Consider the following 72,089-nt stretch of genomic DNA (forward strand, 5'->3'; position numbering starts at 1 on the left):
GCCACTGTTGCCAAACTGTACACAGTAAATAACAACTCCATACACACGGCGGAGTCCTTAACCTCACCAGAAGAAGTGGAGGATAATGACCCTGCAACACAGGTGGAGGATTGGTGTCAACAGCTACATGTTGGAACAGACACCACTCCTGCCCATCAGAAGCAGGGTGTACACCGGGTGGTTCAGGAATAAGAGCAAGTATTCAGTAAGCACCCACTTGACTTCGGGAGGATTAAGGGGGTTCAACACCATATCCCCACAGGTGACTATCCACCCATCAAAGAATGTTACAGGCCTATACCACCAGCACACTACCAGAAGGTGAAGGAGATGTTGCACGACATGAAAAAGGCATGGGTAGTAAGGGATAGTTGTAGTCCCTGGGCAGCTCCCCTAGTTCTAGTCAGGAAAAAGGATGGAAGCATGAGAATGTGTGTAGATTACAGACAAGTAAATCGCATTACACATAAAGATGCATACCCTTTACCACGTATAGAGGAATCCCTGGCTGCCTTGAAGTCTGCAAATTACTTCTCCATCCTTGACCTCACTAGTGGGTACTGGCAAGTAGCTGTTGCTGAGGAGGATCGGGAGAAGACGGCCTTCACCACCCCGATGGGACTCTGCGAGTTCAATAGTATGCCGTTTGGACTCTGCAATGCCCCCGGAACGTTCCAAAGATTGATGGAGTGCTGCCTGGGATATCGCAACTTCGACACTGTACTACTATACCTGGACGACGTGATAGTGTACTCCAAAACGTATGAGGACCACTTGAAGCACCTGGCGGAGGTATTTGAGGGCTTCAGCTTCATCCCATACTGGGACAGAGACTCAAAGTGACACCTGCTCAAGAGAAAGGTACAGTACCTGGGGCACATCGTTAGTCCAGAGGGAGGAGCACCAGACCCGGAGAAGGTCACTGCCATCCAGAAGTGGCTGGAGCCGAAGAACCTCAAGGAGGTACGTCAGTTCCTGGGACTAGTCGGGTATTACCAGAGGTTTGTGAAGGACTATACTAAGAAAGCAGCGCCTCTGCAAGACCTCCTGGTAGGACAGTCCCCCAGAGGCAGAAATCCCCCGTTCCAGTGGGGTAAGGAGCAGGCTGAATCCTTTAATGTGATGAAAGAGATCCTGATCGGCAAAGAGATCCTAGCCTACACTGACTACAGCCAACCATTCCTCCTGTACACTGATGCCAGCAACGAAGGATTAGGAGCTGTACTGAGTCAGAAGCAGAATGGCAAGGAGAAGGTGATCGCCTATGTAAGCAGGAAGCTCCGCCCGACCGAGAGGAACCCGGAGAGCTATAGCAGCTTCAAGTTAGAGTTCCTGGCCCTGGTCTGGGCCATCACCGAGCGGTTCAAGCACTACCTAGCCTCCAGTAAGTTCACTGCCTTCACTGATAATAACCCCTTGACTCATCTGGAGACAGCCAAGTTAGGAGCCATGGAACAACGATGGATGGCTCGGCTGTCAAACTACCAGTTCACTATTAAGTACCGGGTTGGCCGCAAGAACGCCAACGCCGATGCCCTGTCCAGGATGCCTCACCAGTCGGACACTGAAGAAGAAGTGGATGACCTGGAGGAGATTGAACTACCTGCCTTTCATCGGAAAGGAATGGTCCACGAGCAATGAGCCTCCAGGAGACCTTGCAGAAAGACGTTAAACCCCCTGCCTCACCACAGCTGGAAGGAGACCCAGGACAGTGACCCGGTTGTCAGCCGTATCAAAGAACTGATAACCCAGGAAGGTTCCTCCCTGGAGAAGGAAGCGTCTCTCCAAGCTAAGCAGCTGTGGAATGAGAAGAGCCGGCTGTTCATCTATAGAGAGAAGCTATGCCAGAGGTACGTCAACCCCAAAACCCATGAGATGGTATGGCAGATAGTAGTGCCCAAGACGGACATCCAGATGGTGTTGGAGGCCTACCACGATCAGGCGGGACACTTTGGCTGGAAAAAGCCAGAGACCCTGCTGAAGTATCGATTCTACTGGGTGGGAATGCACAGCTCCATTGAGAGGTGGTGCCGAAACTGTGGACCCTGTAGCCTCAGTAGAAAAGACTACAGCAGCCAGAAGGCACCCCTACAACCCATCAAGACGACTCGACCCTTGGAAATCATGGCCCTGGACCATGTCAAGCTGTCACCTAGCAGGTCAGGATACTCCTATGCCCTGACCATGGTGGATCACTACTCCCGTTTCCTGGTGGTCGCCCCCGTCAAAGATCTGACAGCAGAGACAGCAGCAAAGACATTCCAAGGGTACTTCTGCAGACCCCATGGATACCCTGAGCAGGTGCTGACGGACCAAGGCCCTGCCTTTGAGGCCGAATTGTTCAAGGAGTTCTGCCATCTGTACCGGTGTAAAAAGATCAGGACTACACCGTACCACCCCCAAACCAAGGGTCTCTGTGAAAAGATGAGCAACATCGTCATCGACCTGCTGAGGACCTTACCACTAGAGAAGAGAAATCAGTGGCCAGACCTACTACCTGACCTGGTAGATCTGTACAACCACATACCTGTGAGTTCCACCAATTGTACTCTGGCATATCTTATGCGTGCAAGACCTGGGAAGTTGCCCATGGACCTGGAGCTTGGTGTAGTAGAACCAGAAGCAGATATGTCCACTGAGGACTGGGACACGACCAGACAGGAGCAGTACAGAAGAGTACAGGCCTGTGTCAAAGACAGTCTCACTCGGGTGAGGGACAAGCAGGAAGCCCACTACAATAAAAGTGCGCCAGCAGAACCCTTCACACCAGGAGAAGTGGTGTTAAAGAGGAAAAGGAGAAACCACAAACTTGATGACCAGTGGGAGAGAGAACCCTACACTGTGTTAAACTCATGGCTTGATAATAGGAAGACCTGCCTAATTAGTAGAGACGGAGGAAGTACGACTGCAACAGTATCCAGGGACCATCTGAAGTTGTGTCCAGGTCTGCTAAAGCCCCAGGAGGAAGTGCCTCTCACCGTACCGGAGGAGCCTAAAAAGCAGTAATACACACTGACTTAGGAGATTTCCCGGCAGATTGGCCCCAACTAGGAGGAGCAGTAATCATACCTGTAATCACCTTCTACCCACAGCAAGAAGAACCTGTAGGTGCCCCAGAAGAGGCTGCTCAAGAAGAGTCCCCGGAAGAAGGATCCCCGGCTGGAGCAGAGCAGGAAGGCCCAGGTAATGGTATACTTGCCAGTCCCGCAGAGAGGCCAGGGCAGTCTTGTAGCCCCTCCACACCTAGTACTGACAGAATGGGAGGTAGAGAAAATACAAGTGCCTAACGTATCCCAGTACCAAGCAGGTCCAAATGTAGTACTAAAGGTCAGACCCCTGTCAGATACAGAGAGTAAGAAGGAAACTCTGACAGTGTAGATAGTTGCCCCTGGGGTATTGTATTGTATTGTATTGTGTATTTTTATGTATGTAGACCTTAACTTGTGTTTTGCCTTGCAATGGACAATTTAAGTGGTATGGACACTTCCCTTTTTGCCTTTAGTAACCCGTAAGGGTACATAAAGAACTCTGTGGCTGAGGACTATGTGCAGCCCATAAACTGCTACTTGTCAATAGTTGCACTCCCTGGAGTGCCCCTTTAGGTGACCTCAGAAGAAAAACCTGTCTGGTGTGGCACTAACGGAGGTCCAACTCTGGATCTCCATGCCCTGCAGCCACCCCAGGGCCTACGTGAAGGGTTTGGGACACGTCCCTCAAGCTACCAAGTACTCCACCCTGTGAGATGGACATCCTGTCTGGGAACCTCACCGGAAGAGACTTGGATTCTGGGGTTGCTTATTATATGTACATATCTATTTATTATTTATACTCTTTTATATGTAACGTTTAAGCAAAGTGCCTCCCATAAAGGGAAGAGTTATTGTTGTTATAAAATGTACTTCAGCCCGGGAGTGCTGAGCTATGCTAGGGGGGAATGTGGCACCCTGCTGCGCATTGGTGCCACAGATCCTAGAGGGGTGCATGGACGGATTCCTCCACAAGAGGCCCTCACAGCAAACACACACCTCCACCTTCCACCTCAGACCTCCAGAGGGAGCCCGTTAGAGATATAAAAAGGTAAGGTGGAGCTAGGCAGTCAGTTCCTCTGGAGAGTTCAGCAAGTACAGGTCGGAATACAGAGTCGAGCTCAGTCTAGAGAACAGAGTTCCTGCTCAAAGTCAAAGAGGGACAGAGTTCTCAGTGTAAGTTCCTCTAGTGAGAAAGCCTAGAGAAGAGCTCAGGTTAGTGAGCCCAAGGCGTGCCGACGCCATAAGAGCGGTGAAGAGTAGCAAGGCCTACTGTCAATGGGAAGCCTAGTGAGAGCCCGAGCGTGGCCGAAGGCAAGTGGAGTAAGCGAGATACATAGGGGGCAGAGGAGCTTAACCAGCTCATCCCATAAACATATACAGGACACCGGGTCCGTGTCTGCAAGGATCTCTAGGACCAGAAGAAACAACCGGAACCCCTGGCGAACTATATGTCCCAAGTTCACCAGAAGCTGATACGTACCAGAGCCAGGACTCATGGAGGACCCGCAAGCAGGGAGAGTGACCTCCAACAGAAGGCCCTACCACAAGGTCAGCAGGTGCAAGACAGAGACTAGTTAGGCCTAGCTTCAGGTGGGTCATAAAGTTATCAGGAAAAGGCAAGAAACAAGAGGCCCTACACCCGCTCACTGGGGAGAGTGCTGAAATGCACCCCTCACCCTACAGTGCTCCGGATTGTGCCTTGAATACCACCAGTAAAAGGTACTGAAGTGACTATCATGTCTGTCCCTGTTCTTACTCTGATCCGGCTGGGTCTCCTATGTCCTGCATCCCTGCATTCCCTCTACCTACACTGCCCTGAGGCCCAGCTCCACCTGTGGGGAGCTACGTCATCTTAGCTGCCGGAACACCGGCCTCAGAGGACTGCTGCAGCGCTGGTGGTCCTCATCAGAAACCGCAGGTGGCGTCACGAACATTCCCTTTTCCCAAATAACCTTTCCCCCCTTTTTAAGAGTGACCCCAGGGTACGGGCCCGGGAGCCGACCACCGTGACATCCCCCAGAGTCAGGCAACAAAACCCGGGCGCCGAGTCGTCCCCATCCCCTGGGCGCGTCAATAGCGCCAAACATATTCCGTAGCGCTTCACAATTCAGAGGTTCATATACAACGGTCATAAGTAGAGATGAGCGGTGTTCAACTCGAACTGTTCGCCAATCTCAAATTCGACCTGTTTTGGGCGGTGTTCGAGCCGTTCGGCGAACACGAACAATTTGAAAAAAATTCGGCTGTTCGAGGTTATGTTCGATAACTGTTCGTGCACCAAAATCAGAACTGGATTTTTTCTCAGTAATGCTGAAAATTAATGTTAATACGCAGTTTGAGTGTACAGCGGGGTGGGGGAGGGGCAGGGGATGGATCTCTGCATAAATAATGAAGATCTCCATTTTTTTTTTTCTCTTTCCCGCATTTACAGTGGGGAGGTGCAATCTGTCAGCCTATCAGCAGTGCACACACGGAGCGAAGTGCTTTTTTTCACACAAGCAAGGGCATGTGTCATTGGCAGTGTATGTCACATGTCCTTGCCATATAAGACCTAACCATTTTACACGTAGCCACCATTTTCTCACTGCTGCAGCTGCGTGTTAGACAGCACCGCTGTTGCTGTGTGCGCTATACTTTGAGTGTTAATTTCAAGCCAATTTTCGCACAAATCTACAGATAGCTTCGGAGTAGGGAATAGTTGTGATTGCAGTCATTTTGAGGACTAGGTTACATCATTTCCTATGACTTTTATCAGGCAGGTCTGTGCTCTTAAATCGATAGGTTGGGAGTAAAGACTAATTGTAATTGCAGTCCTTTTGAGGGCTAGGTTACATCAGTTCCTAACACTTTTTGCCAGGCAGGTCTGTGCCAGTGCTGTGCAAGTTTTCTTCACAGCATTTGGCTAAATCTAGCTAAGTAAATCCTTTTTGGCCTCTTGCAGTGTGTGTTAATCAGTGGAGTAGCCTATCTGTGTTGCAAGCTACACCACCTGTGTATAGAATACAATTTTTTTTACTGCACCTAGCCAAGTAAAACCTTTTGGGCATAACATCATTCTATTAGTCCATCTATACTAACCTCCACCAGGTTTCAATTTCAAAATAATTTTTATCTGCATCTAGATCTGAAAAAATATTTGGGCTTGTAGCAGTGTGTGGGACGTGTTCTATTAGTCCATCGATACTAACCTCCACCAGGTTGCAAATTCAAAATAATTTTTATCTGCATCTAGATCTGAAAAAATATTTGGGCTTGTAGCAGTGTGTGGGACTTGTTCTATTAGTCCATCTATACTAACCTCTACCAGGTTGCAAATTCAAAATAATTTTTATCTGCATCTAGCTCTGAAAAAATATTTGGGCTTGGGCATGTAGCAGTGTGTGGGACTTGTTCTATTAGTCCATCTATACTAACCTCCACCAGGTTGCAAATTCAAAATAATTTTTATCTGCATCTAGCTCTGAAAAAATATTTGGGCTTGAGCTTGTAGCAGTGTGTGTGACTTTTTCTATTAGTCCATCTATACTAACCTCCACCAGGTTGCAAATTCAAAATAATTTTTATCTGCATCTAGCTCTGAAAAAATATTTGGGCTTGGGCTTGTAGCAGTGTGTGGGAATAGTTCTACTAGTCCATCTATACTAACCTCCACCAGGTGGCAAATTCAAAATAATTTTTATCTGCATCTAGCTCTGAAAAAATATTTGGGCTTGAGCTTGTAGCAGTGTGTGTGACTTTTTCTATTAGTCCATCTATACTAACCTCCACCAGGTTGCAAATTCAAAATAATTTTTATCTGCATATAGCTCTGAAAAAATATTTGGGCTTGGGCTTGTAGCAGTGTGAGGGACTTGTTCTATTAGTCCATCTATACTAACCTCCACCAGGTTGCAAATTCAAAATAATTTTTATCTGCATCTAGCTCTGAAAAAATATTTGGGCTTGGGCTTGTAGCAGTGTGTGGGACTTGTTCTATTAGTCCATCTATACTAACCTCCACCAGGTTGCAAATTCAAAATAATTTTTATCTGCATCTAGCTCTGAAAAAATATTTGGGCTTGGGCTTGTAGTAGTGTGTGGGACTTGTTCTATTAGTCCATCTATACTAGCCTCCACCAGGTTGCAAATTCAAAATAATGTTTATCTGCATCTAGCTCTGAAAAAATATTTGGGCTTGGGCTTGTAGCAGTGTGTTGGACTTGATCTATTAGTCCATCTATATTAACCTCCACCAGATTGCAAATTCAAAATAATTTTTATCTGCATCTAGCTCTGAAAAAATATTTGGGCTTGGTCTTGTAGCAGTGTGTGGGACTTATTCTATTAGTCCATCGATACTAACCTCCACCAGGTTGCAAATTCAAAATAATTTTTATCTGCATCTAGCTCTGAAAAAATATTTGGGCTTGGGCTTGTAGCAATGTGTGGGACTTGTTCTATTAGTCCATCTATACTAACCTCCACCAGGTTGCAAATTCAAAATAATTTTTATCTGCATCTAGCTCTGAAAAAATATTTGGGCTTGAGCTTGTAGCAGTGTGTGTGACTTTTTCTATTAGTCCATCTATACTAACCTCCACCAGGTTGCAAATTCAAAATAATTTTTATCTGCATCTAGCTCTGAAAAAATATTTGGGCTTGGGCTTGTAGCAGTGTGTGGGAATAGTTCTACTAGTCCATCTATACTAACCTCCACCAGGTGGCAAATTCAAAATAATTTTTATCTGCATCTAGCTCTGAAAAAATATTTGGGCTTGAGCTTGTAGCAGTGTGTGTGACTTTTTCTATTAGTCCATCTATACTAACCTCCACCAGGTTGCAAATTCAAAATAATTTTTATCTGCATATAGCTCTGAAAAAATATTTGGGCTTGGGCTTGTAGCAGTGTGAGGGACTTGTTCTATTAGTCCATCTATACTTATCTCCACCAGGTTGCAAATTCAAAATAATTTTTATCTGCATCTAGCTCTGAAAAAATATTTGGGCTTGGGCTTGTAGCAGTGTGTGGGACTTGTTCTATTAGTCCATCTATACTAACCTCCACCAGGTTGCAAATTCAAAATAATTTTTATCTGCATCTAGCTCTGAAAAAATATTTGGGCTTGGGCTTGTAGTAGTGTGTGGGACTTGTTCTATTAGTCCATCTATACTAGCCTCCACCAGGTTGCAAATTCAAAATAATGTTTATCTGCATCTAGCTCTGAAAAAATATTTGGGCTTGGGCTTGTAGCAGTGTGTTGGACTTGATCTATTAGTCCATCTATATTAACCTCCACCAGATTGCAAATTCAAAATAATTTTTATCTGCATCTAGCTCTGAAAAAATATTTGGGCTTGGTCTTGTAGCAGTGTGTGGGACTTATTCTATTAGTCCATCGATACTAACCTCCACCAGGTTGCAAATTCAAAATAATTTTTATCTGCATCTAGCTCTGAAAAAATATTTGGGCTTGGGCTTGTAGCAATGTGTGGGACTTGTTCTATTAGTCCATCTATACTAACCTCCACCAGGTTGCAAATTCAAAATAATTTTTATCTGCATCTAGCTCTGAAAAAATATTTGGGCTTGAGCTTGTAGCAGTGTGTGTGACTTTTTCTATTAGTCCATCTATACTAACCTCCACCAGGTTGCAAATTCAAAATAATTTTTATCTGCATCTAGCTCTGAAAAAATATTTGGGCTTGGGCTTGTAGCAGTGTGTGGGAATAGTTCTACTAGTCCATCTATACTAACCTCCACCAGGTGGCAAATTCAAAATAATTTTTATCTGCATCTAGCTCTGAAAAAATATTTGGGGTTGAGCTTGTAGCAGTGTGTGTGACTTTTTCTATTAGTCCATCTATACTAACCTCCACCAGGTTGCAAATTCAAAATAATTTTTATCTGCATATAGCTCTGAAAAAATATTTGGGCTTGGGCTTGTAGCAGTGTGAGGGACTTGTTCTATTAGTCCATCTATACTAACCTCCACCAGGTTGCAAATTCAAAATAATTTTTATCTGCATCTAGCTCTGAAAAAATATTTGGGCTTGGGCTTGTAGCAGTGTGTGGGACTTGTTCTATTAGTCCATCTATACTAACCTCCACCAGGTTGCAAATTCAAAATAGTTTTTATCTGCATCTAGCTCTGAAAAAATATTTGGGCTTGGGCTTGTAGCAGTGTGTGGGACTTGTTCTATTAGTCCATCTATACTAGCCTCCACCAGGTTGCAAATTCAAAATAATGTTTATCTGCATTTAGCTCTGAAAAAATATTTGGGCTTGGGCTTGTAGCAGTGTGTTGGACTTGATCTATTAGTCCATCTATATTAACCTCCACCAGATTGCAAATTCAAAATAATTTTTATCTGCATCTAGCTCTGAAAAAATATTTGGGCTTGGTCTTGTAGCAGTGTGTGGGACTTGTTCTATTAGTCCATCGATACTAACCTCCACCAGGTTGCAAATTCAAAATAATTTTTATCTGCATCTAGCTCTGAAAAAATATTTGGGCTTGGGCTTGTAGCAGTGTGTGGGACTTGTTCTATTAGTCCATCGATACTAACCTCCACCAGGTTGCAAATTCAAAATAATTTTTATCTGCATCTAGCTCTGAAAAAATATTTGGGCTTGGTCTTGTAGCAGTGTGTGGGACTTGTTCTATTAGTCCATCGATACTAACCTCCACCAGGTTGCAAATTCAAAATAATTTTTATCTGCATCTAGCTCTGAAAAAATATTTGGGCTTGGGCTTGTAGCAGTGTGTGGGACTTGTTCTATTAGTCCATCTATACTAACCTCCACCAGGTTGCAAATTCAAAATAATTTTTATCTGCATCTAGCTCCGAAATAATATTTGGGCTTGGGCTTGTAGCAATGTGTGGGACTTGTTCTATTAGTCCATCTATACTAACCTCCACCAGGTTGCAAATTCAAAATAATTTTTATCTGCATCTAGCTCTGAAAAAATATTTGGGCTTGAGCTTGTAGCAGTGTGTGGGACTTGTTCTATTAGTCCATCTATACTAGCCTCCACCAGGTTGCAAATTCAAAATAATGTTAATCTGCATCTAGCTCTGAAAAAATATTTGGGCTTGGGCTTGTAGCAGTGTGTTGGACTTGATCTATTAGTCCATCTATATTAACCTCCACCAGTTTGCAAATTCAAAATAATTTTTATCTGCATCTAGCTCTGAAAAAATATTTGGGCTTGGTCTTGTAGCAGTGTGTGGGACTTGTTCTATTAGTCCATCTATACTAACCTCCACCAGGTTGCAAATTCAAAATAATTTTTATCTGCATCTAGCTCTGAAAAAATATTTGGGCTTGGGCTTGTAGCAGTGTGTGGGACTTGTTCTATAAGTCCATCTATACTAGCCTCCACCAGGTTACAAATTCAAAATAATTTTTATTTGCATCTAGCTCTGAAAAAATTTTTGGGCTTGGGCTTGTAGCAGTGTGTTGGACTTGATCTATTAGTCCATCTATACTAACCTCCACCAGGTTGCAAATTCAAAATAATTTTTATCCGCATCTAGCTCTGAAAAAATATTTGGGCTTGGGCTTGTAGCAGTGTGTGGCACTTGTTCTATTAGTCCATCTAGACTAACCTCCACCAGGTTGCAAATTCAAAATATTTTTTATCTGCATCTAGCTCTATAAAAATATTTGGGCTTGGGCTTGTAGCAGTGTGTGGGACTTGTTCTATTAGTCCATCTATACTAACCTCCACCAGGTTGCAAATTCAAAATAATTTTTATCTGCATCTAGCTCCGAAAAAATATTTGGGCTTGGGCTTGTAGCAGTGTGTGGGACTTGTTCTATTAGTCCATCTATTCCTGCCTCCACCAGGTTGCAAATTCAAAATAATGTTTATCTGCATCTAGGTCTGAAAAAATATTTGGGCTTGGGCTTGTAGCAGTGTGTTGGACTTGATCTATTAGTCCATCTATATTAACCTCCACCAGATTGCAAATTCAAAATAATTTTTATCTGCATCTAGCTCTGAAAAAATATTTGGGCTTGGGCTTGTAGCAGTGTGTGGGACTTGTTCTATTAGTCCATCTATACTAACCTCCACCAGGTTGCAAATTCAAAATAATTTTTATCTGCATCTAGCTCTGAAAAAATATTTGGGCTTGGGCTTGTAGCAGTGTGTGGGACTTGTTCTATTAGTCCATCTATACTAGCCTCCACCAGGTTGCAAATTCAAAATAATGTTTATCTGCATCTAGCTCTGAAAAAATATTTGGGCTTGGGCTTGTAGCAGTGTGTTGGACTTGATCTATTAGTCCATCTATATTAACCTCCACCAGATTGCAAATTCAAAATAATTTTTATCTGCATCTAGCTCTGAAAAAATATTTGGGTTGGTCTTGTAGCAGTGTGTGGGACTTGTTCTATTAGTCCATCTATACTAACCTCCACCAGGTTGCAAATTCAAAATAATTTTTATCTGCATCTAGCTCTGAAAAAATATTTGGGCTTGGGCTTGTAGCAGTGTGTGGGACTTGTTCTATTAGTCCATCTATACTAGCCTCCACCAGGTGGCAAATTCAAAATAATTTTTATTTGCCTCTAGCTCTGAAAAAATATTTGGGCTTGGGCTTGTAGCAGTGTGTTGGACTTGATCTATTAGTCCATCTATACTAACCTCCACCAGGTTGCAAATTCAAAATAATTTTTATCCGCATCCAGCTCTGAAAAAATATTTGGGCTTGGGCTTGTAGCAGTGTGTGGGACTTGTTGTATTAGTCCATCTAGACTAACCTCCACCAGGTTGCAAATTCAAAATATTTTTTATCTGCATCTAGCTCTATAAAAATATTTGGGCTTGGGCTTGTAGCAGTGTGTGGGACTTGTTCTATTAGTCCATCTATACTAACCTCCACCAGGTTGCAAATTCAAAATAATTTTTATCTGCATCTAGCTCTGAAAAAATATTTGGGCTTGGGCTTGTAGCAGTGTGTGGGACTTGTTCTATTAGTCCATCTATACTAGCCTCCACCAGGTTGCAAATTCAAAATAATGTTTATCTGCATCTAGCTCTGAAAAAATATTTGGGCTTGGACTTGTAGCAGTGTGTTGGACTTGATCTATTAGTCCATCTATATTAACCTCCACCAGATTGCAAATTCAAAATAATTTTTATCTGCATCTAGCTCTGAAAAAATATTTGGGTTGGTCTTGTAGCAGTGTGTGGGACTTGTTCTATTAGTCCATCTATACTAACCTCCACCAGGTTGCAAATTCAAAATAATTTTTATCTGCATCTAGCTCTGAAAAAATATTTGGGCTTGGGCTTGTAGCAGTGTGTGGGACTTGTTCTATTAGTCCATCTATACTAGCCTCCACCAGGTGGCAAATTCAAAATAATTTTTATTTGCCTCTAGCTCTGAAAAAATATTTGGGCTTGGGCTTGTAGCAGTGTGTTGGACTTGATCTATTAGTCCATCTATACTAACCTCCACCAGGTTGCAAATTCAAAATAATTTTTATCTGCATCTAGCTCCGAAAAAATATTTGGGCTTGGGCTTGTAGCAATGTGTGGGACTTGTTCTATTAGTCCATCTATACTAACCTCCACCAGGTTGCAAATTCAAAATAATTTTTATCTGCATATAGCTCTGAAAAAATATTTGGGCTTGGGCTTGTAGCAGTGTGTGGGACTTGATCTATTAGTCCATCTATACTAACCTCCACCAGGTTGCAAATTCAAAATAATTTTTATCTGCATCTAGCTCTGAAAAAATATTTGGGCTTGAGCTTGTAGCAGTGTGTGGGACTTGTTCTATTAGTCCATCTATACTAACCTCCACCAGGTTGCAAATTCAAAATAATTTTTATCTGCATCTAGCTCCGAAAAAATATTTGGGCTTGGGCTTGTAGCAATGTGTGGGACTTGTTCTATTAGTCCATCTATACTAACCTCCACCAGGTTGCAAATTCAAAATAATTTTTATCTGCATATAGCTCTGAAAAAATATTTGGGCTTGGGCTTGTAGCAGTGTGAGGGACTTGTTCTATTAGTCCATCTATACTAACCTCCACCAGGTTGCAAATTCAAAATAATTTTTATCTGCATCTAGCTCTGAAAAAATATTTTGGCTTGGGATTGTAGCAGTGTGTGGGACTTGTTCTATTAGTCCATCTATACTAACCTCCACCAGGTTGCAAATTCAAAATAATTTTTATCTGCATCTAGCTCTGAAAAAATATTTGGGCTTGAGCTTGTAGCAGTGTGTGGGACTTGTTCTATTAGTCCATCTATACTAGCCTCCACCAGGTTGCAAATTCAAAATAATGTTTATCTGCATCTAGCTCTGAAAAAATATTTGGGCTTGGGCTTGTAGCAGTGTGTTGGACTTGATCTATTAGTCCATCTATATTAACCTCCACCAGTTTGCAAATTCAAAATAATTTTTATCTGCATCTAGCTCTGAAAAAATATTTGGGCTTGGTCTTGTAGCAGTGTGTGGGACTTGTTCTATTAGTCCATCTATACTAACCTCCACCAGGTTGCAAATTCAAAATAATTTTTATCTGCATCTAGCTCTGAAAAAATATTTGGGCTTGGGCTTGTAGCAGTGTGTGGGACTTGTTCTATTAGTCCATCTATACTAGCCTCCACCAGGTTACAAATTCAAAATAATTTTTATTTGCATCTAGCTCTGAAAAAATTTTTGGGCTTGGGCTTGTAGCAGTGTGTTGGACTTGATCTATTAGTCCATCTATACTAACCTCCACCAGGTTGCAAATTCAAAATAATTTTTATCCGCATCTAGCTCTGAAAAAATATTTGGGCTTGGGCTTGTAGCAGTGTGTGGGACTTGTTCTATTAGTCCATCTAGACTAACCTCCACCAGGTTGCAAATTCAAAATATTTTTTATCTGCATCTAGCTCTATAAAAATATTTGGGCTTGGGCTTGTAGCAGTGTGTGGGACTTGTTCTATTAGTCCATCTATACTAACCTCCACCAGGTTGCAAATTCAAAATAATTTTTATCTGCATCTAGCTCCGAAAAAATATTTGGGCTTGGGCTTGTAGCAGTGTGTGGGACTTGTTCTATTAGTCCATCTATTCCTGCCTCCACCAGGTTGCAAATTCAAAATAATGTTTATCTGCATCTAGGTCTGAAAAAATATTTGGGCTTGGGCTTGTAGCAGTGTGTTGGACTTGATCTATTAGTCCATCTATATTAACCTCCACCAGATTGCAAATTCAAAATAATTTTTATCTGCATCTAGCTCTGAAAAAATATTTGGGCTTGGGCTTGTAGCAGTGTGTGGGACTTGTTCTATTAGTCCATCTATACTAACCTCCACCAGGTTGCAAATTCAAAATAATTTTTATCTGCATCTAGCTCTGAAAAAATATTTGGGCTTGGGCTTGTAGCAGTGTGTGGGACTTGTTCTATTAGTCCATCTATACTAGCCTCCACCAGGTTGCAAATTCAAAATAATGTTTATCTGCATCTAGCTGTGAAAAAATATTTGGGCTTGGGCTTGTAGCAGTGTGTTGGACTTGATCTATTAGTCCATCTATATTAACCTCCACCAGATTGCAAATTCAAAATAATTTTTATCTGCATCTAGCTCTGAAAAAATATTTGGGTTGGTCTTGTAGCAGTGTGTGGGACTTGTTCTATTAGTCCATCTATACTAACCTCCACCAGGTTGCAAATTCAAAATAATTTTTATCTGCATCTAGCTCTGAAAAAATATTTGGGCTTGGGCTTGTAGCAGTGTGTGGGACTTGTTCTATTAGTCCATCTATACTAGCCTCCACCAGGTGGCAAATTCAAAATAATTTTTATTTGCCTCTAGCTCTGAAAAAATATTTGGGCTTGGGCTTGTAGCAGTGTGTTGGACTTGATCTATTAGTCCATCTATACTAACCTCCACCAGGTTGCAAATTCAAAATAATTTTTATCCGCATCCAGCTCTGAAAAAATATTTGGGCTTGGGCTTGTAGCAGTGTGTGGGACTTGTTGTATTAGTCCATCTAGACTAACCTCCACCAGGTTGCAAATTCAAAATATTTTTTATCTGCATCTAGCTCTATAAAAATATTTGGGCTTGGGCTTGTAGCAGTGTGTGGGACTTGTTCTATTAGTCCATCTATACTAACCTCCACCAGGTTGCAAATTCAAAATAATTTTTATCTGCATCTAGCTCCGAAAAAATATTTGGGCTTGGGCTTGTAGCAATGTGTGGGACTTGTTCTATTAGTCCATCTATACTAACCTCCACCAGGTTGCAAATTCAAAATAATTTTTATCTGCATATAGCTCTGAAAAAATATTTGGGCTTGGGCTTGTAGCAGTGTGTGGGACTTGATCTATTAGTCCATCTATACTAACCTCCACCAGGTTGCAAATTCAAAATAATTTTTATCTGCATCTAGCTCTGAAAAAATATTTGGGCTTGAGCTTGTAGCAGTGTGTGGGACTTGTTCTATTAGTCCATCTATACTAGCCTCCACCAGGTTGCAAATTCAAAATAATGTTTATCTGCATCTAGCTCTGAAAAAATATTTGGGCTTGGGCTTGTAGCAGTGTGTTGGACTTGATCTATTAGTCCATCTATATTAACCTCCACCAGATTGCAAATTCAAAATAATTTTTATCTGCATCTAGCTCTGAAAAAATATTTGGGCTTGGTCTTGTAGCAGTGTGTGGGACTTGTTCTATTAGTCCATCTATACTAACCTCCACCAGGTTGCAAATTCAAAGTAATTTTTATCTGCATCTAGCTCTGAAAAAATATTTGGGCTTGGGCTTGTAGCAGTGTGTGGGACTTGTTCTATTAGTCCATCTATACTAGCCTCCACCAGGTTACAAATTCAAAATAATTTTTATTTGCCTCTAGCTCTGAAAAAATTTTTGGGCTTGGGCTTGTAGCAGTGTGTTGGACTTGATCTATTAGTCCATCTATACTAACCTCCACCAGGTTGCAAATTCAAAATAATTTTTATCCGCATCTAGCTCTGAAAAAATATTTGGGCTTGGGCTTGTAGCAGTGTGTGGGACTTGTTCTATTAGTCCATCTAGACTAACCTCCACCAGGTTGCAAATTCAAAATATTTTTTATCTGCATCTAGCTCTATAAAAATATTTGGGCTTGGGCTTGTAGCAGTGTGTGGGACTTGTTCTATTAGTCCATCTATACTAACCTCCACCAGGTTGCAAATTCAAAATAATTTTTATCTGCATCTAGCTCCGAAAAAATATTTGGGCTTGGGCTTGTAGCAGTGTGTGGGACTTGTTCTATTAGTCCATCTATACTAACCTCCACCAGGTTGCAAATTCAAAATAATTTTTATCTGCATCTAGCTCTGAAAAAATATTTGGGCTTGGGCTTGTAGCAGTGTGTGGGACTTGTTCTATTAGTCCATCTAGACTAACCTCCACCAGGTTGCAAATTCAAAATAATTTTTATCTGCATCTAGCTCTGAAAAAATATTTGGGCTTGGGCTTGTAGCAGTGTGTGGGACTTGTTCTATTAGTCCATCTAGACTAACCTCCACCAGGTTGCAAATTCAAAATAATTTTTATCTGCATCTAGCTCTGAAAAAATATTTGGGCTTGGGCTTGTAGCAGTGTGTGGGACTTGTTCTATTAGTCCATCTATTCCTGCCTCCACCAGGTTGCAAATTCAAAATAATGTTTATCTGCATCTAGCTCTGAAAAAATATTTGGGCTATGGCTTGTAGCAGTGTGTTGGACTTGATCTATTAGTCCATCTATATTAACCTCCACCAGATTGCAAATTCAAAATAATTTTTATCTGCATCTAGCTCTGAAAAAATATTTGGGCTTGGTCTTGTAGCAGTGTGTGGGACTTGTTCTATTAGTCCATCTATACTAACCTCCACCAGGTTGCAAATTCAAAATAATTTTTATCTGCATCAAGCTCTGAAAAAATATTTGCCTTGGGCTTGTAGCAGTGTGTGGGACTTGTTCTATTAGTCCATCTATAATAGCCTCCACCAGGTTACAAATTCAAAATAATTTTTATTTGCCTCTAGCTCTGAAAATATTTTTGGGCTTGGGCTTGTAGCAGTGTGTTGGACTTGATCTATTATTCCATCTATACTAACCTCCACCAGGTTGCAAATTCAAAATAATTTTTATGCGCATCTAGCTCTGAAAAAATATATGGGCTTGGGCTTGTAGCAGTGTGTGGGACTTGTTCTATTAGTCCATCTATATTAACCTCCACCAGGTTGCAAATTCAAAATATTTTTTATCTGCATCTAGCTCTATAAAAATATTTGGGCTTGGGCTTGTAGCAGTGTGTGGGACTTGTTCTATTAGTCCATCTATACTAACCTCCACCAGGTTGCAAATTCAAAATAATTTTTATCTGCTTCTAGCTCTGAAAAAATATTTGGGCTTGGGCTTGTAGCAGTGTGTGGGACTTGTTCTATTAGTCCATCTATACTAGCCTCCACCAGGTTACAAATTCAAAATAATTTTTATTTGCCTCTAGCTCTGAAAAAATTTTTGGGCTTGGGCTTGTAGCAGTGTGTTGGACTTGATCTATTAGTCCATCTATACTAACCTCCACCAGGTTGCAAATTCAAAATAATTTTTATCCGCATCTAGCTCTGAAAAAATATTTGGGCTTAGGCTTGTAGCAGTGTGTGGGACTTGTTCTATTAGTCCATCTAGACTAACCTCCACCAGGTTGCAAATTCAAAATATTTTTTATCTGCATCTAGCTCTATAAAAATATTTGGGCTTGGGCTTGTAGCAGTGTGTGGGACTTGTTCTATTAGTCCATCTATACTAACCTCCACCAGGTTGCAAATTCAAAATAATTTTTATCTGCATCTAGCTCCGAAAAAATATTTGGGCTTGGGCTTGTAGCAGTGTGTGGGACTTGTTCTATTAGTCCATCTATACTAACCTCCACCAGGTTGCAAATTCAAAATAATTTTTATCTGCATCTAGCTCTGAAAAAATATTTAGGCTTGGCTTGTAGCAGTGTGTGGGACTTGTTCTATTAGTCCATCTAGACTAACCTCCACCAGGTTGCAAATTCAAAATAATTTTTATCTGCATCTAGCTCTGAAAAAATATTTGGGCTTGGGCTTGTAGCAGTGTGTGGGACTTGTTCTATTAGTCCATCTATTCCTGCCTCCACCAGGTTGCAAATTCAAAATAATTTTTATCTGCATCTAGCTCTGAAAAAATATTTGGGCTTGGTCTTGTAGCAGTGTGTGGGACTTGTTCTATTAGTCCATCTATACTAGCCTCCACCAGGTTACAAATTCAAAATAATTTTTATTTGCCTCTAGCTCTGAAAAAATTTTTAGGCTTGGGCTTATAGCAGTGTGTTGGACTTGATCTATTAGTCCATCTATACTAACCTTCACCAGGTTGCAAATTCAAAATAATTTTTATGTGCATCTAGCTCTGAAAAAATATATGGGCTTGGGCTTGTAGCAGTGTGTGTGACTTTTTCTATTAGTCCATCTATACTAACCTCCACCAGGTTGCAAATTCAAAATAATTTTTATCTGCATATAGCTCTGAAAAAATATTTGGGCTTGGGCTTGTAGCAGTGTGAGGGACTTGTTCTATTAGTCCATCTATACTAACCTCCACCAGGTTGCAAATTCAAAATAATTTTTATCTGCATCTAGCTCTGAAAAAATATTTGGGCTTGGGCTTGTAGCAGTGTGTGGGACTTGTTCTATTAGTCCATCTATACTAACCTCCACCAGGTTGCAAATTCAAAATAATTTTTATCTGCATCTAGCTCTGAAAAAATATTTGGGCTTGGGCTTGTAGCAGTGTGTGGGACTTGTTCTATTAGTCCATCTATACTAGCCTCCACCAGGTTGCAAATTCAAAATAATGTTTATCTGCATCTAGCTCTGAAAAAATATTTGGGCTTGGGCTTGTAGCAGTGTGTTGGACTTGATCTATTAGTCCATCTATATTAACCTCCACCAGATTGCAAATTCAAAATAATTTTTATCTGCATCTAGCTCTGAAAAAATATTTGGGTTGGTCTTGTAGCAGTGCGTGGGACTTGTTCTATTAGTCCATCTATACTAACCTCCACCAGGTTGCAAATTCAAAATAATTTTTATCTGCATCTAGCTCTGAAAAAATATTTGGGCTTGGGCTTGTAGCAGTGTGTGGGACTTGTTCTATTAGTCGATCTATACTAGCCTCCACCAGGTTACAAATTCAAAATAATTTTTATTTGCCTCTAGCTCTGAAAAAATTTTTGGGCTTGGGCTTGTAGCAGTGTGTTGGACTTGATCTATTAGTCCATCTATACTAACCTCCACCAGGTTGCAAATTCAAAATAATTTTTATCCGCATCTAGCTCTGAAAAAATATTTGGGCTTAGGCTTGTAGCAGTGTGTGGGACTTGTTCTATTAGTCCATCTAGACTAACCTCCACCAGGTTGCAAATTCAAAATATTTTTTATCTGCATCTAGCTCTATAAAAATATTTGGGCTTAGGCTTGTAGCAGTGTGTGGGACTTGTTCTATTAGTCCATCTATACTAACCTCCACCAGGTTGCAAATTCAAAATAATTTTTATCTGCATCTAGCTCCGAAAAAATATTTGGGCTTGGGCTTGTAGCAGTGTGTGGGACTTGTTCTATTAGTCCATCTATACTAACCTCCACCAGGTTGCAAATTCAAAATAATTTTTATCTGCATCTAGCTCTGAAAAAATATTTAGGCTTGGGCTTGTAGCAGTGTGTGGGACTTGTTCTATTAGTCCATCTAGACTAACCTCCACCAGGTTGCAAATTCAAAATAATTTTTATCTGCATCTAGCTCTGAAAAAATATTTGGGCTTGGGCTTGTAGCAGTGTGTGGGACTTGTTCTATTAGTCCATCTATTCCTGCCTCCACCAGGTTGCAAATTCAAAATAATTTTTATCTGCATCTAGCTCTGAAAAAATATTTGGGCTTGGTCTTGTAGCAGTGTGTGGGACTTGTTCTATTAGTCCATCTATACTAGCCTCCACCAGGTTACAAATTCAAAATAATTTTTATTTGCCTCTAGCTCTGAAAAAATTTTTGGGCTTGGGCTTATAGCAGTGTGTTGGACTTGATCTATTAGTCCATCTATACTAACCTCCACCAGGTTGCAAATTCAAAATAATTTTTATGTGCATCTAGCTCTGAAAAAATATATGGGCTTGGGCTTGTAGCAGTGTGTGTGACTTTTTCTATTAGTCCATCTATACTAACCTCCACCAGGTTGCAAATTCAAAATAATTTTTATCTGCATATAGCTCTGAAAAAATATTTGGGCTTGGGCTTGTAGCAGTGTGAGGGACTTGTTCTATTAGTCCATCTATACTAACCTCCACCAGGTTGCAAATTCAAAATAATTTTTATCTGCATCTAGCTCTGAAAAAATATTTGGGCTTGGGCTTGTAGCAGTGTGTGGGACTTGTTCTATTAGTCCATCTATACTAACCTCCACCAGGTTGCAAATTCAAAATAATTTTTATCTGCATCTAGCTCTGAAAAAATATTTGGGCTTGGGCTTGTAGCAGTGTGTGGGACTTGTTCTATTAGTCCATCTATACTAGCCTCCACCAGGTTGCAAATTCAAAATAATGTTTATCTGCATCTAGCTCTGAAAAAATATTTGGGCTTGGGCTTGTAGCAGTGTGTTGGACTTGATCTATTAGTCCATCTATATTAACCTCCACCAGATTGCAAATTCAAAATAATTTTTATCTGCATCTAGCTCTGAAAAAATATTTGGGTTGGTCTTGTAGCAGTGTGTGGGACTTGTTCTATTAGTCCATCTATACTAACCTCCACCAGGTTGCAAATTCAAAATAATTTTTATCTGCATCTAGCTCTGAAAAAATATTTGGGCTTGGGCTTGTAGCAGTGTGTGGGACTTGTTCTATTAGTCCATCTATACTAGCCTCCACCAGGTGGCAAATTCAAAATAATTTTTATTTGCCTCTAGCTCTGAAAAAATATTTGGGCTTGGGCTTGTAGCAGTGTGTTGGACTTGATCTATTAGTCCATCTATACTAACCTCCACCAGGTTGCAAATTCAAAATAATTTTTATCCGCATCCAGCTCTGAAAAAATATTTGGGCTTGGGCTTGTAGCAGTGTGTTGGACTTGATCTATTAGTCCATCTATACTAACCTCCACCAGGTTGCAAATTCAAAATAATTTTTATCCGCATCCAGCTCTGAAAAAATATTTGGGCTTGGGCTTGTAGCAGTGTGTGGGACTTGTTGTATTAGTCCATCTATACTAACCTCCACCAGGTTGCAAATTCAAAATAATTTTTATCTGCATATAGCTCTGAAAAAATATTTGGGCTTGGGCTTGTAGCAGTGTGAGGGACTTGTTCTATTAGTCCATCTATACTAACCTCCACCAGGTTGCAAATTCAAAATAATTTTTATCTGCATCTAGCTCTGAAAAAATATTTGGGCTTGGGATTGTAGCAGTGTGTGGGACTTGTTCTATTAGTCCATCTATACTAACCTCCACCAGGTTGCAAATTCAAAATAATTTTTATCTGCATCTAGCTCTGAAAAAATATTTGGGCTTGAGCTTGTAGCAGTGTGTGGGACTTGTTCTATTAGTCCATCTATACTAGCCTCCACCAGGTTGCAAATTCAAAATGATGTTTATCTGCATCTAGCTCTGAAAACATATTTGGGCTTGGGCTTGTAGCAGTGTGTTGGACTTGATCTATAGTCCATCTATATTAACCTCCACCAGATTGCAAATTCAAAATAATTTTTATCTGCATCTAGCTCTGAAAAAATATTTGGGCTTGGTCTTGTAGCAGTGTGTGGGACTTGTTCTATTAGTCCATCTATACTAACCTCCACCAGGTTGCAAATTCAAAGTAATTTTTATCTGCATCTAGCTCTGAAAAAATATTTGGGCTTGGGCTTGTAGCAGTGTGTGGGACTTGTTCTATTAGTCCATCTATACTAGCCTCCACCAGGTTACAAATTCAAAATAATTTTTATTTGCCTCTAGCTCTGAAAAAATTTTTGGGCTTGGGCTTGTAGCAGTGTGTTGGACTTGATCTATTAGTCCATCTATACTAACCTCCACCAGGTTGCAAATTCAAAATAATTTTTATCCGCATCTAGCTCTGAAAAAATATTTGGGCTTGGGCTTGTAGCAGTGTGTGGTACTTGTTCTATTAGTCCATCTAGACTAACCTCCACCAGGTTGCAAATTCAAAATATTTTTTATCTGCATCTAGCTCTATAAAAATATTTGGGCTTGGGCTTGTAGCAGTGTGTGGGACTTGTTCTATTAGTCCATCTATACTAACCTCCACCAGGTTGAAAATTCAAAATAATTTTTATCTGCATCTAGCTCCGAAAAAATATTTGGGCTTGGGCTTGTAGCAGTGTGTGGGACTTGTTCTATTAGTCCATCTATACTAACCTCCACCAGGTTGCAAATTCAAAATAATTTTTATCTGCATCTAGCTCTGAAAAAATATTTAGGCTTGGGCTTGTAGCAGTGTGTGGGACTTGTTCTATTAGTCCATCTAGACTAACCTCCACCAGGTTGCAAATTCAAAATAATTTTTATCTGCATCTAGCTCTGAAAAAATATTTGGGCTTGGGCTTGTAGCAGTGTGTGGGACTTGTTCTATTAGTCCATCTATTCCTGCCTCCACCAGGTTGCAAATTCAAAATAATGTTTATCTGCATCTAGCTCTGAAAAAATATTTGGGCTATGGCTTGTAGCAGTGTGTTGGACTTGATCTATTAGTCCATCTATATTAACCTCCACCAGATTGCAAATTCAAAATAATTTTTATCTGCATCTAGCTCTGAAAAAATATTTGGGCTTGGTCTTGTAGCAGTGTGTGGGACTTGTTCTATTAGTCCATCTATACTAACCTCCACCAGGTTGCAAATTCAAAATAATTTTTATCTGCATCAAGCTCTGAAAAAATATTTGGGCTTGGGCTTGTAGCAGTGTGTGGGACTTGTTCTATTAGTCCATCTATAATAGCCTCCACCAGGTTACAAATTCAAAATAATTTTAATTTGCCTCTAGCTCTGAAAATATTTTTGGGCTTGGGCTTGTAGCAGTGTGTTGGACTTGATCTATTATTCCATCTATACTAACCTCCACCAGGTTGCAAATTCAAAATAATTTTTATGCGCATCTAGCTCTGAAAAAATATATGGGCTTGGGCTTGTAGCAGTGTGTGGGACTTGTTCTATTAGTCCATCTAGACTAACCTCCACCAGGTTGCAAATTCAAAATATTTTTTATCTGCATCTAGCTCTATAAAAATATTTGGGCTTGGGCTTGTAGCAGTGTGTGGGACTTGTTCTATTAGTCCATCTATACTAACCTCCACCAGGTTGCAAATTCAAAATAATTTTTATCTGCATCTAGCTCCGAAAAAATATTTGGGCTTGGGCTTGTAGCAGTGTGTGGGACTTGTTCTATTAGTCCATCTATACTAACCTCCACCAGGTTGCAAATTCAAAATAATTTTTATCTGCATCTAGCTCTGAAAAAATATTTAGGCTTGGGCTTGTAGCAGTGTGTGGGACTTGTTCTATTAGTCCATCTAGACTAACCTCCACCAGGTTGCAAATTCAAAATAATTTTTATCTGCATCTAGCTCTTAAAAAATATTTGGGCTTGGGCTTGTAGCAGTGTGTGGGACTTGTTCTATTAGTCCATCTATTCCTGCCTCCACCAGGTTGCAAATTCAAAATAATGTTTATCTGCATCTAGCTCTGAAAAAATATTTGGGCTTGGGCTTGTAGCAGTGTGTTGGACTTGATCTATTAGTCCATCTATATTAACCTCCACCAGATTGCAAATTCAAAATAACTTTTATCTGCATCTAGCTCTGAAAAAATATTTGGGCTTGGTCTTGTAGCAGTGTGTGGGACTTGTTCTATTAGTCCATCTATACTAACCTCCACCAGGTTGCAAATTCAAAATAATTTTTATCTGCATCTAGCTCTGAAAAAATATTTGGGCTTGGTCTTGTAGCAGTGTGTGGGACTTGTTCTATTAGTCCATCTATACTAGCCTCCACCAGGTGGCAAATTCAAAATAATTTTTATTTGCCTCTAGCTCAGAAAAAATATTTGGGCTTGGGCTTGTAGCAGTGTGTTGGACTTGATCTATTAGTCCATCTATACTAACCTCCACCAGGTTGCAAATTCAAAATAATTTTTATCCGCATCCAGCTCTGAAAAAATATTTGGGCTTGGGCTTGTAGCAGTGTGTGGGACTTGTTGTATTAGTCCATCTAGACTAACCTCCACCAGGTTGCAAATTCAAAATATTTTTTATCTGCATCTAGCTCTATAAAAATATTTGGGCTTGGGCTTGTAGCAGTGTGTGGGACTTGTTCTATTAGTCCATCTATACTAACCTCCACCAGGTTGCAAATTCAAAATAATTTTTATCTGCATCTAGCTCCGAAAAAATATTTGGGCTTGGGCTTGTAGCAATGTGTGGGACTTGTTCTATTAGTCCATCTATACTAACCTCCACCAGGTTGCAAATTCAAAATAATTTTTATCTGCATATAGCTCTGAAAAAATATTTGGGCTTGGGCTTGTAGCAGTGTGAGGGACTTGTTCTATTAGTCCATCTATACTAACCTCCACCAGGTTGCAAATTCAAAATAATTTTTATCTGCATCTAGCTCTGAAAAAATATTTGGGCTTGGGATTGTAGCAGTGTGTGGGACTTGTTCTATTAGTCCATCTATACTAACCTCCACCAGGTTGCAAATTCAAAATAATTTTTATCTGCATCTAGCTCTGAAAAAATATTTGGGCTTGAGCTTGTAGCAGTGTGTGGGACTTGTTCTATTAGTCCATCTATACTAGCCTCCACCAGGTTGCAAATTCAAAATGATGTTTATCTGCATCTAGCTCTGAAAACATATTTGGGCTTGGGCTTTTAGCAGTGTGTTCGACTTGATCTATTAGTCCATCTATATTAACCTCCACCAGATTGCAAATTCAAAATAATTTTTATCTGCATCAAGCTCTGAAAAAATATTTGGGCTTGGGCTTGTTGCAGTGTGTGGGACTTGTTCTATTAGTCCATCTATACTAGCCTCCACCAGGTTACAAATTCAAAATAATTTTTATTTGCCTCTAGCTCTGAAAATATTTTTGGGCTTGGGCTTGTAGCAGTGTGTTGGACTTGATCTATTAGTCCATCTATACTAACCTCCACCAGGTTGCAAATTCAAAATAATTTTTATGCGCATCTAGCTCTGAAAAAATATAAGGGCTTGGGCTTGTAGCAGTGTGTTGGACTTGATCTATTAGTCCATCTATACTAACCTCCACCAGGTTGCAAATTCAAAATAATTTTTATCTGCATCTAGCTCTATAAAAATATTTGGGCTTGGGCTTGTAGCAGTGTGTGGGACTTGTTCGATTAGTCCATCTATACTAACCTCCACCAGGTTGCAAATTCAAAATAATTTTTATCTGCATCTAGCTCCGAAAAAATATTTGGGCTTGGGCTTGTAGCAGTGTGTGGGACTTGTTCTATTAGTCCATCTATACTAACCTCCACCAGGTTGCAAATTCAAAATAATTTTTATCTGCATCTAGCTCTGAAAAAATATTTGGGCTTGGGCTTGTAGCAGTGTGTGGGACTTGTTCTATTAGTCCATCTATACTAGCCTCCACCAGGTTGCAAATTCAAAATAATGTTTATCTGCATCTAGCTCTGAAAAAATATTTGGGCTTGGGCTTGTAGCAGTGTGTTGGACTTGATCTATTAGTCCATCTATATTAACCTCCACCAGATTGCAAATTCAAAATAATTTTTATCTGCATCTAGCTCTGAAAAAATATTTGGGTTGGTCTTGTAGCAGTGTGTGGGACTTGTTCTATTAGTCCATCTATACTAACCTCCACCAGGTTGCAAATTCAAAATAATTTTTATCTGCATCTAGCTCTGAAAAAATATTTGGGCTTGGGCTTGTAGCAGTGTGTGGGACTTGTTCTATTAGTCCATCTATACTAGCCTCCACCAGGTGGCAAATTCAAAATAATTTTTATTTGCCTCTAGCTCTGAAAAAATATTTGGGCTTGGGCTTGTAGCAGTGTGTTGGACTTGATCTATTAGTCCATCTATACTAACCTCCACCAGGTTGCAAATTCAAAATAATTTTTATCCGCATCCAGCTCTGAAAAAATATTTGGGCTTGGGCTTGTAGCAGTTTGTGGGACTTGTTGTATTAGTCCATCTAGACTAACCTCCACCAGGTTGCAAATTCAAAATATTTTTTATCTGCATCTAGCTCTATAAAAATATTTGGGCTTGGGCTTGTAGCAGTGTGTGGGACTTGTTCTATTAGTCCATCTATACTAACCTCCACCAGGTTGCAAATTCAAAATAATTTTTATCTGCATCTAGCTCCGAAAAAATATTTGGGCATGGGCTTGTAGCAATGTGTGGGACTTGTTCTATTAGTCCATCTATACTAACCTCCACCAGGTTGCAAATTCAAAATAATTTTTATCTGCATATAGCTCTGAAAAAATATTTGGGCTTGGGCTTGTAGCAGTGTGAGGGACTTGGTCTATTAGTCCATCTATACTAACCTCCACCAGGTTGCAAATTCAAAATAATTTTTATCTGCATCTAGCTCTGAAAAAATATTTGGGCTTGGGATTGTAGCAGTGTGTGGGACTTGTTCTATTAGTCCATCTATACTAACCTCCACCAGGTTGCAAATTCAAAATAATTTTTATCTGCATCTAGCTCTGAAAAAATATTTGGGCTTGGGCTTGTAGCAGTGTGTGGGACTTGTTCTATTAGTCCATCTATACTAGCCTCCACCAGGTTACAAATTCAAAATAATTTTTATTTGCCTCTAGCTCTGAAAAAATTTTTGGGCTTGGGCTTGTAGCAGTGTGTTGGACTTGATCTATTAGTCCATCTATACTAACCTCCACCAGGTTGCAAATTCAAAATAATTTTTATCCGCATCTAGCTCTGAAAAAATATTTGGGCTTGGGCTTGTAGCAGTGTGTGGGACTTGTTCTATTAGTCCATCTAGACTAACCTCCACCTGGTTGCAAATTCAAAATATTTTTTATCTGCATCTAGCTCTATAAAAATATTTGGGCTTGGGCTTGTAGCAGTGTGTGGGACTTGTTCTATTAGTCCATCTATACTAACCTCCACCAGGTTGCAAATTCAAAATAATTTTTATCTGCATCTAGCTCCGAAAAAATATTTGGGCTTGGGCTTGTAGCAGTGTGTGGGACTTGTTCTATTAGTCCATCTATACTAACCTCCACCAGGTTGCAAATTCAAAATAATTTTTATCTGCATCTAGCTCTGAAAAAATATTTAGGCTTGGGCTTGTAGCAGTGTGTGGGACTTGTTCTATTAGTCCATCTAGACTAACCTCCACCAGGTTGCAAATTCAAAATAATTTTTATCTGCATCTAGCTCTGAAAAAATATTTGGGCTTGGGCTTGTAGCAGTGTGTGGGACTTGTTCTATTAGTCCATCTATTCCTGCCTCCACCAGGTTGCAAATTCAAAATAATGTTTATCTGCATCTAGCTCTGAAAAAATATTTGGGCTTGGGCTTGTAGCAGTGTGTTGGACTTGATCTATTAGTCCATCTATATTAACCTCCACCAGATTGCAAATTCAAAATAATTTTTATGCGCATCTAGCTCTGAAAAAATATAAGGGCTTGGGCTTGTAGCAGTGTGTTGGACTTGATCTATTAGTCCATCTATACTAACCTCCACCAGGTTGCAAATTCAAAATAATTTTTATCTGCATCTAGCTCTATAAAAATATTTGGGCTTGGGCTTGTAGCAGTGTGTGGGACTTGTTCTATTAGTCCATCTATACTAACCTCCACCAGGTTGCAAATTCAAAATAATTTTTATCTGCATCTAGCTCCGAAAAAATATTTGGGCTTGGGCTTGTAGCAGTGTGTGGGACTTGTTCTATTAGTCGATCTATACTAACCTCCACCAGGTTGCAAATTCAAAATAATTTTTATCTGCATCTAGCTCTGAAAAAATATTTGGGCTTGGGCTTGTAGCAGTGTGTGGGACTTGTTCTATTAGTCCATCTAGACTAACCTCCACCAGGTTGCAAATTAAAAATAATTTTTATCTGCATCTAGCTCTGAAAAAATATTTGGACTTGGGCTTGTAGCAGTGTGTGTGGGACTTGTTCTATTAGTCCATCTATACTAACCTCCACCAGGTTGCAAATTCAAAATAATTTTTATCTGCATCAAGCTCTGAAAAAATATTTGGGCTTGGGCTTTTAGCAGTGTGTTGGACTTGATCTATTAGTCCATCTATACTAACCTCCACCAGGTTGCAAATTTAAAATAATTTTTATCCGCATCTTGCTCTGAAAAAATATTTGGGCTTGGGCTTGTAGCAGTGTGTGGGACTTGTTCTATTAGTCCATCTAGACTAACCTCCACCAGGTTGCAAATTCAAAATATTTTTTATCTGCATCTAGCTCTATAAAAATATTTGGGCTTGGGCTTGTAGCAGTGTGTGGGACTTGTTCTATTAGTCCATCTATACTAACCTCCACTAGGTTGCAAATTCAAAATAATTTTTATCTGCATCTATCTCCGAAAAAATATTTGGGCTTGGGCTTGTAGCAGTGTGTGGGACTTGTTCTATTAGTCCATCTATACTAACCTCCACCAGGTTGCAAATTCAAAATAATTTTTATCTGCATCTAGATCTGAAAAAATATTTGGGCTTGGGCTTGTAGCAGTGTGTGGGACTTGTTCTATTAGTCCATCGATACTAACCTCCACCAGGTTGCAAATTCAAAATAATTTTTATCTGCATCTAGATCTGAAAAAATATTTGGGCTTGGGCTTGTAGCAGTGTGTGGAACTTGTTCTATTAGTCCATCTATACTAACCTCTACCAGGTTGCAAATTCAAAATTATTTTTGTCTGCATCTAGCTCTGAAAAAATATTTGGGCTTGGGCTTGTAGAAGTGTGTGGGACTTGTTCTATTAGTCCATCTATACTAACCTCCACCAGGTTGCAAATTCAAAATAATTTTTATCTGCATCTAGCTCTGAAAAAATATTTGGGCTTGGGCTTGTAGCAGTGTGTGGGACTTGTTCTATTAGCCCATCTATACTAGCCTCCACCAGGTTACAAATTCAAAATAATTTTTATTTGCCTCTAGCTCTGAAAAAATTTTTGGGCTTGGGCTTGTAGCAGTGTGTTGGACTTGATCTATTAGTCCATCTATACTAACCTCCACCAGGTTGCAAATTCAAAATAATTTTTATGCGCATCTAGCTCTGAAAAAATATAAGGGCTTGGGCTTGTAGCAGTGTGTTGGACTTGATCTATTAGTCCATCTATACTAACCTAAACCAGGTTGCAAATTCAAAATTATTTTTATCTGCATCTAGCTCTATAAAAATATTTGGGCTTGGGCTTGTAGCAGTGTGTGGGACTTGTTCTATTAGTCCATCTATACTAACCTCCACCAGGTTGCAAATTCAAAATAATTTTTATCTGCATCTAGCTCCGAAAAAATATTTGGGCTTGGGCTTGTAGCAGTGTGTGGGACTTGTTCTATTTGTCCATCTATTCTAACCTCCACCAGGTTGCAAATTCAAAATAATTTTTATCTGCATCTAGCTCTGAAAAAATATTTGGGCTTGGGCTTGTAGCAGTGTGTGGGACTTGTTCTATTAGTCCATCTAGACTAACCTCCACCAGGTTGCAAATTCAAAATAATTTTTATCTGCATCTAGCTCTGAAAAAATATTTGGACTTGGGCTTGTTGCAGTGTGTGTGGGACTTGTTCTATTAGTCCATCTATACTAACCTCCACCAGGTTGCAAATTCAAAATAATTTTTATCTGCATCAAGCTCTGAAAAAATATTTGGGCTTGGGCTTGTAGCAGTGTGTTGGACTTGATCTATTAGTCCATCTATACTAACCTCCACCAGGTTGCAAATTTAAAATAATTTTTATCCGCATCTAGCTCTGAAAAAATATTTGGGCTTGGGCTTGTAGCAGTGTGTGGGACTTGTTCTATTAGTCCATCCAGACTAACCTCCACCAGGTTGCAAATTCAAAATATTTTTTATCTGCATCTAGCTCTATAAAAATATTTGGGCTTGGGCTTGTAGCAGTGTGTGGGACTTGTTCTATTAGTCCATCTATACTAACCTCCACCAGGTTGCAAATTCAAAATAATTTTTATCTGCATCTAGCTCCGAAAAAATATTTGGGCTTGGGCTTGTAGCAGTGTGTGGGACTTGTTCTATTAGTCCATCTATACTAACCTCCACCAGGTTGCAAATTCAAAATAATTTTTATCTGCATCTAGATCTGAAAAAATATTTGGGCTTGGGCTTGTGGCAGTGTGTGGGACTTGTTCTATTAGTCCATCGATACTAACCTCCACCAGGTTGCAAATTCAAAATAATTTTTATCTGCATCTAGATCTGAAAAAATATTTGGGCTTGGGCTTGTAGCAGTGTGTGGAACTTGTTCTATTAGTCCATCTATACTAACCTCTACCAGGTTGCAAATTCAAAATTATTTTTGTCTGCATCTTGCTCTGAAAAAATATTTGGGCTTGGGCTTGTAGAAGTGTGTGGGACTTGTTCTATTAGTCCATCTATACTAACCTCCACCAGGTTGCAAATTCAAAATAATTTTTATCTGCATCTAGCTCTGAAAAAATATTTGGGCTTGAGCTTGTAGCAGTGTGTGTGACTTTTTCTATTAGTCCATCTATACTAACCTCCACCAGGTTGCAAATTCAAAATAATTTTTATCTGCATCTAGCTCTGAAAAAATATTTGGGCTTGGGCTTGTAGCAGTGTGTGGGAATAGTTCTACTAGTCCATCTATCCTAACCTCCACCAGGTGGCAAATTCAAAATAATTTTTATCTCATCTAGCTCTGAAAAAATATTTGGGCTTGAGCTTGTAGCAGTGTGTGTGACTTTTTCTATTAGTCCATCTATACTAACCTCCACCAGGTTGCAAATTCAAAATAATTTTTATCTGCATCTAGCTATGAAAAAATATTTGGGCTTGGGCTTGTAGCAGTGTGTGGGACTTGTTCTATTAGTCCATCTATACTAACCTCCACCAGGTTGCAAATTCAAAATAATTTTTATCTGCATCTAGCTCTGAAAAAATATTTGGGCTTGGGCTTGTAGCAGTGTGTGGGACTTGTTCTATTAGTCCATCTATACTAGCCTCCACCAGGTTGCAAATTCAAAATAATGTTTATCTGCATCTAGCTCTGAAAAAATATTTGGGCTTGGGCTTGTAGCAGTGTGTTGGACTTGATCTATTAGTCCATCTATATTAACCTCCACCAGATTGCAAATTAAAAATAATTTTTACCTGCATCTAGCTCTGAAAAAATATTTGGGCTTGGTCTTGTAGCAGTGTGTGGGACTTGTTCTATTAGTCCATCTATACTAACCTCCACCAGGTTGCAAATTCAAAATAATTTTTATCTGCATCTAGCTCTGAAAAAATATTTGGGATTGAGCTTGTAGCAGTGTGTGTGACTTTTTCTATTAGTCCATCTATACTAACCTCCACCAGGTTGCAAATTCAAAATCATTTTTATCTGCATATAGCTCTTAAAAAATATTTGGGCTTGGGCTTGTAGCAGTGTGTGGGACTTGTTCTATTAGTCCATCTATACTAACCTCCACCAGGTTGCAAATTCAAAATAATTTTTATCTGCATCTAGCTCTGAAAAAATATTTGGGCTTGGGCTTGTAGCAGTGTGTGGGACTTGTTCTATTAGTCCATCTATACTAACCTCCACCAGGTTGCAAATTCAAAATAATTTTTATCTGCATCTAGCTCTGAAAAAATATTTGGGCTTGGTCTTGTAGCAGTGTGTGGGACTTGTTCTATTAGTCCATCTATACTAACCTCCACCAGGTTGCAAATTCAAAATAATTTTTATCTGCATCTAGCTCCGAAAAAATATTTGGGCTTGGGCTTGTAGCAGTGTGTGGGACTTGTTCTATTAGTCCATCTATACTAACCTCCACCAGGTTGCAAATTCAAAATAATTTTTATCTGCATCTAGCTCTGAAAAAATATTTGGGCTTGAGCTTGTAGCAGAGTGTGTGACTTTTTCTATTAGTCCATCTATACTAACCTCCACCAGGTTGCAAATTCAAAATCATTTTTATCTGCATATAGCTCTTAAAAAATATTTGGGCTTGGGCTTGTAGCAGTGTGTGAGACTTGTTCTATTAGTCCATCTATACTAACCTCCACCAGGTTGCAAATTCAAAATAATTTTTATCTGCATCTAGCTCTGGAAAAATATTTGGGCTTGGGCTTGTAGCAGTGTGTGGGACTTGTTCTATTAGTCCATCTATACTAACCTCCACCAGGTTGCAAATTCAAAATAATTTTTATCTGCATCTAGCTCTGAAAAAATATTTGGGCTTGGGCTTGTAGCAGTGTGTGGGACTTGTTCTATTAGTCCATCTATACTAGCCTCCACCAGGTTGCAAATTCAAAATAATTTTTATCTGCCTCTAGCTCTGAAAAAATATTTGGGCTTGGGCTTGTAGCAGTGTGTTGGACTTGATCTATTAGTCCATCTATACTAACCTCCACCAGGTTGCAAATTCAAAATAATTTTTATCCGCATCTAGCTCTGAAAAAATATTTGGGCTTGGGCTTGTAGCAGTGTGTGGGACTTGTTCTATTAGTCCATCTAGACTAACCTCCACCAGGTTGAAAATTCAAAATATTTTTTATCTGCATCTAGCTCTATAAAAATATTTGGGCTTGGGCTTGTAGCAGTGTGTGGGACTTGTTCTATTAGTCCATCTATACTAACCTCTACCAGGTTGCAAATTCAAAATAATTTTTATCTGCATCTAGCTCCGAAAAAATATTTGGGCTTGGGCTTGTAGCAGTGTGTGGGACTTGTTCTATTAGTCCATCTACACTAACCTCCACCAGGTTGCAAATTCAAAATAATTTTTATCTGCATCTAGCTCTGAAAAAATATTTGGGCTTGGGCTTGTAGCAGTGTGTGGGACTTGTTCTATTAGTCCATCTAGACTAACCTCCACCAGGTTGCAAATTCAAAATAATTTTTATCTGCATCTAGCTCTGAAAAAATATTTGGGCTTGGGCTTGTAGCAGTGTGTGTGGGACTTGTTCTATTAGTCCATCTATACTAACCTCCACCAGGTTGCAAATTCAAAATAATTTTTATCTGCATCTAGCTCTGAAAAAATATTTGGGCTTGAGCTTGTATCAGTGTGTGTTACTTTTTCTATTACTCCATCTATACTAACCTCCACCAGGTTGCAAATTCAAAATATTTTTTATCTGCATATAGCTCTGAAAAAATATTTTGGCTTGGGCTTGTAGCAGTGTGTGGGACTTGCTCTATTAGTCCATCTATATTAACCTCCACCAGGTTGCAAATTCAAAATAATTTTTATCTGCATCTAGCTCTGAAAAAATATTTGGGCTTGGGCTTGTAGCAGTGTGTGGGACTTGTTCTATTAGTCCATCTATACTAACTCCACCAGGTTGCAAATTCAAAATAATTTTTATCTGCATCTAGCTTTGAAAAAATATTTGGGCTTGGGCTTGTAGCAGTGTGTGGGACTTGTTCTATTAGTCCATCTATACTAACTCCACCAGGTTGCAAATTCAAAATAATTTTTATCTGCATCTAGCTTTGAAAAAATATTTGGGCTTGGGCTTGTAGCAGTGTGTGGGACTTGTTCTATTAGTCCATCTATACTAACCTCCACCAGGTTGCAAATTCAAAATAATTTTTATCTGCATCTAGATCTGAAAAAATATTTGGGCTTGGGCTTGTAGCAGTGTGTGGGACTTGTTCTATTAGTCCATCGATACTAACCTCCACCAGGTTGCAAATTCAAAATAATTTTTATCTGCATCTAGATCTGAAAAAATATTTGGGCTTGGGCTTGTAGCAGTGTGTGGAACTTGTTCTATTAGTCCATCTATACTAACCTCTACCAGGTTGCAAATTCAAAATTATTTTTGTCTGCATCTAGCTCTGAAAAAATATTTGGGCTTGGGCTTGTAGAAGTGTGTGGGACTTGTTCTATTAGTCCATCTATACTAACCTCCACCAGGTTGCAAATTCAAAATAATTTTTATCTGCATCTAGCTCTGAAAAAATATTTGGGCTTGGGCTTGTAGCAGTGTGTGGGACTTGTTCTATTAGCCCATCTATACTAGCCTCCACCAGGTTACAAATTCAAAATAATTTTTATTTGCCTCTAGCTCTGAAAAAATTTTTGGGCTTGGGCTTGTAGCAGTGTGTTGGACTTGATCTATTAGTCCATCTATACTAACCTCCACCAGGTTGCAAATTCAAAATAATTTTTATGCGCATCTAGCTCTGAAAAAATATAAGGGCTTGGGCTTGTAGCAGTGTGTTGGACTTGATCTATTAGTCCATCTATACTAACCTCCACCAGGTTGCAAATTCAAAATTATTTTTATCTGCATCTAGCTCTATAAAAATATTTGGGCTTGGGCTTGTAGCAGTGTGTGGGACTTGTTCTATTAGTCCATCTATACTAACCTCCACCAGGTTGCAAATTCAAAATAATTTTTATCTGCATCTAGCTCCGAAAAAATATTTGGGCTTGGGCTTGTAGCAGTGTGTGGGACTTGTTCTATTTGTCCATCTATACTAACCTCCACCAGGTTGCAAATTCAAAATAATTTTTATCTGCATCTAGCTCTGAAAAAATATTTGGGCTTGGGCTTGTAGCAGTGTGTGGGACTTGTTCTATTAGTCCATCTAGACTAACCTCCACCAGGTTGCAAATTCAAAATAATTTTTATCTGCATCTAGCTCTGAAAAAATATTTGGACTTGGGCTTGTTGCAGTGTGTGTGGGACTTGTTCTATTAGTCCATCTATACTAACCTCCACCAGGTTGCAAATTCAAAATAATTTTTATCTGCATCAAGCTCTGAAAAAATATTTGGGCTTGGGCTTGTAGCAGTGTGTTGGACTTGATCTATTAGTCCATCTATACTAACCTCCACCAGGTTGCAAATTTAAAATAATTTTTATCCGCATCTAGCTCTGAAAAAATATTTGGGCTTGGGCTTGTAGCAGTGTGTGGGACTTGTTCTATTAGTCCATCTAGACTAACCTCCACCAGGTTGCAAATTCAAAATATTTTTTATCTGCATCTAGCTCTATAAAAATATTTGGGCTTGGGCTTGTAGCAGTGTGTGGGACTTGTTCTATTAGTCCATCTATACTAACCTCCACCAGGTTGCAAATTCAAAATAATTTTTATCTGCATCTAGCTCCGAAAAAATATTTGGGCTTGGGCTTGTAGCAGTGTGTGGGACTTGTTCTATTAGTCCATCTATACTAACCTCCACCAGGTTGCAAATTCAAAATAATTTTTATCTGCATCTAGATCTGAAAAAATATTTGGGCTTGGGCTTGTGGCAGTGTGTGGGACTTGTTCTATTAGTCCATCGATACTAACCTCCACCAGGTTGCAAATTCAAAATAATTTTTATCTGCATCTAGATCTGAAAAAATATTTGGGCTTGGGCTTGTAGCAGTGTGTGGAACTTGTTCTATTAGTCCATCTATACTAACCTCTACCAGGTTGCAAATTCAAAATTATTTTTGTCTGCATCTAGCTCTGAAAAAATATTTGGGCTTGGGCTTGTAGAAGTGTGTGGGACTTGTTCTATTATTCCATCTATACTAACCTCCACCAGGTTGCAAATTCAAAATAATTTTTATCTGCATCTAGCTCTGAAAAAATATTTGGGCTTGAGCTTGTAGCAGTGTGTGTGACTTTTTCTATTAGTCCATCTATACTAACCTCCACCAGGTTGCAAATTCAAAATAATTTTTATCTGCATCTAGCTCTGAAAAAATATTTGGGCTTGGGCTTGTAGCAGTGTGTGGGAATAGTTCTACTAGTCCATCTATCCTAACCTCCACCAGGTGGCAAATTCAAAATAATTTTTATCTCATCTAGCTCTGAAAAAATATTTGGGCTTGAGCTTGTAGCAGTGTGTGTGACTTTTTCTATTAGTCCATCTATACTAACCTCCACCAGGTTGCAAATTCAAAATAATTTTTATCTGCATCTAGCTATGAAAAAATATTTGGGCTTGGGCTTGTAGCAGTGTGTGGGACTTGTTCTATTAGTCCATCTATACTAACCTCCACCAGGTTGCAAATTCAAAATAATTTTTATCTGCATCTAGCTCTGAAAAAATATTTGGGCTTGGGCTTGTAGCAGTGTGTGGGACTTGTTCTATTAGTCCATCTATACTAGCCTCCACCAGGTTGCAAATTCAAAATAATGTTTATCTGCATCTAGCTCTGAAAAAATATTTGGGCTTGGGCTTGTAGCAGTGTGTTGGACTTGATCTATTAGTCCATCTATATTAACCTCCACCAGATTGCAAATTAAAAATAATTTTTACCTGCATCTAGCTCTGAAAAAATATTTGGGCTTGGTCTTGTAGCAGTGTGTGGGACTTGTTCTATTAGTCCATCTATACTAACCTCCACCAGGTTGCAAATTCAAAATAATTTTTATCTGCATCTAGCTCTGAAAAAATATTTGGGATTGAGCTTGTAGCAGTGTGTGTGACTTTTTCTATTAGTCCATCTATACTAACCTCCACCAGGTTGCAAATTCAAAATCATTTTTATCTGCATATAGCTCTTAAAAAATATTTGGGCTTGGGCTTGTAGCAGTGTGTGGGACTTGTTCTATTAGTCCATCTATACTAACCTCCACCAGGTTGCAAATTCAAAATAATTTTTATCTGCATCTAGCTCTGAAAAAATATTTGGGCTTGGGCTTGTAGCAGTGTGTGGGACTTGTTCTATTAGTCCATCTATACTAACCTCCACCAGGTTGCAAATTCAAAATAATTTTTATCTGCATCTAGCTCTGAAAAAATATTTGGGCTTGGTCTTGTAGCAGTGTGTGGGACTTGTTCTATTAGTCCATCTATACTAACCTCCACCAGGTTGCAAATTCAAAATAATTTTTATCTGCATCTAGCTCCGAAAAAATATTTGGGCTTGGGCTTGTAGCAGTGTGTGGGACTTGTTCTATTAGTCCATCTATACTAACCTCCACCAGGTTGCAAATTCAAAATAATTTTTATCTGCATCTAGCTCTGAAAAAATATTTGGGCTTGAGCTTGTAGCAGAGTGTGTGACTTTTTCTATTAGTCCATCTATACTAACCTCCACCAGGTTGCAAATTCAAAATCATTTTTATCTGCATATAGCTCTTAAAAAATATTTGGGCTTGGGCTTGTAGCAGTGTGTGAGACTTGTTCTATTAGTCCATCTATACTAACCTCCACCAGGTTGCAAATTCAAAATAATTTTTATCTGCATCTAGCTCTGGAAAAATATTTGGGCTTGGGCTTGTAGCAGTGTGTGGGACTTGTTCTATTAGTCCATCTATACTAACCTCCACCAGGTTGCAAATTCAAAATAATTTTTATCTGCATCTAGCTCTGAAAAAATATTTGGGCTTGGGCTTGTAGCAGTGTGTGGGACTTGTTCTATTAGTCCATCTATACTAGCCTCCACCAGGTTGCAAATTCAAAATAATTTTTATCTGCCTCTAGCTCTGAAAAAATATTTGGGCTTGGGCTTGTAGCAGTGTGTTGGACTTGATCTATTAGTCCATCTATACTAACCTCCACCAGGTTGCAAATTCAAAATAATTTTTATCCGCATCTAGCTCTGAAAAAATATTTGGGCTTGGGCTTGTAGCAGTGTGTGGGACTTGTTCTATTAGTCCATCTAGACTAACCTCCACCAGGTTGAAAATTCAAAATATTTTTTATCTGCATCTAGCTCTATAAAAATATTTGGGCTTGGGCTTGTAGCAGTGTGTGGGACTTGTTCTATTAGTCCATCTATACTAACCTCTACCAGGTTGCAAATTCAAAATAATTTTTATCTGCATCTAGCTCCGAAAAAATATTTGGGCTTGGGCTTGTAGCAGTGTGTGGGACTTGTTCTATTAGTCCATCTACACTAACCTCCACCAGGTTGCAAATTCAAAATAATTTTTATCTGCATCTAGCTCTGAAAAAATATTTGGGCTTGGGCTTGTAGCAGTGTGTGGGACTTGTTCTATTAGTCCATCTAGACTAACCTCCACCAGGTTGCAAATTCAAAATAATTTTTATCTGCATCTAGCTCTGAAAAAATATTTGGGCTTGGGCTTGTAGCAGTGTGTGTGGGACTTGTTCTATTAGTCCATCTATACTAACCTCCACCAGGTTGCAAATTCAAAATAATTTTTATCTGCATCTAGCTCTGAAAAAATATTTGGGCTTGAGCTTGTATCAGTGTGTGTTACTTTTTCTATTACTCCATCTATACTAACCTCCACCAGGTTGCAAATTCAAAATATTTTTTATCTGCATATAGCTCTGAAAAAATATTTTGGCTTGGGCTTGTAGCAGTGTGTGGGACTTGCTCTATTAGTCCATCTATATTAACCTCCACCAGGTTGCAAATTCAAAATAATTTTTATCTGCATCTAGCTCTGAAAAAATATTTGGGCTTGGGCTTGTAGCAGTGTGTGGGACGTGTTCTATTAGTCCATCTATACTAACTCCACCAGGTTGCAAATTCAAAATAATTTTTATCTGCATCTAGCTTTGAAAAAATATTTGGGCTTGGGCTTGTAGCAGTGTGTGGGACTTGTTCTATTAGTCCATCTATACTAACCTCCACCAGGTTGCAAATTCAAAATAATTTTTATCTGCATCTAGCTCTGAAAAAATATTTGGGCTTGGGCTTGTAGCAATGTGTTGGACTTGATCTATTAGTCCATCTATACTAACCTCCACCAGGTTGCAAATTCAAAATAATTTTTATCTGCATCTAGCTCTGAAAAAATATTTGGGCTTGGGCTTGTAGCAGTGTGTGGGAATAGTTCTACTAGTCCATCTATCCTAACCTCCACCAGGTGGCAAATTCAAAATAATTTTTATCTCATCTAGCTCTGAAAAAATATTTGGGCTTGAGCTTGTAGCAGTGTGTGTGACTTTTTCTATTAGTCCATCTATACTAACCTCCACCAGGTTGCAAATTCAAAATAATTTTTATCTGCATCTAGCTATGAAAAAATATTTGGGCTTGGGCTTGTAGCAGTGTGTGGGACTTGTTCTATTAGTCCATCTATACTAACCTCCACCAGGTTGCAAATTCAAAATAATTTTTATCTGCATCTAGCTCTGAAAAAATATTTGGGCTTGGGCTTGTAGCAGTGTGTGGGACTTGTTCTATTAGTCCATCTATACTAGCCTCCACCAGGTTGCAAATTCAAAATAATGTTTATCTGCATCTAGCTCTGAAAAAATATTTGGGCTTGGGCTTGTAGCAGTGTGTTGGACTTGATCTATTAGTCCATCTATATTAACCTCCACCAGATTGCAAATTAAAAATAATTTTTACCTGCATCTAGCTCTGAAAAAATATTTGGGCTTGGTCTTGTAGCAGTGTGTGGGACTTGTTCTATTAGTCCATCTATACTAACCTCCACCAGGTTGCAAATTCAAAATAATTTTTATCTGCATCTAGCTCTGAAAAAATATTTGGGATTGAGCTTGTAGCAGTGTGTGTGACTTTTTCTATTAGTCCATCTATACTAACCTCCACCAGGTTGCAAATTCAAAATCATTTTTATCTGCATATAGCTCTTAAAAAATATTTGGGCTTGGGCTTGTAGCAGTGTGTGGGACTTGTTCTATTAGTCCATCTATACTAACCTCCACCAGGTTGCAAATTCAAAATAATTTTTATCTGCATCTAGCTCTGAAAAAATATTTGGGCTTGGGCTTGTAGCAGTGTGTGGGACTTGTTCTATTAGTCCATCTATACTAACCTCCACCAGGTTGCAAATTCAAAATAATTTTTATCTGCATCTAGCTCTGAAAAAATATTTGGGCTTGGTCTTGTAGCAGTGTGTGGGACTTGTTCTATTAGTCCATCTATACTAACCTCCACCAGGTTGCAAATTCAAAATAATTTTTATCTGCATCTAGCTCCGAAAAAATATTTGGGCTTGGGCTTGTAGCAGTGTGTGGGACTTGTTCTATTAGTCCATCTATACTAACCTCCACCAGGTTGCAAATTCAAAATAATTTTTATCTGCATCTAGCTCTGAAAAAATATTTGGGCTTGAGCTTGTAGCAGAGTGTGTGACTTTTTCTATTAGTCCATCTATACTAACCTCCACCAGGTTGCAAATTCAAAATCATTTTTATCTGCATATAGCTCTTAAAAAATATTTGGGCTTGGGCTTGTAGCAGTGTGTGAGACTTGTTCTATTAGTCCATCTATACTAACCTCCACCAGGTTGCAAATTCAAAATAATTTTTATCTGCATCTAGCTCTGGAAAAATATTTGGGCTTGGGCTTGTAGCAGTGTGTGGGACTTGTTCTATTAGTCCATCTATACTAACCTCCACCAGGTTGCAAATTCAAAATAATTTTTATCTGCATCTAGCTCTGAAAAAATATTTGGGCTTGGGCTTGTAGCAGTGTGTGGGACTTGTTCTATTAGTCCATCTATACTAGCCTCCACCAGGTTGCAAATTCAAAATAATTTTTATCTGCCTCTAGCTCTGAAAAAATATTTGGGCTTGGGCTTGTAGCAGTGTGTTGGACTTGATCTATTAGTCCATCTATACTAACCTCCACCAGGTTGCAAATTCAAAATAATTTTTATCCGCATCTAGCTCTGAAAAAATATTTGGGCTTGGGCTTGTAGCAGTGTGTGGGACTTGTTCTATTAGTCCATCTAGACTAACCTCCACCAGGTTGAAAATTCAAAATATTTTTTATCTGCATCTAGCTCTATAAAAATATTTGGGCTTGGGCTTGTAGCAGTGTGTGGGACTTGTTCTATTAGTCCATCTATACTAACCTCTACCAGGTTGCAAATTCAAAATAATTTTTATCTGCATCTAGCTCCGAAAAAATATTTGGGCTTGGGCTTGTAGCAGTGTGTGGGACTTGTTCTATTAGTCCATCTACACTAACCTCCACCAGGTTGCAAATTCAAAATAATTTTTATCTGCATCTAGCTCTGAAAAAATATTTGGGCTTGGGCTTGTAGCAGTGTGTGGGACTTGTTCTATTAGTCCATCTAGACTAACCTCCACCAGGTTGCAAATTCAAAATAATTTTTATCTGCATCTAGCTCTGAAAAAATATTTGGGCTTGGGCTTGTAGCAGTGTGTGTGGGACTTGTTCTATTAGTCCATCTATACTAACCTCCACCAGGTTGCAAATTCAAAATAATTTTTATCTGCATCTAGCTCTGAAAAAATATTTGGGCTTGAGCTTGTATCAGTGTGTGTTACTTTTTCTATTACTCCATCTATACTAACCTCCACCAGGTTGCAAATTCAAAATATTTTTTATCTGCATATAGCTCTGAAAAAATATTTTGGCTTGGGCTTGTAGCAGTGTGTGGGACTTGCTCTATTAGTCCATCTATATTAACCTCCACCAGGTTGCAAATTCAAAATAATTTTTATCTGCATCTAGCTCTGAAAAAATATTTGGGCTTGGGCTTGTAGCAGTGTGTGGGACTTGTTCTATTAGTCCATCTATACTAACTCCACCAGGTTGCAAATTCAAAATAATTTTTATCTGCATCTAGCTTTGAAAAAATATTTGGGCTTGGGCTTGTAGCAGTGTGTGGGACTTGTTCTATTAGTCCATCTATACTAACCTCCACCAGGTTGCAAATTCAAAATAATTTTTATCTGCATCTAGCTCTGAAAAAATATTTGGGCTTGGGCTTGTAGCAATGTGTTGGACTTGATCTATTAGTCCATCTATACTAACCTCCACCAGGTTGCAAATTCAAAATAATTTTTATCTGCATCTTGCCTGGAAAATAATTTGGGCGTATTAGAAGTGTGTGGTACTCATTCTATTAGCCAATCTATACTAAGCTCCACCAACTTTCAAATTACTAAAAATCTTTAGCTGCATCTTGCCTGGAAAATAATTTTGGGCATAGTAGTAGTGTGTGGTTCTCATTTTATTAGGCCATCTATACCAAGCTCCACCAGCTTTGAAATTAATAATAATTTTTAGCTGCATCTAGCCCGGAAAATAAATTTGGGCTTAGTAGCAGTGTGTGGTACTCATTGTATTAGGCCATCTATACTAAGCTTCACCAGCTTTGAAATTAATAATAATTTTTAGCTGCATCTAGCCCGGAAAATAATTTTTCTTCCCAATAGTGGTAGCAATAGAAATATGGGGCGCGCTCCTGGCTAACAAAAATATACGCTTCATAACAAAAAACACCAGCCTAGCGCAGTGCATTAATAAGATGGCATCATCATCTCTCCCAGTGCTAGGCCTACTTCGCCGGCTAGCATTCCTGTGCCTAAAACACAATGTATGGGTCCGCGCTAGCCACGATGCTGAGGGGTCTAAAGCTGCTGCTAACGCTTTATCACAATTCAATTGGCAGATTTTCACAGAGCTCCTCCCCAACGCCCACCCATCGGGCAACAGTTGCCCACCCTCCCTATGGGATCTAGTGGCGAATAGTTGATGCCATTAATCAGAGCGTCAGTTGCCCCGTCGACGTTTCAAGCATACTGTAAGGCATGGGAAGAGTGGACATGACTAGTAGCAGGCAGACGGGTTGACCAATGTGAACAAGCCAGATCACAAGTCACCATAGAATTTCTCCACCAGCTAATGATGAGGGGCATATCAGGGGTGTCAGTGCAGCGGTGTCTGACCGAAGTAGCATTTCACTTCCAACTACTGAATTGGGGAGATGTGACAAAGAGATTTATCATCATACAATCCATAAAAGGGTGGAAAAGGGGTCAGCCAAGTCAGGAGTGTAGACGTCCCGTCCCGTGTCACTAAAACTGATTTCTCACATCATATCCCTAACACCATTAACATGACACTCACAATTTGAAGCAACACTACTGTCTGCTGCATTTGCAATCACCTTCTTCGGGGCGCTATGCATAAGCGAATTAGTCCCTCAATCCAAAATTACCACCAGTGGAGGCTTATTACACCAGGACGTAGTCATAGCTAATAATGAAATACGTCTACGCATATGCCAATCAAAAACGGTTCCAGCGGGCATGGGCACTTGGGTACTTCTACAACCCACAAACGGTACTCTGAGTCGGTTAACAATAGTAAAAACGTATCTGACCATCAGATCACAAAGTAATTTCTTCCTATCACACATTGATGGAACGCCATTATCAAGATTCCAGTTCCAAGCTATATTTAATAAGTGCATAACATCGGCAGGGAAGCACCCCAAAGATTACGGGACACTCTCATTCCGCATAGGCACAGCCACGGAAGCAGCAAGAGTATGACTGTCAGAAACGGAAGTTCAGAGGATAGGGAGATGGCGATCCACGTGTTTGGCGAGATACATAACACCGGACTTGTTATCCTAATGTGGTTTGTTTCTTTTACAGGTGACGCTAAGCCAACAGTGTGGGTGATAGGCCACTCGTATATATATTGGGCAGAGAAAATGGCGAAAGTCCACCCAGGCGGGAGGAAATTAGAGTTTCATAACACATATTTCAACTGGAGAGGTATTAGAGGCCTGCTATGGCCACAGGTACTAATGGAGGTAATCAATTTAGGGAGAGAAGCAAGAGGTCCGGTCATCTTAGTTATACAGGCCGGGGGAAACGACCTAGGTCATCACAAGAGCGCATAACTAATGGCAATAATGAAACTAGACACTGAGCGCTTCAGAGAATTTTTCACAAAACTAACTATAGTATGGTCAGAGATTGTGCCGATAGCGGTATGGCAAGGTGCGCGAGACATCACAGCCATCGAACAGACAAGGGGGGTAATAAATATTCGGATGGCAAAATTTAGAAGAGACAGAGGCGGTGTAGTGATACAACTCTGACAACTGGAAGGAGATAAAGTAGGCCTCATACGGCCCGACGGTGTTCACTTAATGGATATTGGACTGTACATATTCCTGTCAGGACTCCAGGACGGAGTGGAACAAGCGTTAAGAGTGATGGGTGGGGGTCAGAGTCCTGCATACGAGTACGCAGGATCCTCCGTGGCCTGGAAATAGAAAGAACATGTTGGAGAGTTACACTTGTTGGCCAACTTGCCGGAGTGGAGACCCAGGGCATGCTGCAAAAAGCTGAATTATTTTAGAAATAAAGTGCCTTTCTAATGGAATGAGTATAAAGAGTTAATAAAGCTGTGAGCGATCCTCACCCATCCAGTTGTAAGAGTTACATTATTGTATTGTCAAGGAAAGGGGGGCGGTAGGGGGGTCTGAGCATCTGGGTTTGGTTGAGGGTCCCCACAGTCTGCCTAGGCTAGATGCATTTAAAAATTCTTATTAGATACACAGGTGGTGCAGCTTGCTTCGCAGCTGGGCTACTACACCCAAAGTATTGCCTAGGCTAGATGCAGTTAAAAATTCTATGCTGACTAGCAGACACTGAAGATTTGGAGCAGACCTCTGAGTACACAGCTCTTCAGACTCAACCATCTGTGATACCCCAAGCCATAGTGTATGTAGTTTCTTACAGTTAAAAGGGGGGGGGGGTGGAGCGACCCAACCCACCTGGAATTGACGATGCCAACGTCATGTAAGACACAGCAAGGGGACTCCAAAAAGAGTCTCCATTTTTTCCCAAAATTGTGGCACAGACACCACTTAATCCTAGAACGCATACCTGGGGCGTCGCAGGCCCGCCCTGTTAATTGTTTTCTATTTTCTGCAAGATTACTTTAGTTAGAATTTTGAAACTCTAGGTATTCTTCATGTATATAGTTGTTTGTCATTTGAGTTTGAGTTATTCCATGTTATTTGCACACGGGCCTAAAAGGCCCCAGGTATGTGAAAGTGTAGATTTTTATGGTCATGCGTTCTAGGGTTAAGTGGCATCAATTGCCCCACAGTTGCTTAAAACGGTTGGTGAGGTGATTTTACCAAATCCTCAAGCTTTTAATCTCCCAAGGATGACACAGGGGTAGAAAAGTCCTTGCGAATGCATGATTTGTTCATCTTTATTAACGTGAGTCTGTCTACATTCTCAGTGGACAGCTGTGTGCGCTTATCTGTCAGCACATCACCAGCAGCGCTGAACACACGTTCAGAGAGAACGCTGGCTGCAGGGCATGACAAGATCTTCAAGGCGTGAGTGGCGAGCTCCGGCCATTTTTCCTGATTGGAATCCCAAAATAAGCAAGGGTCCAGTGACACAGTCATGGCTTCGATGTTCATTTGGAGATAATCCTGTACCATCCTCTCTAGGCATTAACTATGTGTCAGACTTCTTGTCTCCTGTGGCCTTGCAAAGGATGGTCTTAAAAAGTGGTGAAACGATTCCACAAAATTGCTGTTACCAGCAGATACTGTGTTACTGTTATGGTTTGAGTGATGAAGACTCGACAGTCCCACGGTTGGCAAGTTAGAACTGTGAGATTCACGACGTGCACCACTGGTGTTTTGTGGAAAAGCACATGTAAGATTCTGCAACAGCGTTTACAGATACTCCTGCATGCGTCAATCCCTTTTTATGGCAGGAATTATTTCATCAAATTTACTTTTGTACGGGGGATCTAAGAGTGGGGCAACACAGTAGTCTGGATTACTTCAAATTCTGACAATCCGAGGGTCATGTTGCAGGTAGTGCAGCAAGAAGGCACTCATGTGTCTTGCGCATCCAGGAGGACCAAGTCCTTGTTGTGTTGGTAGCGAGGTAAGAATCATGCTTACTTCCTCTGCCCTCTCCCCCCTACCTCGCACAACAGAAATGTGATCAAGGTCTCCCTCATCTGATGAGTCTTCCATGCCCATCGCCAGTTCGTCCTCCACTTCTTCCTCGGCTCCTGCACCTTCCTCAACAGTTTGACTTCTACCATGTGCCCTGGTTAATCCCTCTCCCCCACCATCCCATGCCTGCCACCTTGGTGCTGCCGACCGTCTGGACCTTGGAGATGTTATCCCTTCCGCATACGACTCCTCCTCTACTTCCTCCACCTCCTCTTGTCCCACCATCTGACTCTGAATTCTGTTTAATGTGTGCTTCAGCATGTAAATCACTGGAATAGTCATGCTGATAATTGCATCGTCGTCAGCACTAAACATCTTCGTCGCCATTTCAAAACTGTGCAGAAGGGTGTGTGGCGCCCCTGAGGGTTCAGTCGCCAAAGAGGTACTGCATCTCACCCAGAGGTGTTGCTTCTCACCCTCAGGTAAGGAAGGAGTATGGCTCGGGACCCTAACACCAGCATCCAACACATACCCGCAGTGGGGGTAGGGCGAGATTGCTCCTAAGGGAGAGCACAGTCCCAGGTCCCTAGGAGGATCCGATGTAGTGGGTGCTTAGGGGAGCAGCTTAGGGGAGCACATGACAGGGAGAGTATAAATAGGAACCCATCTTAGAAAGAGCAAGCCAGTCAGTGGAGGAAAAGTGACAGGAGCAGAGGCTCGGCATGAGCTCTGCTCCGGAGGCGGGCCTAGCCTGGGAGGCCCAGAACTGAAGGAGAGAAGAGAAGAGTGGGAGCAGGAAGGCTCCAGGAACCGAAGGGACCCTAGAGCTACGGGCCGTGCTGAAGGCCACCCGTACTCCCGCTGCTACCAGGAGGTAGAGGGGTCAGGCCAGATAAGGGATACCTGTCCCTCAACTAGCGGAGAAACAGCAAGGCTCAACTAGAAACCGGAGGCTGCAGCGTTTCATGTACTGCAGGCCAAAGTCCACACCAGTCTCACTAAGAAGCTAGCCACATAGGACCCAGGGGACGGAACACACGTCGCCCGCCAAGGCCCGAGGATACCGGATAGAAGTGTCACTGGGTGTGAGGTGCAGGGAGAAGGTCAGAGAAAGGACACACAGAAGGGGGTCCTGCTAAGGAGTCCGGAGCTATCTGGGGGTGGACTGAGCCCCTCACTGATTACGCACAGCACGTCGGGGGAGATTGCTCTGGTACCTGTAATCTGGACTGCAAGGACTGTGAGTAAAGATCTTGGGACTGCATCACACGGACTCTGTGTTCATTACAGACTCCCTGCACTACAACCACCATCATCCACCCACACTGCCCTGAAGCTACACTCTTCCTGTGGTGAGTAATAATAACATTGCTGCAAAAACACCAGCTTCAGAGGACTGTTCCGCAGCGGCGGCCCCTTTGGCCGCACTCCACAGGTGGCGTAGTCGGAGATTCTAAAATCCATATATACAAATTACTCTTTGATTGACCGCCCTTGGTCATGGACCGGGTCACCGCCACAGTGACTACAACCCCCAGCGTCTACCGGCCCGGCTCAGGATACCCAACGGCCCAGGGGGCGCGTCAACTTCATAGGTCCCTGATCTGGGTCCACTCCTGCAGCGTGATTTGCCCCACCTCTGGATCTCGTTGGCCCAGGCTATACATCAGAACGTATTGCACCAGGGCTGGTCGGTGCTGCCACAGTCGCTGCAACATGTGCAGAGTTGAATTCTACCGTGTCGGCACATCACATTTCAGCCAGTGAACTGGCAGGCCCAACGACTTCTGTAGAGATGTAAGTCGTTGAGCTGCGGGATGCGAATGGCGGAAGTGAGCACACAGCGACCGTGCCCTCTGCAGAAGGCCATCTAGTCCGGGATAGTGGGCTAAAAATTGCTGGACAACCAGATTCAACACATGAGCCATACAAGGCACGTGTGTGACATTGCATCGGGTAAGGGCTGCACCCAGGTTTGCAGTATTGTCGCACACGGCCTTCCCTGGTTGCAGGTCCATTGGAGACAACCATTCATGAAACTGGGTCTCCAGAGCTGACCACAACTTCTCAGCTGTGTGACTCACATTTCCCAGACATTTCAAAGTAAACACCGCCTGATGACATTGAGCCCTGCTGCCAGCATAGTAAGGAGGTGTGCAGGATTCCTTCTGCGCAGTTAGAAAGCGGGTGGCATTACCAGACAGGCTTTGGGTGCAGGTGGAGGACCGAGAGAGAGTTGAGGAGGCAGAAGCAGTGGAGGAACTTCGAGATAAAGAGGATTGACGTACAACTCGTGGGGATGGCAAGACTTGGACAGCAGCCCCTTGTCCTGCTGTCACCATAGTAAGCCAGTGCCCAGTCAGTGACATGTAACGCCCCTGTCCATGCCTACTCGCCCAAATTTCTGTGGTGAAATGCACCCTGTCACACACAGAGTTTCTCAAAGAAGCGGTGATGTTGTGTGTGACATGCTGGTGGAGCGCAGGCACACCTTTCATTGAGAAGTAGTGCCGACTGAGCATCTGGTAATGGGGCACTGCGACGGACATAAGGTCTCAAAAATCCTCTGTGTCCACCAGGCGGAAAGGCAGCATTTCTGTAGCCAGCAGCTTGCAGATGGTGAAATTCAACCTCTTAGCTTTCTCATGGCTAGGAGGAAATGGTCTTTTACTTGTCCACATCTGAGGGACCGAGGGCTGGCTGTTGTGCTTAGATGGGGTTGAATAGGATGTCCCCGGCAAACTTGCCGGTCAGTGAGAAAGATGCAGGTGGAAAAGTTAGGTTGCCTTGATCCAAAGGTGGTGCTCTCGATGTCGGAGAGCGCTCAACACCAGCTGGTGTTTCCACCTCCAAATGAAATGATGACCTGCCAATCACACTGGCTGTAGCCGGTAAAGAGGTGGCAGGTCTGCGTCCACAAACACGTGTGACTGCTGTCCCCCCAGTCACAGAGGATGGAGAGGCCGCGGATGCACAAGATGGGGCAGACGGTGGTTGGCCCGGCCCGCTATGCCGCATTGTAGCACAGTGAGCTTCCCACTGCAACTTATGCTTCATATCCATGTGACGGTTCATGCATGAAGTACTCAAACTATATATTTTTTGGCCTCTACTAAGCTTTTGGTGACAAATATTACAGATAACACGAGTTGGGTCATCCTTATCGATCTGAAAAAATGCCCAGGCTACGCAAGGCTTAGAGCCCATGCGACCTGAAGAGCCACTACGACTTGTGGTCAGAGGCAGAGTTGTGGTTGAGAATGCAGTTGTTGACGTGCTTCCAGTTCTCCGTCTCTGTCCAGGAAGGCGCAGCCTAACCTCATCTTTGATAGCATCTGTGACGCCCAGCTGCGCTTGGTATCACAGATCCTAGAAGAGTGCATTAATGGAATCCTTTACAAGAGGCCCCCATAAACATTCACACATCTCCACCTTCCACCTCAGACCAGGAGAGGGAGTCCGTTAGGGATATAAATAGGGAAGGTGGAGCTAGGCAGTTCAGTTCCTCTGAAGAGTTCCTGCAGTAGAGAAGCCTAAGAGAGGTCAGTCTGCAGTCGAGCTCAGTCTAGTCTAGAGAACTCAGTTAATAGTTCAGCAGTGGAGCACGAGGCTCATGTTAGCTAGATTTAGGGAGCCCAGATAAAGCTTAATGTGTGCCGGCGCCATAAGATCGGAGAAGCGCGGCAAGCTGCCGTTAGTGTGTATAGCCTAGTGAGGGCCCGAGTAGGCCGAAGGCGAGTGAAGAGTTAGTACATAGGGGGCAGAGGAGCTAAACCAGCTCACCCCGAAGAATTTACTGGACACCAGATCCGAGCTTACCGGGATCTCTATGACCCAGTAAGGCATAACCGGAATCCCTGGAGAACTACAAGTCCCAGGATCGCTAAGGTGCTGATACATAACAGGAGAAGCTTAGGCCCCACATACTGGGAGCATGAACTCCAAGACAAAGCCCTACCACAAGGTCAGCCATCGCAGGACAGAGACAAAGTTAGGAATAGCTCCAGGCATGTCAAAAACTTACTGCGCAGAGGCAAGAAACAGGAGGCCCTACACCCGCTCACTGGGGAGGATCCTGATATGCACCCTTCACCCTACAGTGCTCCGGGATGTGCCTGAATTTCCACCAGTAAAAGGTACTGAAGTGACTACCGTGTCCATTCCCGCTCTTGCTCTGACCCAGCTGGGTCTCGCCTGTCCTGCATTCCCCCTGCATACGCTTTTCTGAGGCCTAGCTCCTCCAAAACATCGAGCTGCCTTATCACCGGCCTCAGTGGACTGATGCAGCGCTGGTCCTTCTCACCAGATACCACAGGTGGCGTCATGAACTCTTATAAAATTTACAATTATCCACCCTTTTAAAGAGTGACCCCAGGGTACGGGCCCGGGAGCCGACCACCGCGAGATCCCAAAGGCGAGGAAAAGGCCCGGGTACCGAGTCATCCCCATCCCCTGGGCTAGTCACATCCTCCTCCACATCCGCTGCTGACCTCATCAACTGGCTGACTGTGGGTTGACAGTAAGTGGGATCTCCAACCTCGTCATCATCACCCTGTGTGTTCTCACACCCGTCGTCCTCAGAGCCAACCTCTTCCTGCTCTGACCGAATAGTCAAGTTGTCGCTCCAATCAGGTATTTGAGTCTCATTATCGTCTTCATCATTGTCTCCACCAACAGGAGTTACAGTTTAGGAACGAGGGTCTACATTATGCTCAGAACCTTCTTCATCTGGTCCTGGATCCGACTCATAAAGATTCTGGGCATCAGTGCAGATTATTTCCTCGTCTGGATTAACAGAAGCTCTGGAGCAGACCTCCGTTTCCCAGGCTATAGTATGAGTAAACAGTTGTGCAGACTCAACTATCTGTGTTACCCCATACTCAGACGGGCAGTTAGAGACTTGGGAGATGTGAGGAAGCAAGTGCGATTGGGGTGACACCTCTGAGGGCTGGAGTATTTGTGATGTTGAAGTTGAGGTGGAGGAGAGCCCACTTGAAGGAGCACTTGATATCCGTTGAAGCACCTGCTGTTTTTGTGCCTCATCTTGAATTTGTAGCGATGGGCGTGTCCGTAAGAAAGGGATCGTATCACATTGTCCACGAAAAGAAGTCGACATTTTAGTTTGGCTGGAAGATGGTCTTTCTTCTGCAGATGTTACTCCCCCCCCACCGCGGGGGGGCACAACCCACCAGCGGACAGTCACCAGTATTGGGAGAGCGGGGCTGGCCGTCAGGGTCCACCGCGGCTCTGGCTCAAACCCGGCGACACGAGGTCTCACGGGCAGGAACGGACTTGCCGTGTCGGCTTCGCACTTTTTTGGTTTTAGAAGGGCATGACATGCCTATATCTGTGTCTCCCCCTACTTTAACTCCTCCACCTCTTTTCTTTTCACATGACTACTTGTCACTTTTTCATGTGTTAGTTGTGTCTTCCGAGCAGTTTGTCAGCTTTTGGACACCTTTGAAGTGTTTTCTATGTGATTTTTATGTGTTTCTATGTGTTTTTGTTTGCCTGTCATTGGTTTTAACTAGAGATGAGCGTTGTTCTACTCGAACTGTTCGCCAATCTCAAATTCGAGCTGTTTTGGGCGGTGTTCGAGCCGTTCGGCGAATACGAACAATTTGATAAAAATTCGGCTGTTCGAGGTTATGTTCGATAACTGTTCGTGCACCAAAATGATAACTGGATTTTTTCTCAGTAATGATGAAAATTAATGTTAATACGCAGTTTGAGTGTACAGCGGGGTGGGGGGAGGGGCAGGGGATTGATCTCTGCAGGAACAATGAAGATCTCCATTTTTTTTTCTCTTTCCCGCATTTGCAGTGGGGAGGTGCAATCTGTCAGCCTATCAGCAGCGCACACACGAAGCGAAGTGCTTTTTTTCACACAAGCAAGGGCATGTGTCATTGGCAGTGTATGTCACATGTCCTTGCCCTATAAGACCAAGCCATTTTCCCCGTCGCCACCATTTTCTCACTGCTGCAGCTGCGTGTTAGACGGCACCGCTGTTGCTGTGTGCGCTATACCTTGTTAATTCCAAGCCAATTTTCGCACAAATATACAGATAGCTTGGGAGTAGGGAATAGTTGTGATTGCAGTCCTTTTAAGGACTAGGTTACAGCATTTCCTACGACTTTTATCAGGGAGGTCTGTGCTCTTAAATAGATAGGTTGTGGGAGTAAAGACTAATTGTAATTGGAGTCCTTTTCAGGACTAGGTTACATCAGTTCCTATCAGTTTTTGCCAGGCAGGTCTGTGCCAGTGCTGTGCAAGTTTTTTTCACAGCATTTGGCTGAATCTAGCAAAGCTAATCCTTTTTGGCCTATTGCAGAGTCTGTTAGTCAGTGGAGTAGCCTATCTGTGCTGCAAGATATACCACCTGTGTATAGAATACCAATTTTTTTACTGCACCTAGTGAAGTAAAATCTTTTGGGCATAGCATCATTCTATTAGTCCATCTATACTGACCTCCATCAGGTTGCAAATTAAAACTAATTTTTATCTGCATCTACAGTACCTCTGAAAAAATATTTGGGCTTCTAGCTGTGTGTGGGACTTGTTGTATTAGTCCATCTATACTGACCTCCATCAGGTTGCAAACTGAATATATTTTTTTCTGCATCTACCTCTGAAAAAATATTGGGCTTCTAGCTGTGTGTGGGTCTTGTTCTATTAATCCATCTATACTGACCTCCATCAGGTTGCAAACTGAATATAATTTTTTTCTGCATCTAGCTCTGAAAAAATATTTGGCCTTCTAGCAGTGTGTCGGACTTTCTCTATTAGTCCATCTATACTGACCTCCATCAGGTTGCAAATTAAAAATAATTTGTATCTGCATCTACAGTACCTCTGAAAAAATATTTGGGCTTCTAGCTGTGTGTGGGACTTGTTGTATTAGTCCATCTATACCGACCTCCATCAGGTTGCAAATTAAAAATAATTTTTATCTGCATCTACAGTACCTCTGAAAAAATATTTGGGCTTCTAGCTGTGTGTGGGACTTGTTGTATTAGTCCATCTATACTGACCTCCATCAGGTTGCAAACTGAATATATTTTTTTCTGCATCTACCTCTGAAAAAATATTTGGGCTTCGAGCTGTGTGTGGGACTTGTTGTATTAGACCATCTATACTGACCTCCATCAGGTTGCAAATTAAAAATAATTTGTATCTGCATCTACAGTACCTCTGAAAAAATATTTGGGCTTCTAGCTGTGTGTGGGACTTGTTGTATTAGTCCATCTATACTGACCTCCATCAGGTTGCAAATTAAAAATAATTTTTATCTGCATCTACAGTACCTCTGAAAAAATATTTGGGCTTCTAGCTGTGTGTGGGACTTGTTGTATTAGTCCATCTATACTGACCTCCATCAGGTTGCAAACTGAATATATTTTTTTCTGCATCTACCTCTGAAAAAATATTGGGCTTCTAGCTGTGTGTGGGTCTTGTTCTATTAATCCATCTATACTGACCTCCATCAGGTTGCAAACTGAATATAATTTTTTTCTGCATCTAGCTCTGAAAAAATATTTGGCCTTCTAGCATTGTGTCGGACTTTCTCTATTAGTCCATCTATACTGACCTCCATCAGGTTGCAAATTAAAAATAATTTTTATCTGCATCTACAGTACCTCTGAAAAAATATTTGGGCTTCTAGCTGTGTGTGGGACTTGTTGTATTAGTCCATCTATACTGACCTCCATCAGGTTGCAAATTAAAAATAATTTCTATCTGCATCTACAGTACCTCTGAAAAAATATTTGGGCTTCTAGCTGTTTGTGGGACTTGTTGTATTAGTCCATCTATACTGACCTCCATCAGGTTGCAAACTGAATATATTTTTTTCTGCATCTACCTCTGAAAAAATATTTGGGCTTCTAGCTGTGTGTGGGACTTTTTGTATTAGTCCATCTATACTGACCTCCATCAGGTTGCAAACTGAATATATTTTTTTCTGCATCTACCTCTGAAAAAATATTGGGCTTCTACCTGTGTGTGGGACTTGTTGTATTAGTCCATCTATACTGACCTCCATCAGGTTGCAAACTGAATATATTTTTTTCTGCATCTAACCCAGCCAATAGTTTTGGCCTAATACCACAGTTTGGCCACTCAGCTCTGCTCGGTTACCATCCATTGTTTTTTTGTGCAAACAACTCCAGAGTTGTGAATTAGTTAACCACCAAAATGAGTGGAAAAAGGCCTGCTGCTGGTGGAAAGGGGAATAGGCATGTTGGGAAGGGGAAAAAAGGTTGTGTCCGTGGGGTAGGTGTTAAAGCAACAGTAACATCTGCAGAAGAAAGACCATCTTCCAGCCAAACTAAAATGTCTACTTCTTTTAGCCGACAATGTGATAAGATCCCTTTCTTACGGCCACGCCAATCGCTACAAATTCCAGATGAGGCACAAAAACAGCAGGTGCTTCAACGGATATCAAGTGCTCCTTTAAGTGGGCTCTCCTCCACATCAACTTCAACATCACAAATACTCCAGTCCTCAAAGGTGTCACCCCAATCGCACTTGCTTCCTCACAGCTCCCAAATCTCCAGCTGCCCGTCTGAGTATGAGGTAGAACAGATGGTTGAGTCTGCAGAGCTGTTTACACATACTATAGCCTGGGAATCAGAGGTCGACTCCAGCGCTTCTGTGAATCCAGACGAGGAAATGATCTGCACTGATGCCCAGAATCTTTATGAGTCGGATCCAGGACCAGACGCAGAAGGTTCTGACCATAATGTAGACCCTCATTCCCAAACTGTAACTCCTGTTGGTGGAGACAATGAGGAAGACGATGATAAGACTCAAATACCTGATTGGAGCGACAACTTTAGTTTTTTGTCAGGGCAGGAACAGGTTGGCTCTGAGGACGACGGGTGTGATAACACACAGGGTGATGATGATGAGGTTGGAGATCCCACTTACTGTCAACCCACAGTCAGCCAAGAGATGAGGTCAGCAGAGGAGGTGGAGGAAGATGCTAGTGACGACGAGGTCAGGTTGCGCCTTCCTGGACAGAGACGTAGTACTGGAAGCACGTCAACAACTGCATCCTCAAACACAACTCTGCCTCTCACCACAAGTCGTGGTGGCTCTTCAGGTCGCATGGGTGCTAAGCCTTGCATAGCCTGGGCATTTTTTCAGATCGATAAAGATGACCCAACTCGTGTTATCTGTAACATTTGTCAGCAAAAGCTAAGTAGAGGCCAAAAAATACATAGTTTGAGTACTTCATGCATGAACCGGCACATGGACATGAAGCATAAGTTGCAGTGGGAAGCTCAGTGTGCTACAATGCGGCCTAGCCGGCCGGGCCAACCACCGTCTGCCATATCTTGTGCATCCGCGGCCTCTTCATCCTCTGTGACTGGGGGGACAGCAGTCACACCTGTTTTGGGGCGCAGACCTGCCACCTCTTTACCCGCAACAGCCAGCATGATTGGCAGGTCATCATTTTCTTTGGAGGTGGTAACAGCAGCTGGTGTTAAGCGCTGTCCGACATCGATAGCACCACCTTTGGATCAAGGCAACCTAACATGTCCGCCTGCATCTTCCTCACAGACCGGCAGTTTGCCGGGGACACCCTTATCAACCCCGTCTAAGCACAAGAGCCAGCCCTCGGTCCCTCAGATATGGACAAGTAAAAGACCATTTCCTCCTAGCCATGAGAAAGCTAAGAGGTTGAATTTCACCATCTGCAAGCTCTTGGCTACAGAAATGCTGTCTTTCCGCCTGGTGGACACAGGATTTTCGAGACCTTATGTCCGTCGCAGTGCCCCAGTACCAGATGCCCAGTCGGCACTACTTCTCAAAGAAAGGTGTGCCTGCGCTCCACCAGCATGTCGCACACAACATCACCGCTTCTTTGAGAAACTCTGTGTGTGACAGGGTGCATTTCACCACAGACACTTGGACGAGTAGGCATGGACAGGGGCGTTACATGTCGCTGACTGGGCACTGGGTAACTATGGTGACAGCAGGACAAGGGGCTGCTGTCCAAGTCTTGCCGTCCCCACGAGTTGTGCGTCAATCCTCTTTATGTCAAAGTTCCTCCACTGCTTCTGCCTCCTCAACCTCCTCTCGGTCTTCCACCTGCACCCAAAGCCTGTCTGGTCATGCCACAAGCTTTCTAACTGTGCAGAAGGGATCCTGCACACCTCCTTACTATGCTGGCAGTAGGGCTCAACGTCATCAGGCGGTTTTTACATTGAAATGTATGGGAAATGTGAGTCACACAGCTGAGGAGTTGTGGTCAGCTCTGGAGAACCAATTTCATGAATGGTTGTCTCCACTGGACCTGAAACCAGGGAAGGCACGTGTGCGACAATGCTGCAAACCTGGGTGCGGCCCTTCGCCGGGGCAATGTCACACACGTGCCTTGTATGGCTCACGTGTTGAACCTGGTTGTCCAGCAATTTTTAGCCCACTATCCCAGACTAGATGGCCTTCTGCAGAGGGCACGGTCGCTGTGTGCTCACTTTCGCCGTTCGCATCCCGCAGCTCAGCGACTTACATCTCTACAGAAGTCGTTGGGCCTGCCACTTCACCGGCTAAAATGCGATGTGCCTACCCCGTGGAATTCAACTCTGCACATGTTGCAGCGACTGTGGCAGCACCGACAAGCCCTGGTGCAATACGTTCTGACGTATAGCCTGGGCCAACGAGATTGAGAGGTGGGGCAAATCACGCTGGAGGAGTGGTCTCAGATCAGGGACCTATGCACCCTTCTGCACAGTTTTGAAAAGGCGACGAAGATGTTTAGTGCTGACGATGCCATTATCAGCATGACTATTCCGGTGATTTACATGCTGGAGCACATGTTAAACAGAATTCGGAGTCAGGTGGTGGCACAAGAGGAGGTGGAGGAAGTAGAGGAGGAGGAGTTGTATGCGGAAGGGCTAACATCTGCAAGGTCCAGACGGTCGGCAGCACCAAGGCGGCAGGCATGTGAGGGTGGGGGAGATGGTTTTACCAGGGCGCATGGTAGCAGCCAAACTAGTGAGGAAGGTGCAGGAGCCCAGGAAGAAGTGGAGGACGAACTGATGGAAGACTCATCAGATGAGGGAGACCTTGATCACATTTCTGTTGTGCGAGGTTGGGGGGAGAGGACAGAGGAAGGAAGCATGATTGTTACCTCGCCACCAACACAACAGGGACTAGGTGCTCCTGGATGCGCAACACACATGAGTGCCTTCTTGCTGCACTACCTGCAACATGAACCTCGAATTGTGAGAATTAGAAATAATCCTGACTACTGGGTTGCCACACTGTTAGATCCCCGGTACAAAAGTAAATTTGCAGAAATAATTCCTGCCATAGAAAGGGATGCACGCATGCAGGAGTATCAGCAGAGACTGTTGCAGAATCTTACATGTGCTTTTCCACAAAATACCAGTGGTGCATGTAGTGAATCTCACAGTTCCAACTTGCCAACCGTGGGACCGTCAAGTGTTCAGCACTCAAACCGTAACAGAACCACAGTATCTGGTGGTAACATCAATTTTGCGGAATCATTTCACCACTTTTTTAGCCCATCCTTTGCAAGGCCACATGAGACAAGATGTCTGACACATAGTCAACGCATAGAGACGATGGTACAGGAGTATCTCCAAGTAAACATTGAAGCCACGACTGTGTCACTGGACCCTTGCTCTTTTTGGGCTTCCAATCTGGATAAATGGCCGGAGCTAGCCACTTACGCCTTGGAGATCTTGTCATGCCCCGCAGCCAGCGTTCTGTCTGAACGTGTGTTCAGCGCTGCTGGTGATGTGCTGACAGATAAGCGCACGCGGCTCTCCACTGATAATGTAGACAGACTCACGTTCATAAAGATGAACAAATCATGGATCTGAAACGACTTTTCTACCCCTGTGTCATCCTGGGGAGAGTAAAAGCTTGATGATTGTATAAAATCACCCTACCAACTGTTTTAAGCTTTCAAATTACTAATCATCACTCTTAGATCCCCCAAACTTTTCGATCAACCTTTTCATTTTAATAAAGACCAAAAAAATGGTCATTTTTGAAATTATAAGCATTAGCAGGTTGTTAGAAACTGAAATCAAACAGTTTTCAACTCAAAACTTTATTCTAGGTGATGTTACATTTTCACATAGGACCCCTTTTTCGAAAGGAGCTTCTGAACTCTCTCGTCCATTGAATTTGTCAGGTTTTGGATGGTTTCTGCTTCAATTGTTTTGCATGAGGACAGAATACCCTCCCAGAGCTGTTGCTTAGATGTGAACTGCCTCCCGCCATCATAGACACTCCTTTTAATGATGCTCCAAAGGTTCTGAATGGGGTAGAGGTCAGGGGAGCATGGGGGTCACACCATAAGTTTGTCCCCTTTTATGCCCATATCAGCCAGAGATGCAGATGTTTTATGTGCAGCATGAGATGGTGCATTATCATGCAGAAAAATGATCTTGCTGTGAAATACATGGTTCTTCTTCTTGAACCATGGCAGGAAGTGCTGTTTGAGAAAATCCACATACATTATGGAGTTCATCTTTAGCGCCTTCAGGGATCCTAAAGGGGCCGACAATCTCTCTCCCCATGATTCCAGCCCAAAACATTACTCCACCTCCTCCTTGTTGGCGCTGTAGCCGTGTTTGCGTGGGGTGTCCATCAACCAGCCATCCTCCACTCCATCCATCTGGACCATCGAGCGCTGCACGGCACTCATCCGTGAACAAAACAGTTTTGAAATCAGTCTTCATGTAATGTTTGGCCCACTGCAGCCGTTTCTGCTTGTGTGAAGTGGATAGAGGAGGTCGACAGGATGGCGTATGCACAGCTGCAAACCTCTGAAGGACCCTGCATCTTTTTGTTCGGGGGACGTTGGAGGCACAAGCAGCTTCAAAAACTTGTCTGCTGCTATGACAAGGCTTTTTTGCCGCTGCTCTTTCAACCTGACGTAATTGCCTGTAGGAAAGAGTCCTCAATTTGCCCTTATCAGCACGCACACGTGTGTACTGTGAATCAGCTACATACTTCTTGATTGCCAAGACACTTCATCCTGATCATCGCACAATGTTGATTGTAGTCATGCCTTGACCTAAACACTCCACAATTTGTTGCTTCTCAGCAGCCGACACATCCTTTTTCTTTCCCATTTTGGCAGAAAATGTAGGCTGCTGAATAATGTGAGAGAGCCTTCTTAAGTAGTCTTGCCTTTCATTGGACACACCTGACAAACTAATTAGCACTGGTGTCTGCAATTGCTTACAGTGATATAAAGAGCCCTGACACACATCACCATCAATGAGTTTAACTGACAAACAAACAAATTCTTCCCTTATCACTCCTAAACACTTTTTGCATAATAATTTGGAACACAGTGTACATGTGCTTTTCCACAAAACACCAGTGGTTCACGTAGTGAATCTTACAGTTCTAACTTGCCAACCGTGGTCTGTATGGAGTTGTTCAATAAAGGGCAAAAAATTAAGATAACATAGATGGGAGAGGTCTCTATGAATAGGAATTCCTAAGTATTTGATACCCTGTGAGGGCCAGGCAAAGGGAAAGTTGGACTGGATGGAATCCTATATGGATTTGGGGAGGGAGACATCGAGGGCCTCAGACTTCGCTGCATTGATTTTAAAATTTGACCATGTAACAAAGTAATCTATTTCAGCCATAACAGCATGGATGGATATATGTGATTGAGTGATATATACTAGGACATCATCAGCAAATAGAGAGCACTTGTACTCGGTGCCTCCCACCTCAATCCACCTAATATTGGGGTTATGGCGAATTGATGAGAGCAGGTGCTCCGTCACTAGGATGTATAAGAGAGGGGACAGAGAACATCCCTGCCTTGTCCCATTGGTGATTGTGAAAGGTGATGAAAATGTTCTGACGCGCCCCCTGGGCCTTGGGACACCCGGAGCCGGACCCTTTTTGGTGGATGCTGGTGGTTGTAGTCTCCGTGGCGGCAACCCGGTTCCGTGGCTCAGGGCGGTCAAACCAGTGGCGGAACTATTTATGTGGTTTTGATGTTTAAATGTCCGACTACGCCACCCGTGGATTGCGGTCAGAGTGAACCGCCGCTCCAGGGCAGACCGCTGAGGCTGGTGTTGTGGGTGCAGCAGAGCGCAGCATAACTCCCCACGGGAGGAGTATAGCCTCAGGGCAGTGTATGCGGAGGATGGGGGTGATGGTGCAGGGCAGCAGCAGTAATGACACGGAGTCAGTGATGCAGTCCAGGGCCTTTACTCACAGTTCTTATTATCCAGACCACGTCTGCAGGTAACGGCTGCCCACGTCGTACTGTGCTCACCAGGTGAGGGGCTCAGACAAATCCCAGATTACTTTGGAGTGCTTCACAGGACCCCCTTTGTGTGTCCTTTGTCTGGCCTTTCTTACCAACCCTTCTGTCCGGCTGCCTCGGGCCTCCTCTTGGTAAACTTGGCGCCAGTTTCCCTGACCCTATGTGGTGCCTTCCTAGCGGGTGTAGCGAGGGGCTGCGCCACATAAAATGTCACAGCCTCCTGTTTCTAGCTGAGGCTCGTTTCCTGCCTCCACTAGTTTCGGGGACCGGTCTCCCCCTTTGGCCTGACCCCTCCACGCAGGTGGATTCTGGCGTGCGGTGGCGACTCGCCCGTCCGCACCCCTGAGATTCCTTCGTTCCTCGTTCCTGGAGCCTTCTTCGCTCCTCTTCCTTCCTTCTCCCTCTTCCAGGCCTGGGCCTCTGTTACTAGGCCCGCCTCCGGAGCAGAGCTCATGCAGAGCCCCTGCTCCCTGCCACTTCTGCTCAGACTTCTCTGCACTGAACTAAGATGGTGCCCACCTTTTATACACCCTTCTCAATGCACCCAGGAACTGCTTCCTCCCTGCTCCTGCACTACAGGGTTCACCTTCCTCAGTGTTCCCTCCCCCCACTATAGCCAGGGACAGGGACTGTCGTGCCCATCTCAGGGGCATATTGGTCGCCCTGCCCGACGGCAATGTGGTGTAATGCATGCAGGTGTCGGGTCCTGATCCACACTACATCCTTACCTGAGAGTGAGATATCACACCTCTGGGTGAGGTGCAATACCTCTGTAGCAACCGAGCCCTCAGGGTGCTACAGTTCCATTTATCTTCAGCCTAGGTGATGTATTGCGATACAGGGCCGTGATTTTGGCTATAAAAGGGTCCCCTAGACCCCTACCCCAAGCTTTTTAAGAGAATCATATATGGCGTGCCAGGAGACTCTATGGAATGCTTTCTCAGCATCCAACGAGAGTATCTAATTACAAATTTTTAACTGCATCTAGCCCAGGAAATACTTTGTGCCTAGTAGCAGGGTCTGCTAGTCAGTGGATTATCCCGGCTGTTAAGCAAGCTACACCACCTGTAGTTTGGACACTTCATTTTTTCAAAGGAAATGCTTCGGGACCACGGGATACTCAGTGAAGAGCATCAGGAGGCACCCCAAGGCATAGGGGCTGGGACTGGCAGTAGGATGCCTTGCGGTGGACAGCCGAGCTCGATCCTTATAAAAGCTTTTTAACTGCAGCAGCTTTAGTGGACGCTACTGGAGCTGGAATTACTCGGCTGCTGGCATGAGACTTGCCCTCCAATAGATCCTTGTAAATGGATTTAAAGTGTATTCATTCAAATTAGAGAGACAATTTAAATTAAAAAGCTTAGAGCTGCCTCCACCACAGGGGGGCTCGCTCGACCCACCAGCGGACAGGCACCAGTATTGGGAGAGGGGGGCTGGCCATCAGGGTTCACCGCGGCTCTGGCACAAACCCGGCGACACGGAGGTGGCACGGGCAGGAGCGGACTGGCCGTGTCGGCTTCTCACTTTTTGGATTTTAGAAGGGCATGACATGCCTATATCTGTGTCTCCCCCTCCTTTAACTCCTCCACCTCTTTTATTTTCACATGACTATATGTACTTGTCACTTTTCCATGTGTTAGTTATGTCTTCTGAGCAGTTTGTCAGCTTTTGGACACATTTGAAGGTGTTTTCTATGTGTTTCTATGTGTTTTTGTTTGCCTGCCATTGGTTTTAATGGTGTTCGAAGGTGTTCGACGAACAGTTCGACGAACAGTTCGGCGAACACACGGGTGTTCGACGAACCGAACCGAACTCGAACACTACGGGGGTGGCTCAACACTAGTTTTAACGGTGTTCGAAGGTGTTCCGTTGTTCGACGAACCGAACTCGAACACTACGGGGATGGTTCATCACAAGTCATAAGTAACATAGTTAAAGATAATACAATAATTAAAGCAAAAATAATTACGACTCTGCTCGTTAGAGCTTGCAATCTACAATGAGATGGGGGTGACACAAAGTACATATACATATTTACAATGATGATCCAGACATCTTGAGGGGATGGGGGATTTATAAAGGCTGCATGAGCTAGTCACCAGCCAGTATTTGTAGTGCTTTTGTTTGCGGTGGAGATTGATGGAGAATTATGTTCAGAGAACTAGTGAATGGGCTATATATAAAAAGAACTTTGATTAAGGAACATGATAGGCTGCCCTAAACAGATGTGTTTTTAGGGAGAGCATAAAACTGTGTAAGTTGTAGGTCGCCCTAATTTCTTGAGGTACAGCATTCCAAAGAATAGGTGCAACTTTGGAGAAATCTAAGAGCTGGGAGTGGGATGAACGGATTAGTGTGGATGTTAGTCAAAAGTCTCTTGAGGAGTGCAGGGAATGTGTAGGCCGATAAACAAAAATGATGGAGGAGATGTAGGGGGGTGCCGCAATATGGAGAGCTTTATGGGTGAGAACAAGCAATTTAAATTGGATTGCTGCATTAAGGATGCTGCATTAAGGATGGACTGGAGAGGGGAAAGTCGACTGACGGGGAGGTCAATTAATAAAGAATTACAGTAGTCAAGGTAGGTGTTTATCAGGGCAACAATGAGTCCTTATGTTGTTTCCATGGTGAGAAAGGGTGGATTCTAGAGATGTTCTTCAGGTGCAAGTGACAAGAGTGGGCAAGAGATCATATATAGGAGGTAAAGGAAAGATTGGTGGCAAACATAACACCCAGACATTGAGCCTGCATCCTAGCCTAGGCGTTATTGTGGTGCCATACACAGAGAGGGAGATGTCAGATTTAGGGAGGTAAGTAGACGGTGAGAGCAGAAGAAGTTTAGTTTTGGAAAGGTTGAGATTCAGATAGAGAATGGACATGGTGTTGAAAACTGCAGACAGACAGTCACTGGTGTTCTGAAGAACAGTGGGGGTAAGGTCGGGGGGATGAAGTGTATAGTTTTGTGTCATCAGCATAAAGATGTTACTGAAAGCCAAATTTGCTGATGGTCTGTCTAATTGGAGCTGTGTAGAGAGAGAAGAGAAGAGGGCCATGGACTGAACCCTGAGGGACCAAAATAGTGAGAAGAAGAGGGGAAGTAGTGAATGATGCACCGAAGGAGCAGTCAGAGAGATAGAAGGAGAGCCATGAGAGAGCAGTTTCCTTCATAACAATTGAGTGGAGCAGAGAGAGTAGGAGATGGTAGTCTAAAGTGTCGAAAGCTACAGAGAGCTCAAGAAGGATGAGCAGAGTATTCACAGTTATGTTTTGATGTCAGAAGGACATTTGGTCACTTTTATGAGTGCAGTTTCTGTATAATGTAGGGAAGGGTGGAAGCCAGACTCTGATGGATCTAAAAGAGAGTGAGTGGAGAGGTAATGGGTAAGGCGGGAGTAGACCAGGTGCTTCAAGTGTTTAGAAATGAAGGGGAGATTATAGACTGGTCTGTAGTTATTTGTATAGGATGGGTCAAGAGAGGGTTTTTTTTTAACAATGGAGTAATGATAAAGTGTTTGAAGGAGGAGGGGAAGATGCCAGAAGAGAGGGAGAGATTGAAGATTTTAGTCAGGTGAGTAGTGATTACTGGAGAGAGAGACTGGAGTAGTAGTAGTGAATGTAGTTGGACCAGAAGAAGAGAGGAACCTGGAGACTGGGTCAAATGTTGAGTGAGCCAAAGGAAATGTGGGGAGTGATGGGAGTCACGGCACTTGGTGGCTAAGAACTGATTTCCTAACGGATATTTTCTATTTTCTCTGTAAAACAAGGATACTTGGTATATCCGCATTGCAAGTAAGCATACTGTACCTTTTTAAGATCAACACGGATGATTCAATTGTGTTTGTGATACAGCAAGAAATCAATTACCCTCCTTATGTCTTCATATTCTTCACAAAGAAAAACTGAATAGCCAATTGGGAGAAGGAAACACTTTAAGCTCCGCTTTGAACTATCAATGAACAGTTGCAATTCATTTCAGTTATAGATTGGAATTTCCAATTCCTCAGTTAAGCCATGTACTGTATTTTAGGGCAATGCACAAAGCCAATGCCACTTCTGAAGTATTGCAGAAATGCGCTTTCTCTGGATCAAAAGTAGGATGTCTTTGCTCCTTTTTCAAGTAAGTTTTTCTCATGCAGTCTTGATGCTCAGAGTTCCGAAGCCTTTTTTGATAGTCCCAAATCTCGTACCAAATAATTCAACTCATGTTGGTAATATTCCTTATGAACTGAGGCATCTTCAATTTCAAAATCTTCATTATTGCTGTCACTATGTTCTTCACCATAATGCTGTTATTGAAAAGAGGTTAGTTCAAGGAAAACTGGCACTTGGATTTCAGCTGAATGAGGCACTGGGAGTATATCTGATGGTGGATTAGGATACTCTATTAAAAAAAGCAATATACTAAAGAAAAACTAAGGAACTAACATCAGCACATACAACCTAATCTCTACAATTGGTGGAACATCTTTAGGAAAACAAAGTCAATTATGTAATTCAGATGCATACTTTAGATGATTTCCAAACATCAGCCAATGTTGATGAAAAAGTATAGCTAATTGCCCACTTTATTCACCAGACATAGAAACAAACTACGCCATTTTGTGTGTTCTGTTTTTTGAGATGAGAATCAATGAGTGATATATGAGACAGGGACTTAACAATGTTCTTCAAGATCTTCTTCTTAACGTGTTTAGAATAACATTGACTAAGAAACTTGCAAGTCATATCAGAGACATAACCAATCAAGTCATCTTCATTGTTGACTCACTCTTAGAAATTGACTGTATGGCAATGAAGATAACATTTTGGAAAGATGATGACTGTCAAAACTAATCAAGTTACTTCTATCTATGATGTTTTGTACTCAATTGGTGGTCTTCTAAATAGACAAATACATCCAGAAATTGGATTGAATTTTTATAAATGACAAGAGTGGATTGAATATCTGAGACAAGTTGATTGAGATATGCATGAATATTATGTAGTTCATCAAGGCTAGCATCCCTCAGTCTATGTTCTGCCTCACCTCAAAACACACTAAATTGCTGGCCAACATAGACAAAATCTTCCTCCAGGAAAATATGTCTCATGAAATCTGTTTGTAATAGCAGTCACCACTGAGACGATAATTGTTACTTTAAAAAAGCCCAAAAGCTTAATTAAATACTCCATACTTTCAGCAGAGTATGACATACCTTGTAACCTTTTCCTAACAGCTTATACACCTCTTAACATAAAAGGAATGTACACTGTAGTATCCATAAGTAAAGCTCTCCACTAATAGATATCTATGCATTGAATCATAGCCACATCAAGAAGTCCCTGCAGAGATTAGAGATTTCAAACTTAGGGTCAGTATTACAAGGAATATGTACTACAGAATCCTTAAGTTGTCATTTATTGTCAGTGATGTATACGATTTTGCATTCATTCTAAAGGCTCGCTCACACGAGTGTATAATATGGCCAAGTGCTACGCAATGTTTTATCGGAGAGCACTCAAACCAATGTTATTCTATAGGGCAGCTCAGATCTGTGATTATTTTCTCATGCCGATTTTGCATGCAAAAACAATCTCAGCATGCTGCGGGTACATTTGAGAATCAGATTGCACTTACCCATACAAGTCTATGGGTGCATGTGAAACATCGGACAGCTGTCATGCAAGGTGATGGAAAGACTAAGTGCAACATGAAGGGAAGAGGGTGAGGAAACCCAAACACTAGGAAAAGGGGGAGTGGAGAACCCTAGGCAGAAATGATATCACCCTGCCTACCCTACCATCCCTATATAGGTTCCACACCTATCGCTGAGCAGGACCCTAAACCCTGGATGACCCTAGAGCTTGGCCCTAGATAGGGAGGGGGAGGGGTGAGCACTGGTCAGGCCCCACTGCAAACTAAAGACAACAAGGGAGACAAACAAAGGGGATAACCTTAGCTTGAGAAAACACCAGAGGAGTAACGCCAACTTTCCTCCAAGGGCACCAGAGAAGACACTAGCCGACTGCTAGTGCTCCAAGCCTGTACATAGAAGTATAACTGGTGATTCCCTGGAGCAAACTAAGCATTTTTAACTCCCAGGAAAGGGTGTGTAATTCATCAGGAGGAGGGATGTCGCCGCTGGGTCCTAAAGGCAGGAGTATTAAGAAGGCATCAGTAATGCCAAGCGCAGTGACCTTCTACAGCCTGATTCAGAGTGACTGTCTATTACACCTGACACATCTGTGACAGGCCAAAGACATCAGACCATTAGCAATCTTCCCCAGAAACATTAAAACTAAGTAGAAAAAAATAAAGGACACAGTTAAAAACAATGGAAAACTCAAAACTCTAAAGATCTGCACTACCACAGAAAAGGAACAAATCTTAATTCCTTTTTGTTAAGTTGCATAGGGGACATAGCACCTAGAATCAAGATCCATTTATACTCCATCTGTGCCAAGGAATGTCTTAAATTGCCCCTCTGATGCCACAGTGGAATAAATCAATTCCCCTAACTTGTAAAAGTGTAGGATTGCAGCCATGAAACATTCAAAAATGCTTTGGTAAGGTTTTTAATGTTGAGATCACCTCAACTTTCTGAGCGTTGACAATGTTCCTGACGTGTTCACGAACACGTAGACGCAAGTCTCTTGTAGTTAATCCAATATAAATCATAGAGCAGGGGCACATAGCTTAATATATAACATGCATGTTGTTACATGAAATGTGATAGACTATTTTATAGTTCTTTTTCCCCATCTGCTGATTCAAAATTTGTGCTTTTTATGATGTTTTTTTCTTTGCACGCGAGACAGTCACTACACTGGTAGCATCCCCATTTTGATTTGCTGTTTTCAGCATTTAAGGGATTAGCTGTTTTAGCCACTTAGTGGCTGTCCACTAAATGATCATTATACCTATGCCAACACTGAACCCAGTCAGCGGTCAAAACTCCATCTTGGTGAAAGATGTATCTTTCCCACAGACCGAGGAACAGGTTGGTATAGGATGGGGCACAAGCCACCCCCTATGAAAGACTATGAGAAAGAATGAACTGTAACAACTCCAAGATAAGGTCACATTAAACCTTTCCGACCTTGTCAGTAATAGTACGCAGCTGCGCCCTGGGACTTATGGACCAGCTGCGTACTATTATGTGTGCAGCGATCGCACCCACACACAAGCGGTGTGGGGAGATCGCCGCCAGGTATCAACTGATTGTTTTTTATTGCTCTTACACATTGTCCCACTAAGGGACTTTCACTTTTTATAGCCTGATCGGCTGCATGGCATAGAGAGCAGCAGCTCACTATGCCATGCAGACTGTCAGCGCTGCACACAGGGGAGACATTACTTTGGTCATGCACTGCGCATGACCAAAGTAACGTCCTGCTTCCTGGTAACCCCAATGTTGTCATGATGACATCGGGTCGTCATGACAACATCCGGAGGCCGCTGCAGGCATTGCTGGATGCTGGGAGAGGAGGTGAGTATAGCAATCACCTCCCCCCTTGCCACCGCAATGTTGCGATCGACTTCGATCGCAGCATTGCGGGTGTTAATGTGCTGGGAGCGGTTCCGCACCGCTCCCAGCACATTAACACCCGCAATGCTGCGATGTTCCTTGAGGGGTATAGTTTCCAAAATGGTGTCACTTGTGGGGGATTTCCACGGTTTAGGCACATCGAAGGAATATCCGCAACATGGCGTCCTCTAATTATTCAAGCAAATTTTATATTCAAAAGTCACACAGTGCTCTTTCCCTTCTGAGCACTGACGTGTGCCCAGACAGTGTATTTTCCCCACGTACGGGGTATTGGCTTACTCAGGAGAAATTGCACAACATTTTTAGGTTCCATTTTCTCCTGTTATCCTTGTGAAACAAAAAAATTTGGGGCTAAAAGATAATTTTTGTGGAAAAGGTTAGATTTTTTTATTTTCATGGTCTCATGTTCTAAAGTTCTGTGAAGCACCTTGGGGTTAAGGGCTCTCACCACACATCTAGATAAGTTCCCTGAGGGGTCTAGTTTGCAAAATGGTGTCACTTGTGGGGGTTTTCCACTGTTTAGGCACATCAGAGGAATATCCGCTAATTTCTCAAGCAAATTTAACATTCATAAAGTCAAATGGCGCTTCTTCCCTTCCGACACCCAAGCAGTGGTTTTTCCCCACATATGGGGTATCAACTTACTCAGGAGTGATTGCACAACAAGTTGCATGGTGCAATTTCTCCTGTTACCTTTATGAAAATGCAAAACTGGGGGCTGAAAAACATTTTTGTGGGAAAAATGTGAAAATTTTATTTTCACGACTCCATGTTATAAACTTCTGTGAAGCACCTGGGGGTTCAAGGTGCTCACCATACATCTAGATAAGTTCCCTGAGGGGTCTAGTTTCCAAAATGGTGTCACTTGTGGGGGATTTCCACTGTTTAGGCACATCGGGGGCTTTCCAAACGCGACATGGCGTCCGCTAATTATTCAAGCTAATTTTACATTCAAAAGTCACACAGTGCTCCTTCCCTTCTGAACCCTGACGTGTGCCCAAACAGTGTATTTTCCCCACATATGGGTTATTGTCGTACTCAGGAGAAATTGCACAACAGTTTTTAGGTTCCATTTTCTCCTGTTACCCTTGTGAAACTAAAAAATTTGGGGCTAAAAGATAATTTTTGAGGAAACAGTTGGATTTTTTTATTTTCATGGCCTCATGTTCTAAAGTTCTGTGAAGCACCTGGGGGTTAAGGGTTCTCACCACACATCTAGATAAGTTCCCTGAGGGGTCTAGTTTTCAAAATGGTATCACTTATGGGGGGGTGCTCACTAAACGCAACATGGCGTCCGCTAATTATCAAGCAAATTTTACATTCAAAGAGTCAAATGGCGCTCCTTCCCTACTGAGCCCTGCCGTGCGCCCAAACAGTGTTTTTCCCCACATATGGGGTGTCTGGGTGCTCAGGAGAAATTGCACAACAAATTTTTGGGTCCATTTTCCCTGTTTCCTCTGCAAAAATAAAAAAATTGGGGTGTAAAGTAACATTTTTGTGAAAAAAGTTAAATGTTCATTTTTTTATTCCCCATTCCAAAAATTCCTGTGAAGCACGTGAAGGGTTAATAAACTTCTTGTATGTGGTTTTGAGCACTTTGAGGGGTGCAGCTTTTAGAATGGTGTCTCTTTTGGGTATTTTCTGTCATAAAGGCCCCTCAAAGTCACTTCAAATGTGATGTGGTCCCTAAAAAAATGGTTTTGTAAATTTTGTTGGAAAAATGAGAAATCGCTGATCAACTTTTAATCCTTATAGCGCACTAATAAAAAAAAATTTTGGTTTCAAAATTGTGCTGATGTAAAGTAGACATGTGGGAAATGTTATTTATTAACTATTTTGTGTAATATATCTCTCTGATTTAAGGGCATAAAAATTCAAATTTTGACAATTGTGAAATTTTCTAAATTTTCGCCAAATTTCTGATTTTTTCACAAATAAACACAAGTGATATCGAAGAAATTTTACCACTATCATGAAGTACAATATGTCACAAAAAAACTATCCCAGAATCAGTGGGATCCGTTGAAGCGTTTCAGAGTAATTACCTCATAAAGTGACAGTGGTCAGAATTGTAATAATTGGCCTGCTCATTAACTTGCAAACCACGCTGGGGTGTAAAGGGGTTAAGGGCCTCCCCAGTTTGTTAGTAGAAGCAGACTACATTGATGCCATCATCATGTCAAATGCAAGTATAGAGCGATTCTAAATCTGCCGTGACTAACCATAAATCATGTTCCAATGAGATGCCATCAATTTTGGTCAATACATCTGTGGTGTCACAAATGTAGAAGGGTAGTATCTCTACCAGTGGTTTTAGGTAAAATTCAATAAATTTACATATAGGGTCACAAAGTCCACCAATCCCAGAGATAATGGGATCCCCTGGTGGATTGGCTGGATCTTCACATATAGCCAGCACCCATGGTGCTGTATATGAGAAGGGTTTGCATACAAAGTACAAATATAAATTACAGAGACCATATTAGCAATGACAGACTTGCATAGAAGGGATGGGACCCTGCCCTTAAGGGCTTACATTCTACTGAATAATGGGGAAGGAGACAGTAAGTTAGGGGGTTTGCAGCAGTTCCGATGGTGGTGAGATTGCAATGGCTTTAAGCTTTCTTAAAAAGATGGGTTTTCAAGTTCCGACTGAAAGCTCCTAATGTGGTGGATAATCTGATGTGTTGTGGCATAGAATTCCAGAGGATGGGGGATGCTCAGAGGAAGTGTTAGAAGCGATTGGGTGAGGAATGTATAAGTGAGGAGGTGAGAAGATCGATCTTCTTACAAAATGTTTATCCATCAAGTCGCGATGGTGAGCCGAAGGCTGGTAAATACTGCAATAATAAATAATGATAGTTACTCCTAAATGTCTGCACTATACAATGTAATATGATACCTACAAGGCCTTGTAGGGAAGCCCTCCCAGTTGCAGCTTAAGGCACAGCGACTGCGACTGATGCAATTTTTAGCAAGTGCGTTAAGGTAATGAGCAACTTTTGGTTTATTTACGCTCACATCTTGTTCAACTTAATCAGGCTATTAATTGATATGATCATTTTTGCAAATTATTAGAGAATTCAATTTGAATTATATTTTCTCAAATACGCAAGTCCTATCAAATTCAAACTATGTTCAAATCAATTTGTGCAAATTGCCTAAAAAGGTCATTGTTGTTTTAAACCTTGCAGTAAATTGTATCTGTCACAGACTGCTGCTTGGACTTCCCAACACATTTCTTTCTCTCTCCTATCCCACTTTCATATTCACGCCAACTGAATGCCTGCTAAGAATTAGATAACACAACTCAAAGTGCTCATCAGATAGCCCAATCCACACTAACATCTTTGTTTCTGTTAATAGCTTCTCAGTTTTCTGCTTCTATGCACCTGTTTTTTCCAACCTATCATTCATCTTACAGCTAGTTTTAAATTATGTATAATGTCTACCATTTTACATAATGGCAGAAAACAGACACAGATTTCACATGTCAATAAGGAGCATCCTAACTACCACACATTGTCCTACACCTGAATTGTTCCAATCTCTCTCTCTAGCATCACATTTTCAAATTACTGTGGCCACAAATACACATTAAAACAAGCAGAATACATTCTAGGAAACCTCACACTGTTAGCTACATTATTTCAACACAATAAAACTAACTGTGATTTATTTTTAATTTTTTTTAAAAGATTGGAATTTCAAAAGATTTGATCATCTTACAATTTTTCCCTTAGTTACTTGAGGTTAGAAAACATCGCCCATTCAAGTGAGATACTTAGAGTGGTAATGATGTCCATATGTGCGCTCTAGCCTAGTTATTAGTTATCTGTTGTGAAATGCTATTTAATGGATTTCTTCACCAGGTTAAGGAACTACAAATCTAGTTAGTTGGTGGTTTTGTTGCACTTAGATAAAATTTAATGTCCTAGTTGAATCCAAGATGGGAGTTGTTGATGGGAGTGATATCGTATCTAAAGTAGAGGTGAGCTAATCGATCCATGAAGGATCGAATTCAAGTCATATTGACTGAAATTTCATGCAAATTCGAACAGTCTTTAATAAGATTTATGCTTCACAATTAAAAATAATACACAGTGTCATTTCACAAATTTTGCACATAAAGTGAGCGAATGGCTTCCCCATAATGCTCTGCAGCAATCTCATCACATGGTGTAGCACAGCCAAACAGGAGCAGTATAAAACAAAATGGTCTGCCAAAGAATGTAATTTTATGCCTGTACTGAGTAGGGTTAGGGGCACTCATAGCAGACAGAATAGAGATAGATAATGGTTTCATGCAATTGCCGATGTACCATATTAAAAATATGAGTGATAATTTCTTTTTTTTGGGTGGTAGTCACTCAGTAACAGCAAGCTGGGATAGTATTAAACCACTCATTGAAGATTTTGCAACTA

This window comes from Phyllobates terribilis, unplaced genomic scaffold, assembly GCF_046119375.1.
Source record: "Phyllobates terribilis strain yellow unplaced genomic scaffold, ASM4611937v1 Scaffold_4__5_contigs__length_816908805, whole genome shotgun sequence".
NCBI classification, from domain to species: domain Eukaryota; kingdom Metazoa; phylum Chordata; class Amphibia; order Anura; family Dendrobatidae; genus Phyllobates; species Phyllobates terribilis.